The following is a 72089-nucleotide window of genomic DNA, read 5'->3' as shown; positions in this document are numbered from 1 at the left end:
GTCGACCTTCGAAGTTTAGTAGCAGCTTGATCCGAAGTATCTTGATCATCATCATTAACCTCCTCTCTTGTTAGTGCAGGCACCACGGGAACATCTTCCTGAGTTGCGCTACTTACCGTTTCAAGAGGTAGTACTTCATCAAGCTCTACTTTCCTCCCACTTAATTCTTTCGAGAGAAACTCTTTCTCCAGGAAGGACCCGTTCTTGGCAACAAAGATCTTGCCCTCGGATCTTAAGTAGAAGGTATACCCAATGGTTTCCTTAGGGTATCCTATGAAGACGCATTTTTTCCGACTTGGGTTCGAGCTTTTCAGGTTGAAGTTTCTTGACATAAGCATCGCATCCCCAAACTTTTAGAAATGACAGCTTAGGTTTATTCCCAAACCATAATTCATACGGTGTCATCTCAACGGATTTAGACGGTGCCCTATTTAAAGTGAATGTAGCTGTCTCTAGAGCGAATCCCCAAAATGATTGCAGTAAATTGGTAAGAGACATCATAGATCGCACCATATCCAATAAAGTGCGATTACGACGTTCAGACACACCGTTACGCTGAGGTGTTCCAGGCGGCGTGAGTTGTGAAAGGATTCCATATTTCCTTAAGTGTGTACCAAATTCGTGACTTAAATATTCTCCTCCATGATCTGATCGTAAGAATCTTATCTTTCGGTCATGCTGATTCTCCACCTCATTCTGAAATTCCTTGAACTTCTCAAAGGTCTCAGACTTGTGTTTCATTAAGTAGACATACCCATATCTACTCAAGTCGTCAGTGAGAGTGAGAACATAACAATATCCTCCGCGAGCCACAATGCCCATTGGACCGCACACATCAGTATGTATGATTTCCAACAAGTTGGTTGCTCGCTCCATTGTTCCGGAGAATGGACTTGGTCATTTTACCCATGAGGCATGGTTTGCATGTGTCAAATGATTCATAATCTAGAGACTCTAAAAGTCCATCAGCATGGAGCTTCTTCATGCGCTTGACACCAATGTGACCAAGGCGGCAGTGCCACAAGTATGTGGGACTATCGTTATCAACTTTACATCTTTTGGTATTCACACTATGAATATGTGTAGCATTACTTTCGAGATTCATTAAGAATAAACCATTCACCAGCGGGGCAGACCATAAAACATATCTCTCATATAAATAGAACAACCATTATTCTCGGATTTAAATAAGTAGCCATCTCGAATTAAACGAGATCCTGATACAATGTTCATGCTCAAAGCTGGTACTAAATAACAATTATTGAGGTTTAAAACTAATCTCGTAGGTAAATGTAGAGGTAGCGTGCCGACGGCGATCACATCGACCTTGGAACCATTCCCGAGGCGCATCATCACCTCGTCCTTCGCCAGTCTCCGCTTATTCCGCAGCTCCTGCTTTGAGTTACAAATATGAGCAACCACACTGGTATCAAATACCCAAGAGCTACTACGAGTACTGGTAAGGTACACATCAATTACATGTATATCACATATACCTTTGGTTTTGCCGGCCTTCTTGTCCGCTAAGTACTTGGGGCAGTTCCGCTTCCAGTGACCACTTCCCTTGCAATAAAAGCACTCAGTTTCAGGCTTGGGTCCATTGCTTGACTTCTTCCCGGCAACTGGCTTACCGGGCGCGGCAACTCCCTTGCCGTCCTTCTTGAAGTTCTTCTTACCCTTGCCTTTCTTGAACTTAGTGGTTTTATTCACCATCAACACTTGATGTTTCTTTTTGATCTCCACCTCCGCTGATTTCAGCATTGAATATACCTCAGGAATGGTCTTTTCCATCCCCTGCATATTGAAGTTCATCAGAAAGCTCTTGTAGCTCGGTGGGAGCGACTGAAGGATTCTGTCAATGACCGCGTCATCTGGGAGATTAACTCCCAGCTGAGTCAAGCGGTTGTGCAACCCCGACATCTTGAGTATGTGCTCACTGACAGAACTATTTTCCTCCATCTTACAGCTGAAGAACTTGTCGGAGACTTCATATCTATCGACCCGGGCATGAGCTTGGAAAACCATTTTCAGCTCTTCGAACATCTCATATGCTCCGTGTTGCTCAAAACGCTTTTGGAGCCCCGGTTCTAAGCTGTAAAGCATGCCGCACTGAACGAGGGAGTAATCATCAGCACGAGACTGCCAAGCATTCATAACGTCTTGGTTCTCTGGGATTGGTGCTTCACCTAGCGGTGCTTCTAGGACATAATATTTCTTGGCAGCTATGAGGATGATCCTCAGGTTCCGGACCTAATCCGTATAGTTGCTGCCATCATCTTTCAGCTTGGTTTTCTCTAGGAACGCGTTGAAGTTGAGGGTAACGTGGGCCATTTGATCTACAAGACATATTGTAAAGATTTTAGACTAAGTTCATGATAATTAAGTTCATCTAATCAAATTATTTAATGAACTCCCACTCAGATTAGACATCCCTCTAGTCATCTAAGTGAGACATGATCCGAGTCAACTAGGCTGTGTCCGATCATCACGTGAGACGGACTAGTTGACATCGGTGAACATCTCCATGTTAATCGTATCTTCTATACGACTCATGCTCGACCTTTCGGTCCTCCGTGTTCCGAGGCCATGTCTGTACATGCTAGGCTCATCAAGTTAACCTAAGTGTATTGCTTGTGTAAATCTGTCTTACACCCATTGTATTCGAACGTTAGGATCTATCACACCCGATCATCACGTGGTGTTTCGAAACAACGAACCTTCGCAACGGTGCACAGTTAGGGGGAACACATTCTTGAAATTATTATGAGGGATCATCTTATTTACTACCGTCGTTCTAAGTAAACAAGATGAAAAACATGATAAACATCACATGCAATCAAATAGTGACATGATATGGCCAATATCATATAGCTCCTTTGATCTCCATCTTCGGGGCTCCATGATCATCTTTGTCACCGGCATGACACCATGATCTCCATCATCGTGTCTCCATGAAGTTGCTCGCCAACTATTACTTCTACTACTATGGCTAACGCGTTTAGCAATAAAGTAAAGTAATTTACATGGCGTTTCTCAATGACACGCAGGTCATACAAAAATAGAGACAACTCCTATGGCTCCTGCCGGTTGTCATACTCATCGACATGCAAGTCGTGATTCCTATTACAAGAACATGATCTCATACATCACATATATATATCATTCATCATTCATCACAACTTTTGGCCATATCACATCACAAATCATATGCTGCAAAAACAAGTTAGACGTCCTCTAATTGTTGTTGCATGTTTTACGTGGCTGCAATAGGGTTCTAGCAAGAACGTTTTCTTACCTACGTAAAAGCCACAACGTGATTTGCCAACTTCTATTTACCCTTCATAAGGACCCTTTTCATCGAATCCGCTCCAACTAAAGTGGGAGAGACAGACACCCACTAGCCACCTTATGCAACTAGTGCATGTCAGTCGGTGGAACCTGTCTCACGTAAGCGTACGTGAAAGGTCGGTCCGGGCCGCTTCATCCCACAATACCGCTGAAGAAAAATAAGACTAGTAGTGGCAAGAAAGTTGACAACATCTACGCCCACAACAAATTTGTATTCTACTCGCGCAAAGAGAACTACACATAGACCTCTCTCATGATGCCACTGTTGGGGAACGTTGCAGAAAATAAAAAAATTCTACGCTTTCACCAAGATCAATCTATGAGTTCATCTAGGAACGAGAGAAAGGAGTGCATCTACATACCCTTGTAGATTGCGAGCGGAAGCGTTCAAGAGAACGGGGTTGAGGGAGTCGTACTCGTCGTGATCCAAATCACCTGATGATCCTAGTGCCGAACGGATAGCACCTCCGCGTTCAACACACGTACAGTTGAGGAAGACGTCTCCTCATTCTTGATCCAGCAAGGGGGAAGGAGAGGTTGACGGAGATCCAGCAGCACGACGGTGTGGTGGTGGATGCAGCAGTGATCTCGGCAGGGCTTCGCCGAGCTTCTACGAGAGGGAGAGGTGTAGCAATGGGAGAGGGAGGCTCTAAGAGCATGGGTGCGGCTGCCCTCCCTCCCCCCTCTTTATATAAGCCCCCTTGGGGGGGCGCCGGCCCTAGGAGATGCCATCTCCAAGGGGGGCGGCGGCCAAGGGGGTGGCTTGCCCCCCAAGGCAAGTGGAGGCGCCCCCCCCCCACCCTAGGGTTTCCAACCCTAGGCGCAGGGGGGCCCAAGGGGGGCACACCAGCCCACCAGGGGCTGGTTCCCCTCCCCACTTCAGCCCACGGGGCCCTCCGGGATAGGTGGCCCCACCCGGTGGACCCTCGCGACCCTTCCGGTGGTCCCGGTACAATACCGGTGACCCCCGAAACTTTCCCGATGGCCAAAACTGTACTTCCTATATATAATTCTTCACCTCCGGACCATTCCGAAACTCCTCGTGACGTCTGGGATCTCATCCGGGACTCCGAACAACTTTCGGGTTACTGCATACTTATATCTCTACAACCCTAGCGTCACCGAACCTTAAGTGTGTAGACCCTACGGGTTCGGGAGACATGCAGACATGACCGAGACGCCTCTCCGGTCAATAACCAACAGCGGGATCTGGATACCCATGTTGGCTCCCACATGCTCCTTTATGATCTCATCGGATGAACCACGATGTCGAGGATTCAATCAACCCCGTATACAATCCCTTTGTCAATCGGTACGTTACTTGCCCGAGACTCCATCGTCGGTATCCCAATACCTCGTTTAATCTCGTTACCGGCAAGTCACTTTACTCGTACCGTAATGCATTATCCCGTGACCAGACACTTGGTCACATTGAGCTCATTATGATGACGCATTACCGAGTGGGCCCAGAGATACCTCTCCGTCATACGGAGTGACAAATCCCAGTCTCGATTCGTGCCAACCCAACAGACACTTTCGGAGATACCCGTAGTGCACCTTTATAGTCACCCAGTTATGTTGTGACATTTGGCACACCCAAAGCACTCCTACGGTATCCGGGAGTTGCACAATCTCATGGTCTAAGGAAATGATACTTGACATTTGGAAAAGCTCTAGCTAAACGAACTACACGATCTTTGAGCTATGCTTAGGATTGGGTCTTGTCCATCACATCATTCTCCTAATGATGTGATCCCATTATCAATGACATCCAATGGCCATTGAGGGAGTCCTGGATTAGGGGGTGTCCGGATAGCTGAACTATCACCGTTGGCCGGACTCCTGGACTATGAAGATACAAGATTGAAGACTTCGTCCCGTGTCCGGATGGGACTTTCCTTGGCGTGGAAGGCAAGCTTGGCAATACGGATATGTACTCCTACCATTGTAACTAACTCTGTGTAACCCTAACTGAGGGAGTCCTGGACTAGGGGGTATCCGGCTAGCCGGACTATCATCATCGGTCGGACTCCAAGACTATGAAGATACAAGATTGAAGACTTCGTCCCGTGTCCGGATGGGACTTTCCTTGGCGTGGAAGGCAAGCTTGGCGATACGGATATGTAGATCTCCTACCATTGTAACCGACTCTGTGTAACCATAGCCCTCTCCGGTGTCTATATAAACCGGAGGGTTTTAGTCCGTAGGGGACAACCATTACAACAATCATACCATAGGCTAGCTTCTAGGGTTTAGCCTCTTTGATCTCGTGGTAGATCCACTCTTGTAACACACATCATCAATATTAATCAACCAGGACGTAGGGTTTTACCTCCATCAAGAGGGCCCGAACCTGGGTAAAACATCGTGTCCCTTGTCTCCTGTTACCATCCGCCTAGACGCACAGTTCGGGACCCCCTACCCGAGATCCGCCGGTTTTGACACCGACATTGGTGCTTTCATTGAGAGTTCCTCTGTGTCGTCACTAATAGGCTGGATGGCTTCTTCAATCAACAACAACGCAGTCCAGGGTGAGACTTTTCTCCCCGGACAGATCTTCGTGTTCGGCGGCTTTGCACTGCGGGCCAATTCGCTTGGCCATCTGGAGCAGATCGAAAGCTACGCCCCTGGCCGTCAGGTCAGATTTGGAAGTCTGAACTTCACGGCTGACACCCGTGGAGACTTGATCTTCGATGGATTCGAGCCACAGCCGAGCGCGCCGCACTGTCACGATGGGCATGATTTAGCTCTGCTGCCGGACAGTGCCCTGGAGCCGCACACGAGTCCGCTCCGACCCTCAATTCGGAGCCGGCTGTGCAGATCAAGGACGGGTGGTTAGACACCGCCTCGAGGGCTGCAACCTCTACGGTGATAGAGCCGAATACTGACCTTGTCCCTTGTGAAGCTCGTGACTCCGAGGTGCCGGACTCCTTGCCGGACTCCGAACCACCTACGCCCCCTCCAATCAAATCCGATTGGGCGCCGATCATGGAGTTCACCGCTGCGGACGTCTTTCAACACTCACCTTTCGGCGACATCCTGAATTCGCTAAAGTATCTCTCGTTATCAGGAGATCCTTGGCAGGACTGCGGTCAGGACGGTTGCGATGCGGACGACAAAGAAATTCAAGGCCCACCCACCACCCACTTAGTAGCCACTGTTGACGATTTAACCGACATGCTAGACTCTGACTCCGAAGACATCGACGGTATGGACGACGATGCCGGAGACGACCAAGAACCAGCGCCTACTGGGCACTGGAAAGCCACCTCGTCATATGACATATACATGGTGGATATCCCAAAGGATGGGAATGGCGAGGGAACAGTGGAGGAAGACCCCTCCAAGAAACAGCCCAAGCGCCGGCGTCAGCGGCGCCGCTCTAAATCCCGCCACAACAAGAATGGAGATTCCGGCACCGGAGATAATAATACCCTAGACAGTGCTGAAGACAACCCCCTCCAGCAAGATTCAGCGCAGGAGGACGGAGAAGCCAGCCCTCATGAGAGAGCAGCAGGCGAAGAGGTAGAGGATGATAATTACATGCCTCCCTCCGGAGACGAGGCAAGCCTCGATGACGACGAATTTGTCGTGCCCGAGGATCCCGTCGAACAAGAGCGTTTTAAACACAGGCTTATGGCCACGGCAAACAGCCTCAAGAAAAAGCAGCAACACATAGAGCTGATCAAGATCTGCTAGCCGACAGATGGACTGAAGTCCTTGCGGCCGAAGAGCATGAGCTCGAACGCCCCTCCAAAAGCTACCCCAAACACAAGTTGCTCCCCCGATTAGAGGAGGATGCATATAAACCTGGCATCACCAGCGCACAATACGGCTGACCGACCACCTCGTGGGCCGCCACAGAGAGGCCTCTAGGCCCTCCACTAGAACCGTACCCCGGCATCGCTCGAAAAGCACAAGGCCATAGGGGAACGCTCCAGACTTGCGAGATATATTGGAGGGATAAGGCAAGACAATCAAGATCGATCTACGAATCGCGTGGGTGCCCCATGATACGTGACGACAACCATCGCGCCGGACAACAGCAAGTCCGGCCGGGCCGAACACAGTAGACAAAGCTCGCTTGAGCTCCTCGTGATATAGCCCAATACAGAGGCGCCGCACACCCACTATGCTTCACAGATGAAGTAATGGATCATCAAATCCCCGAAGGGTTTAAACCCGTGAACATTGAATCCTACGATGGCACAACAGACCCCGCGGTTTGGATCGAAGACTATCTCCTTCATATCCACATGGCCCGCGGTGACGATCTCACGCCATCAAGTATCTCCCACTCAAGCTTAAAGGACCAGCTCGGCATTGGCTTAACAGCTTGCCAGCAGAGTCAATTGGGTGTTGGGAGGACCTGGAAGCCGCATTTCTCGACAACTTCCAGGGCACATATGTGCGACCACCAGACGCTGATGACCTAAGCCACATAATTCAGCAGCCAGACGAATCGGCCAGACAATTCTGGACACGGTTCTTAACAAAGAAAAATCAAATCGTCGACTGTCCGGATGCAGAGGCCCTCGCAGCCTTCAAACATAACATCCGCGACGAGTGGCTGGCCCGGCACCTAGGACAGGAAAAGCCGAAATCCATGGCAGCCCTCACATCACTCATGACCCGCTTCTGCGCGGGAGGAGGACAGCTGGCTAGCCCGCAGCAAACAACCTCAGCAAAATTCTGGCAGTCCTGATACCAAGGACCGCAACGGCAGGTCGCGTCACAACAAGAACAAACGCCGCATTAACGGCGACAATAATGAGGATACGACAGTCAATGCCGGATTCATAGGCACCAAACCCGGTCAGCGGAAAAAGCCATTCAAAAGAACTACCCGGGTCCGTCCAATTTGGACCGAATACTCGATCGCTCGTGCCAGATACACGGCACCCCCGAAAAGCCAGCCAACCACACCAACAGGGACTGTTGGGTATTCAAGCAGGCAGGCAAGCTAATTGCCGAAAACAATGGCAAGGGGCGGCATAGCGATGACGAAGAAGAGACCCGACAGCCGAACAAGAGAGGACAGAAGGGTTCCCCCCCCCCCACAAGTGCGGACGGTGAACATGATATACGCAACCCACATACCCAAGAGGGAGTGGAAGCATGCACTCAGGGACGTATACGCGATGGAGCCAGTCGCCCCGAAGTTCAATCCATGGTCCTCTTGCCCGATCACTTTCGATCGAAGGGACCACCCCACCAGTATCCGCCATGGCGGGTTCGCCGCATTGGTCTTAGACCCAATCGTCGATGGATTTCACCTCACTAGAGTCCTGATGGACGGCGGCAGCAGCCTGAACCTGCTTTATCAGGATACAGTGCGCAAGATGGGCATAGACCCCTCAAGGATTAAACCTACAAAGACGACCTTCAAAGGCGTCATACCAGGTGTGAGGCCAATTGTACAGGCTCAGTCACACTGGAAGTGGTCTTCGGATCCCCGGATAACTTCCGAAGCGAGGAGTTAATCTTCGACATAGTCCCGTTCCGCAGTGGCTATCATGCCCTGCTCGGACGAACCGCGTTTGCAAAGTTCAACGCGGTGCCGCATTATGCATACCTCAAGCTCAAGATGCCAGGCCCTCGTGGAGTCATCACGGTCAACGGAAACACTGAACGCTCCCTCCGAACGGAGGAACATACAGGCGGCTCTCCGCGGCAGAAGTTACAATGCAACCTCTTAGGCATTCTCGAGTCCGGCCATTAAGCGACCGGACACGGGCTAAACCGCGCCCGGGAGTAACCCTACAACAAGACCACCTGGCACGTTCCGAGAACGCGTAGCAATGGCGGCCCCAACCCCAGCCCTCGCAAGATTGGCAAGACTGGTCCTTCGTGTACATCATTACTCTTTGGAGATACCATGGGCATTGAGGGGGCAGGGGCACCGACCCATCGACAGGCCCAGAATGCGGCTTAACCACACCAGGGGCTCCCAAGTGTGGTCATTCCTTTTTTTATTTTCTTACCCACCAGGACTCCATTCACCAGAGGCCCTGTCCGGCAGTAGACCAGCCGAACACACGTGCAACAGCCAGGGAAGGAGAAAGGCTACGACGAATATCCAGGTGGTCTCCATTACGAGCATTAAATCTGTTTAATACACCATTCCGCAGCCTACCCCTGGAGGGGACATGTCTAATAGTCCAATCCCTTGCTTACCGCACTATTTGTATCGTTCTGCACTCATGGCAGAATTCCTTGAATGAACAATGCATCACTTTTCGCTTATAATTGCATTCCCTTTTTACATATATGTTCATTTATGACTGTTTTGCATCCGTACACTTTGGTACGGCCGAATACACCAGGGGCTTATGTTCCCCGCATTATGGTGTGACAAGTCCGAACACTTTCACAAGTGCGGCACCCCGAACTTATAGCATTATATGCATCGGCTCCGAATCATGTCTTGGGTCAATAGTTGGGTTTGCCCGGCTCCCATGTTTTGGTACCTTACGTTCCGTTATATCGGCTAAGGTAGCACTGGGAGAACCACTGCGATTGCACCCCAGTTAAGCTGGGTTAACGCCTCAGTGGAGAAAGCTAAAACTTACCGTCATGATGAGGCGAGAGCCGGTCGCTGTTCGAGAGGGTTTTTTTCGAGTCCCTAAAGACTTATGCCGCTTAGAGCGAGGAGCCAACTAACTGTCCGGCCCAGGCGTGGATAGCGCCCCAAATTCGGCCTTCCGAACACTAGGGGCTTCGCCGAAATTTAAAATTATAGAATTCTATGGCTAAGTGAGAGTGTTCAAGCATTATAAGTCCGGTTGCCTAGTTCGTTGTGTTGAGCACCTCCCTAGATGGACCCAAATATGGGAACAAGAGTGCTCAAATTTATCCCGAACACCCCAGCACTCGTGGCATGGGGGCTGAAGCCGACGACTTGCCATCTCTCAGATTTGATAAACGGCCAAACATAAGGTAATATTTTAAATAAACAAGCGTTGCTTAGCGCATATGAACAAAGTTTTCAGCGCACAGGATAACACATTGCGAGTCTACTCAAATATTACATCTTTGGGGCACTTGTCCACAATCTTGCGGGCACCCTTCAGGACACTCTTATAATACATTTCGGGCGTACGATACTCCTTGCCTGCCGGTGGCGCGTCTGTCAGAAGCCTCTCAGCATCCAGCCTGCCCCAGTGCACCTTTGCGCGGGCAAGGGCCCGGCGGGCACCTTCGATGTAGGCGGAGCGCTTGATGACTTCTACCCAAGGGCACGCATCCACCAGCCGCCGCACGAGGCCGAAGTAGCTCCCAGGCATGGCCTCTTCAGGCCACAGCCGGACTATGAGGCCCTTCATGGCCTGCTCGGCTACCTTGTGGAGCTCGACCAGCTGCTTCAGCTGGTCGCTAAGGGGCACCGGATGTCCGGCCTCAGCATACTGAGACCAGAAGACCTTCTCCGTTGAGCTCCCCTCCTCAGCCTGGTAGAATGCGGCGGCATCAGACACGCTGCGAGGCAGATCTGCAAACGCTCCTGGAGAACTCCGAATCCTGGTAAGTAACAGGTAATTCACACTCACATGCTTGCTTTGCATGAAAAATGCCTTACCCACCGCTATTTTCTTCACTGCCTCAATCTCCTGGAGGGCCTTATGGGCCTCGGCTTTGGCACTCTCAAGAGCTGAGGCAAGCTCGGACTCTCGAGTCTTCGAGTCGCGCTCCACACTCTCATGCTTTTCCAGGAGAGCCTGGAGCTCTTGCCGCACCTCCGCTACCCGCGCCTTCTGCTTCTCTCGCTCCGCTCGTTCCGCGGCCGCATTACGTTCGGCCGTGGACACGGCCTCCTTCAGGGTCTCCACCTCGTTCGTGGCCCCTGCAGTGCCCACGTTATCCTTGTTATTTCTATTGCAACCAAAATCCTTTTCTGTAAGGTACAAATTTAATATGGTGTTACTCACCTTCTTTGTCCTCGAGCTGCCTCTTGGCAAGGCCGAGCTCGTTCTCGGTCCGCTCGAGGTCCTGCTTCAAAGCACCGACCTCCGCAGTCAAAGCGGCAGAGGTTAGCAGCGTAGCCTGCAATCCCATATTGACATATTTTTAGAACTCATGCGTATATCTTTTTAGATCCTCAGTCTGGCTTTTCTTCCCGAACACCGAACCGAGCATCAGGGGCTACTGTCTATGCGGTATTACATTATATATTTTAAAACTTCTTACCTCAAAGCCTGTTAGAAGGCTGCTGCAGGCTTCGGTCAGCCTGCTCTTGGCGAGCTGAACCTTCTGAATCACCGCACTCATGATAGTGCGGTGTTCTTCCTCGATGGAAGCGTCGTTGAGCGCCTCCAACAAATTATCCGGCGCCTCCGGTTGGACGGAGGCCACCGGTGCCACGGTCTTGCCCTTCTTATGAAGGGGCCGCCTGCCGGACTCCGGAACCACTGCGGGTTCCGGGGCGGAGTCCGGTGCAAAGTCCGGGAGGCTGCCCTGTGGCACCTCCGGAGCCTCACCCTCCTGGCGGGTCCCCTCCTGGGACCTCACCTCGGCGTCCTCGGCGTCACGAGGGGTGGAGGCGGTCGGAATGGAATCCACATCTGACGGAGCCAAGGACCCGCTCGAAGAAGCGGGAAAATCATCCTCGGCCGGACTACAGGTTGTATGCGGCATTAGAAGGACACTGTGTGGCAAAAAAGATAAATTATAAATCATTCAGGAATCCGGACACTTACGATCTTGCCCGGGGCTTGGCCCTTGAGGGCCACCCCTCGTCGCCTTCGTCAGCGTGGGCGGAGCTGTCCGGAGGAAGGGTCCTTCCCCTCTTGGACCCTTCGGCCTCCCCCGTTGGGGAAGCCTTCCTCTTCCTCTCTCCCCCCTCCTGGGGAGAGCCCTCTCTCTTCTCCTCGCCCTTGTGGGAGGAGTCGGCCTCGGATTCATCATCCGATAACACTTGAAAACGGGAACTCTTTCGAGTACCCGTGGCCTTCTTCTTGGCCTTCTTCTCTGGCACCACATGGGGTGCCGGGGCCAGCAGCCCCGTTAGACGGGCGTCCGCTGGGTCCTCTGGCAATGGGGCCAGACAGATAATCTGTTCGGCCTTCGCCAGCCAGTCCTGTCAAAGGCAAAGGCAGTTTAGATCCCGCCTAAAGTCAGACTATGGAAAACAAGCGATTAAATCGCTTACCTCGTTAGCTGGACGCTGCGAGCTGAATCCGCGATCTTCGGTAGCGGATGCGGGAGCCTCGGCGCTCTTGAACAGCACCCTCCAGACATCTTCGTACGTAGTGTCGAAGAGCCTGTTCAGAGTCTGGTGCTGCGCCGGATCGAACTCCCACATGTTGAAGCCCCGTCGTTGGCATGGGAGAATCCGGCGGATGAGCATGACCTGGACTACGTTGACAAGCTTGAGCTTCTCGTCTACCATCTTTTGGATACAAGCTTGGAGTCCTGTCAGCTCCTCTGAATCGCCCCAGATCCGGCCGCTCTCTTTCCAGGAGGTGAGCCGTGTGGGGATGCCCGATCTGAATTCGGGGGCCGCTGCCCAATCAGGGTCACGCGGCTCGGTGATGTAGAACCACCCCGATTGCCACCCCTTAATGGTTTCCATGAATGTGCCCTCCAGCCAAGTAACGTGGGACATCCTGCCCACCATGGCGCCTCCGCACTCCGCTTGGCTGCCCTTTACAACCTTCGGCTTGACACTGAAGGTCTTGAGCCACAAGCCAAAGTGGGGCTGGATGCAGAGGAAGTCCTCGCACACGACGATAAACGCCGAGATGTTGAGGATAAAATTTGGGGCCCGATCATGGAAATCCAGGCCGTAGTAGAACATGAGCCCCCGGACAAAGGGATGAAGTGGGAAGCCCAGTCCGCGGAGGAAATGGGGAAGAAATACTACCCTCTCATGGGGTCTGGGAGTGGGGATAATCTCCCCCTCGACGGGGAGCCGGTGCGCGATGTCGCTGGACAAGTATCCGGCGCCGTGTAACCTCTCGATGTGTCCCTCGTAACATAGGAGGCCATCCACTTGCCTCCCGCTCCGGACATGGCTGGAGAAGGTTGAGACGAGATGTGCGGACTTGGGCGCTGGAGATCGAGTGAACGGAGATGGATAAGAAAAAGGAGGAAGAAGGCGTAGGTAAAGAGGGTTGATCCTTATCCCCTGATATGTGGGCGGACGGAGACTATTCATCCCCACCGGCCTGGTAAAACTCGCTTATCTCCCAAGCTCCGCAACCAATGGCACGGTTGGGATACCCACGTCCGTATTGATGGGAATCCCGGAATAAGGGGAACACGATCTCTGCCTCGACAAGACGTGCCAAGGAAACCGCTTCGCTAAACGCGCTGAGGTGGTATAATAAAAACAATTCAAGTAAAGGCTTGGTGGTGGCGTGATGTCATGCCACGAAATACGTCAGCAGATTGAACTTGTGTACATATTATTCTCTCTACGGTGGTATGTGGAATTTATTTTGCAGAGCCGGACACTATCCAGGTGTTCACAATCTTTTATGGATTATTCGAAGGAGGAACCCGCCTTGCAATGCCGAACAATATGCGCGCCGGACTCATCGTCATTGAAGCCTGGTTCAGGGGCTACTGAGGGAGTCCTGGACTAGGGGGTGTCCGGATAGCCAGACTATCATCATCGGCCGGACTCCAAGACTATGAAGATACAAGATTGAAGACTTCATCCCGTGTCCGGATGGGACTTTCCTTGGCGTGGAAGGCAAGCTTGGTGATACGGATATGTAGATCTCCTACCATTGTAACCGACTCTGTGTAACCCTAGCCCTCTCTGGTGTCTATATAAACCGGAGGGTTTTAGTCCGTAGGGGACAACCATTACAACAATCATACCATAGGCTAGCTTCTAGGGTTTAGCCTCTTTGATCTCGTGGTAGATCCACTCTTGTAACACACATCATCAATATTAATCAAGCAGGACGTAGGGTTTTACCTCCATCAAGAGGGCCTGAACCTGGGTAAAACATCGTGTCCCTTGTCTCATGTTACCATCCGCCAAGATGCACAGTTCGGGACCCCCTACCCGAGATCCGCCGGTTTTGACACCGACAATAACCCTCTCCGGTGTCTATATAAACCGGAGGGTTTTAGTCCGTAGGACGAACAACAATCATACCATAGGCTAGCTTCTAGGGTTTAGCCTCTTTGATCTCGTGGTAGATCTACTCTTGTACTACTCATATCATCAATATTAATCAAGCAGGAGTAGGGTCTTACCTCCACCGAGAGGGCCCGAACCTGGGTAAAAACATCGTGTCCCTTGTCTCCTGTTACCATCCGCCTATACGCACAGTTCGGGACCCCCTACCCGAGATCCGCCGGTTTTGACACCGACATTGGTGCTTTCATTGAGAGTTCCTCTGTGTCGTCGCCATCAGGAAGGATGCCCCGTCCCGTCTTTAAAGACGGCACCGTTGCTAAAGGAGCTTTGGCCATCGGCCAAACTCTCCGGCTTGGCAGTTTTCTTATGACCGCCTGTTCGGCCGCCGCGCCGACGATGACTTCTTGGGTCATCGAAAGCAATCTTCACGTCAACTCGGAACTCGCCGAGCAGTTAGATCCGATGGAGCTCTCTTCCTTAAAAGAGCTCTTGGATCGCATCGTCGCCCTGGGAGTCGCTACAGACTACGACCAGATTGGGCCTAAAACCGATCTGAGAGAGATTAACTCCCCCCAGGCTACCCACCACGTTGTTGTGGTAGAGGAACAATATGGCGACCCTTCTTCTATCCTAAGGACTAGCCATGTCCGGATTCCTGACCCCTCCATGCCGGATTCCCGCGGAGGGGAAAACACCACTCAAGCCCTGAACTTAAAGTCAGGAAGCGGGCTAGATTCATCGGACAACGCCCAAGAACCCAAGCTTCCATGTTCGGAAACTTCTTGGTCCCTGAGTCTTAGATCGGACGGAGTTCAGAATTTAACTCCGCCCGCCCACCCAAACATAAGCGATCTATCCCAAATCCGGCAAGAGCCCGCTGAAACAGTACATCATTACTGGGCCAGATTCCTTCTGGTCATGAACAGGATAAAGGACTGCCGTGAAGAGGACGCAATTGCATTCTTCTGCATTAATTGCACGGATGAAGGAATCCTCAACGCCGTAAGTCGTCGTGAAATTACACGCTTTGCCGACTTGGCGTCCATAGTACGAAAGTACTGTGCGATGGAGAGCGCCTGGAAAACCGAAATCAAATTTTGGGATAATCCGGCCTTGAACACAACCCTAGCCCAAAGTAAAAGGGTGCATCATTACCAGGCACCTGGGTTAAATACCAAAAAGCAGAAACCCTCTAAAGGGCATGGAACCGTACTGGAGGGATGGCTCAATGGACCCTGCAAAATTCATAGTACAGAGGGCGCCACTCCAACTCATAGCCTTAGAGCATGTTGGATACTACGGCAGGTGGCCAAAAGTGGCGAAGAGCTTCTAGCTCCAGAGCACTAGCCCAGCAATACCAGTACGGTATTAACAGTCTTCGAAACTTTCGCATCAAATAAAATGCGGAAACGAACACTCCGCAGCCTTGCCGAAATACACCAGGTAGCAACAATAAATCCATGGAGTGACACGGCTATTACCTTTAACGCCAGTGACGAACCTAAATTCCGAACAGCCCGAGCACCAGCCGCATTGGTCCTCAGTCCAATAGTGGACGGCTTTCGCCTTACCAAGGTACTCATGGATGGCGGCAGCGGATTAAACCTCATTTACGAGGAAACCCTTCGAAAAATGGAAATAGACTGGAGCCGCATTGAGCGAAGCAGCATAACCTTTAGAGGAATAATCCCCAGTCGGGAAGCATGCTGTACAGGAAAAATCACACTGGATGTGGTGTTCGGCACGCCGGATAATTACAGGTCCGAGGAGGTCACATTCCAAGTGGCCCCGTTCAGCAGCGGATACCACGCTCTATTAGGGCGAGAGGCATTCACAATTTTTCAAGCTATACCCCATTACGGGTACATGAAGCTCAAAATGCCCGGACCCAACGGAATCATCACTCTTGCTAGTGACCCGGACATAGCACTCCGCGCCGAAAATAAAACAGCCGCACTTGCCCTTGAGGCACTATCCGAAGCCCTAGCGGCCGAGGAACTCACTGCGCTGCGCTCCACGGTGAACAGGGACGATGTGATACTCGATAAGAGATCCAAGTCCACCTCTTTTAAACCGTCGGACGAAATAGTCAAATTCCAAGTCCATCCAACGGACCCTACAAAAACGGCCTCCATCGGGGCACAATTAAACCCTGATGTAGACGCCGCACTACGAGAATTCCTACGTGAAAATTGGGACATCTTTGCCTGGCACCCTTCAGACATGCCAGGAATCCCACGCTGGCTGGCCGAGCACAGCCTAAATATCCTAAAAGGATTCAAGCCAGTCAAACAAGCTCTTCGGCCTTTCTCCGAACCTAAGAGGCAGGCCATGGGAGAGGAGCTAGCCAAACTATTGGAGGCCGGATTCATTAGAGATATAAAACATTCGGACTGGCTAGCAAACCTGGTAATGGTACCAAAGAAGGACAAATCCTGGCGCATGTGTGTCGATTTCAGGGACCTTAACAAGGCTTGCCCAAAGGATCCCTTCCCCCTTCCCCGCGTCAATCAAATTATCGAAGCTACCGCAGGACACGATTCATTGTGCTTCCTCGACGCATACTCCGGCTACCACCAAATCAAGATGGCAGAGCCAGACCAAGCCGCAACGACATTCATCACTCCATACGGCCCATTCTGCTTCAACACAATGCCCTTCGGGATCAAAAACGCCGGAGCAACATATCAGCATGATTCAGACATGTCTGGCAAACCAGATCGGCAAATCAGTGGAGGCATACGTAGATGATGTGGTAGTCAAAACCAAGCATGTCGAAACTCTAATAGACGACTTGAGGCTCACATTCAACAATCTCCAAGCATATGGCATTAAGCTCAACCCAGAAAAATGTGTTTTCGGCATACCAGCCGGAAAGCTCTTGGGCTTCATTGTATAGGGTAGGGGAATTGAAGCAAACCCAGCCAAGATCCAAGCTCTGTCACAGTTGGATATCCCAAAAGACCTCAAACAAATACAAAAATTGACTAGATGCGTGGCGGCTCTAAGCCGCTTTATCTCCCGCTTAGGAGAAAAGGCATTACCCCTTTATCGCCTCCTGCAGCGCACCGAACACTTAGAGTGGACGGATGCCGCCACGGCCGGACTCGAAGAAATCAAAGTCATATTGGCAACAAATCCGGTCCTGGCCGCGCCCAACATGGGCGAACCAATGCTATTATACATCGCGGCAACCCATCAAGTTGTAACAGCGGTACTCGTGGTCGAACGAGAAACGGACGGACACAAGTTCCCTCTCCAAAAACCAGTTTACTACGTGTCCACTGTCCTAACTCCATGCAAGTCATGGTACCCACATTATCAAAAGATAGCATACGCGGTGTTCATGGCATCCCGGAAGCTGCGACACTACTTCCAAGAGTGTTCGATAATAGTAGCCTCCGAAGTACCTCTTAATGACATTATAAACAACCACGACGCAACGGGCCGGATTGCTAAATGGGTCATCGAGCTCCTCCCGTTCGACATAACCTACAAGCCACGGCGAGCTATTAAGTCGCAAGTTTTGGCCGACTTCGTCGCCAAATGGACTGAAGCCGAACTCCCTAAAGAGTACGGCGCATATTACAACTGGATCATGCACTTCGACGGCTCCAAAATGTTGGCTGGCCTGGGGGCTGGCGTCGTTCTGACATCCCTAACTGGAGATACAGTCCAATACGTACTTCAGATAATGTACAAGGACTCCAACAACGCAGCCAAATACGAGGCCCTTCTACATGGTCTCCGGATGGCAGTCTCCATGGGCATACAACGCCTAGAGGTCCGCGGGGATTCAAACCTCGCAATATCCCAAATAAATGGAGACTTTGATGCCAAGGATCCGAAAATGGCAGCTTATCGCAACGCCATCCTAAAAAAGTTAGCTCAGTTTGAGGGGCTCGAATTTCACCATATAGCCCGGAAGAACAACCAGGCAGCAGACGTGTTGGCACGCATTGGCGCAAAGTGCGATGCCGTCCCTCCTAACATCTTCCTAGAGAGGCTTTTCAAGCCATCCGTATTATGGGAGGGAGAGTCCGAAAATAACATCCCAGACCCAACCACACTACCCCGCACCGAACATTCTGACATAGTTGGTGGTTCTGCCAACAAAATAACACCGTCAGCCCACGCAATAATGGCAGTCATTGCCCCATGGACAGAACCATTCCTAGCCTACCTAAATAGGCAGAAGCTTCCCGAGGACCAAAACGAGGCCTGCTGCATAGTGCGGCGATCTAAAGCCTATAAGGTCCATGAGGGAGAGCTTTATAGGAAAAGCACAACCGGAGTCCTTCAATGGTGTATCTCCGAAGAGGAAGGGCGGAATCTTCTAGCTGAAATTCATGCCAGACTCGGCGGGCACCACGCCGCAGCCCGGGCCCTTGTAGGTAAGGCCTTCCGTACATGATTTTATTGGCCGACGGCCCGGGCAGATGCTCAGGATTTGACCCAACGATGCGTTGGATGCCAGCTCTTTGCTAATCAAAGCCACATGCCACCTACCGCCCTCAAAACTATACCCATCACCTGGCCGTTCGCAGTCTGGGGGCTTGATATGGTTGGACCCCTTAAAGGAGGAACCCACAAGCAAAAGAACCTATTGGTCATGGTGGATAAATTCACCAAATGGATAGAGGCAAAGCCTGTTAAGACAGCCGAATCCGGACCGGTGATAGACTTCATATCAGGGGTAGTACACCATTACGGCGTCCCCCATAGCATCATCACTGATAATGGCACGAACTTACGGCCGATGAGGTCAAACTCTGGTGCAAAAACATGGGCATCAAGCTCGACTACGCTTCAGACTATCACCCTCAAACTAACGGTCAAGTCGAGCGAGCAAATGGTCTAATCATGAGCGGCATTAAACCCAGACTAGTGCGATCCCTCAAGGAATCTAATACACACTGGGTAGAGGAGCTCGACTCCGTACTCTGGGGGCTGCGGACCACGCCGAGTTGCACTACTGGATTCACACCATTTTTATGGTGTACGGCGCAGAGGCAGTTTTGCCCTGCGACATAATTCATGACTCACCTCACGTGCGCATGTACGAAGAAAGAGAAGCCGAGCTCAATCGGCAGGACAGTTTGGACTCCTTGGAGGAGGAGCGCGACGTGGCAAAAGTCTGTTCCACATTCTATCAACAGCAGGCTCGAAGATACCAAAGCAGAGAAGTACGGGCCAAAGCTTACAATGTTGGCGAATTAGTTCTACGCCTGCCGGAGAAGAAAAAGGACAAACTCAAGCCCAAATGGGAGGGTCCCTTCATCATCGACCAAGTCCTGACCGGCGGAGCGTACCGTCTCCGGAACGCATCGGATAACCGACTTGAGCCGAACCCATGGAACACAGCCGGTCTCCGAAGATTCTACGGCTAGCGCCGGACTCTGAGTTCGTCTCCTTCCTCCGTCTATATTTTATAATTTAACTGTCTTTTATTTCTCTCCTTCTCCCTCCTTTTTTCTGAAGCCGTTGGAGGCTCGTTTGTGCACTGTTCGCACACACTTGACGCGTTATCCGCGCTCAGTATACTTGGGGGCTTCTTTAATAGAAGCTTATTTATACGGGCTTTATGCCCAACACATGTGTCACACTTCTGCATGTACCTTTTATTCGCCATTATATGCATCGATATGACTTAAGTTTTGGCCAAGCTGGGTTGCCTGGCTCCTGTGCTTACCCCTATGTTCCCGATTGTTCGGCTAGGTGGTAAAGGGAGCACCTCTGCGATTGTTACCGCCGGGTCAGCCGGACGTGTACCTCAGACTGGGTGAAGCCGAAAGCTAGCGTTCTTAAGGGAATATTCGGTCGGTGAACTAAAAGACGATTTCTTACTTACTCATTTATCTGCCCCCAGATGTTTTTCTGCTTTTTTCGTAGTCTGGACATGCACTTTAGGGCATGCCTCCCAGGGAAAGGAACCCCTAACGGAACTATTCTCCCTGGAAGATGTTTCTTACTAACCATGTAATATAACATAACTAGTTGGGCACTTGTCCGATAAAGCACTCATGACCCCTACGCCTGGTCTCCATGCATGCCCCGGTTCTTACATAACCACGAGGGTATCCGGAAACACTCCGGACTGTCGGGTCCCGAGGTTGAAGCGAAAAGGTCCGCTACGAGAAATGATCTACAATCCGGCTAGAAGGCATTCTACATGTCATTTTAAATTACATAGTCAAATTGACTGATTGTATTCCTCTTCAATACCATCTAATAGGCTGTATAGTTTACAGTCCCGCTGGGAATACTTTGCGGCCAACTCTACTTGGCCATACACTAAGCGCACATGGATCTCCTTCCCATCGGGCCCTACAGGTCCGACCTCGGCCATGTGGTTTGGGTCAGCCTTCGTGTACCGCGTCTTCACCATGGCCCAGGCCTCCCTGGCGCCTTGACGGCAGACCGATATCTTCCCTAACCGGAAGTGCCGCCGTGCTCCCTGAAGACTCTCTGCAAGCTCTCCAAGGCCTTCGGGTAGGGAGACGGATGGCCACAAGGCTTGGCCGACGCCTCTCATTACCTGCCGAACTCGTTCGTGCAGTTGCAGCAGCTCGGAAAGTAGGTCACCCGTTGAACCGGGCATTTCCTCTGCAGGACGACCTGTGAGCATACCTACAGACATATTTCTGTTCGTCGACTTCCTCGCCGAACTCTTCTTTTCAAAAAGTTCGCTCAAGCACTTACTATAAATGCCACGACAAAGCCGCCGATTCTCCTTAACGGAGTCAGACAGCTGGGCTCGAACATCCTTTAGTTCCTCACCCACCTGGGTGATGGCATCTTGGAGATTATTTTTCTCTTGCCTCACCCTTGTAAGAACATTCTCGCCGGCCTTTAACCGGCGCAGGAGCTGTTGCTTGTCCGGATCTAGTCCGGTGCCATCTGCAATATTATTGTCAGACTTATACACACGCCGCACTTCACAAACTACTTATCTTCCGAAGTATATATTACCAAAGGGGGTCTCTGTGGCTCCCCCTGTGGCGGCTAGTGCGGCCTCAAGCTGGGCCTTGCACTCTTCAAGCTCCTGAGACAGTCGGGTATTCTTTTCCGTAAGATCCTGCATAACAAATGATCCTTAAATCAGTTCTCCTAACTATTTTAAGTCTCGGGGGATACTGGCATATATAACTGCCAAATCTCCTCACCCGTATGTCCTTTACATACTGCTCCGTGGCTCTGGCTAGACCATCTTGAGCGGCACGGACGAGCGCGTCTCCCGAATTGAAGGCGTTCAATGCCTCTTGGGAGAAACATGCGTCACGAAGAACTGTCCGGCGGCGCCTGTGAGTCATGGCACTCTCCACCTCGGAGTTGGTGGTGGACAATCCGTCGGCATCCTCTGTCGAAGGAGCATCCGACGCACGCCTCGTGTTCACCTCTGTTTCCGGACCCGGCGTTGGAGCCTGGCTGGCGGAGGCTCGATTGGCCATCTCTCCGGACACAGTCCGGCGAGCGCTCTTTTTCCTAAAAGGAGCACCAGCGTTAATATACCTTCCCGGAATCAATCCCGGGAATATGGTGACACGCCTTACCGTTGCGGCGGCGTTTCAGTCCGGACCGCACTTCTTTTTAGCCTGCGTGGCCGTGCTGCCCCTTGTTAGCTAGCCGCCGCGAGCTCGCCCTCCCGCCTTGAAGCACCCCCTGCGAAACACCATTGATATATGGTAATAAAAAATAAGCACATGTGGGTCATTGCCAAAGTACTGGGGCTTCGGCCTCAGTTACCTGTGAGGCTGGAAGTATTCCGGGGTAATCGGCCGTAATGGCAACCAAGGCATTATCGATGCTTAGTTGGTGAAATACCCCATCAATCAGCTCCACCAATATGTCCGGATCCTCTTGGGAAGTCGGATAGAGGAACCGTTCTGGATCCTTGGGTTGCGGAGGCGGGTTGTTTATATCTTTTACAGCCTGGCACAGTTCCTGCGTCGAAATCACAAAATGAGATATCTAACCATGGGAATACGGATCAGATGTGCAAGAAAGGAAATGTCCGCTTACCCAGCTTCGAGGATTGTTCATAGAAAATCCGTTCAATGGACTGACATGGAGAAAATCCTCCTCTTCCCCCTTGTACAGCGCGGACAAGATCTTCACCAGATCGGCGACCGATCCCGGCCCCTTACGGCCGTGACGGGTGGCATCGTCCTCCCTGTTAAAATCCCACACGGGGTGGCCCCTATACTGGAGCGTCTGCACCCCCCGCATAATGCAGGTGGCCATGACACCGATCATGGTCAGTCCGGAATGAGCTAGCAATCTTATGCGGCCCATCAGGTAAAGGACGTCCCTGTCTTTTTCCCTCTGGGGGCTCCGTGGACGCCAACTTAGGCGTTTCTTCAAGGGAGCATTATTGAACTCCGGAAGGCCGATCCAAATGGGATCCGGTAGCGGGGCGTGTTCTATATAAAACCATTTCAAAGGCCGGTCTTCTGATGCCTTCTTCGGGGTTCCGGATAGATACCCGGTCCCGGCGATGCGCCATAACTCAGCTCCGTGCACTTGATATATTGACCCCTCATGAGAACGGGGTACGAGGCAGAATAATCTCTTCCACAGCGCAAAATGAGCCTCAACACCCAAGAACTGTTTGCAAAGGGCCACGAAGCCCACGATGTGCAGAATGGAGGCAGGCGTAAGGTGGTGCAGCTGGAGGCCGTAGAACTCCAGGAGCCCCCAGAGAAACGGATGTATTGGAAATCCGAGTCCTCTTATCAGATAAGAGACGAAGCATACCCGCTCTCCTTTGGAAGGATCGGGGACGCTCTCCGCTTGCTTTCCGCCCTTATAAGTGGCGAGTCCGGCTCGAACCGGAACCATGAAGGCTGGGGGAAGAAATCCCTTGGTTTGGAGCGTCACTAGCTTGCTATGCGGGACTGAGCATCTCTCCCAATCCCTAGGCTGGGATCTGGGAGTGCGAGAGGAGGAGTCGCGTCGACTGTCCATGATGGAATGGATTTTTTGTCAGAGGCGCTCCAATGAAAGCTTCTGGAGGGGGGATGGTGTGATTCGGATCTAGATCCTCGTCTCTTTTTATAGGCGGCTCATTTGTGCAGCTAGGGGGAAATGTAAAAATGCCCTGGCTTTTCGCATTCGTTCGACATGTGGAAGATGGCCATTATTGGGCGTGGAAGCCAAGGAGCGTAGCATTTATCAGAAGTCGGACACTATTCGACAAGTATATGGAATTTGGAGAAGAACCCGCCTCGCAATGCCGAAGACAATCTACGCGCCGGACTCGTCGTCATTGAAGCCTGGTTCGGGGGCTACTGAGGGAGTCCTGGATTAGCGGGTGTCCGGATAGCCGAACTATCACCGTTGGCCGGACTCCTGGACTATGAAGATACAAGATTGAAGACTTCGTCCTGTGTCTGGATGGGACTTTCCTTGGCGTGGAAGGCAAGCTTGGCGATACGGATATGTAGATCTCCTACCATTGTAACTGACTCTGTGTAACCCTAACCCTCTCCGGTGTCTATATAAACCGGAGGGTTTTAGTCCTTAGGACGAACAACAATCATACCATAGGCTAGCTTCTAGGGTTTAGCCTCTTTGATCTCGTGGTAGATCTACTCTTGTACTACTCATATCATCAATATTAATCAAGCAGGAGTAGGGTTTTACCTCCACCGAGAGGGCCCGAACCTGGGTAAAAACATCGTGTCCCTTGTCTCCTGTTACCATCCTCCTAGACACATAGTTCGGGACCCCCTACCCGAGATCCGCTGGTTTTCACACCGACATTAGGACGAACAACAATCATACCATAGGCTAGCTTCTAGGGTTTAGCCTCTTTGATCTCGTGGTAGATCTACTCTTGTACTACTCATATCATCAATATTAATGAAGCAGGTGTAGGGTTTTACCTCCACTGAGAGGGCCCGAACCTGGGTAGAAACATTGTGTCCCTTGTCTCCTGTTACCATCCGCCTAGACGCATAGTTCGGGACCCCCTACCCGAGATCCGCCGGTTTTGACACCGACACCCATAGTCAGGAAACCATGACTATATGTTGATCAATGAGCTAGTCAACTAGAGGCTTACTAGGGACATGTTGTGGTCTATGTATTCACACATGTATTACGATTTCCGGACAACACAGCTATAGCATGAATAACAGACAATTATCATGAACAAAGAAATATAATAATAACCATTTTATTATTGCCTCTAGGGCATATTTCCAACACATGTGGGCAAGATACATGATGGTCTATGCCTACACTACGATAGAATGAGTTGAGTTTCTCATACTCACCTCCCCAGTCACTCTGGACTGCAAGGATTTTCCTGTCAAAGTGACGTTCAACAAGTTTTTGAAATTCTTGAAAAATGGCAAACACTTAAGATTTGTGTTTAAGCAAATATATCCAAGTGAACTTGCTATAATCATCAATGAAGCTAACATAATATTTCTTTCTTCCAAAAGAATCTCTTGCATGACCCCATACATCACTAAATATAAGTTCTAGAGGAGCATGAGAAACACTAGTTGACCTAGGACAAGGAAGTTGATGACTCTGGGCACATTGACATGCCTCACAAACAAACTCTGAATTTGCTCTGCTTGAAAATGGAAGATTGTCTTTATTACCTACTTGCTCAACTATAATAGACGAAGGTGACCTAATCTTTGATGCCATCTTGCTAAAGAGGGCTCGACGACGGAGTGGACTTGACGACGGCGCTTTTGACTAAAGGCTCTAGATGTGATGATATGAGACCTCCAGTGCATCTACCGTGATGGAGGAGTTCCCTCGTTGCTCGATCCTTAATGAGAAAATATTCAGGATGGGTCTTAAAGAAAAAATTATTATCGTATGTTAAACCTGACATGGAAGCAAGATTTTTATTGGCTTGTGGGACATGAAGCACATTTTTTAGAATAAGATCATGTTTAGAAGTAGGGGATTTAATGAAAGCTTGACCAATATGATGTATACACATACCTCCATTGTTTGCAGCAGTGTCAGTGTCGTAGTAGCGTTCACGAGTTGCGAGTTTCTCAAGCTCACTAGTAATGTGATCGGTTGCTCCAGAATCTGCATACCACACGGTCTCTCATTCTTGCTCCCTTAGTGCAGCCAAAACACAGCGTTCTTCTGGTACATAGTTCTCACCATATCTGTGCCAACAGTCAAGAACCTCATGTGTGGGTTTCTTGCAAAGTTGGCACCTTGGCCGTGGCCGACCGCCATTGTTGCAGGAGGGGCATGGGCCATTGCTGTTGGCATGCCCACATCTGCCATTGTTGCTGCTTCCACAGCCACGCCCTTGCTGACATTGGTGACCACGACCTCGACCACGGGTCAGAGCGTTTGGTGAATATTGACGAAGATTATTTCCTTGCAGCAGATTCACACGAGCTTCAAAACTAAGCAACTGATCGTAGAGCTCGGTAACGATGACAGGCTCGACGCGGGTAGCGAGGGCCGAGACAACCGAGTTATACTCGATGTCCAGACCCTTCAGCACGAAGGAAAGGATCCCTCCATCAGACAGAGCAGTCCCGGTGCAAGCGATCTCGTCCGTCAGGGCTTTGATTTTGGCGAGATACTCGGGCATGCCCATGTTGCCCTTCTGAAGATTGGCAAGCGTGATGCGCGTATTGACGAGCTGTGATTGTATCTGTGTAGTGAAGAACCTATGCATGGCCCTCCACACTTCGGCCGGCGTCCGGAGAGATACGACATGTGCAAGAACCTCTCGTGCTACAGATCCCATAAGATATCCTTGTACCTATTGCTATTGAGCATACCAGATCGTCCGAGCATAGTTCAGAACCTGCTCTTCCTTCCCATCCTTCGTGATGGTGATGGTGGCATGTAGCTCCAAGCTTGCGGCGTCAAGGTGATGTTCCATCTGCGCCCCTTTGATTTGAGGCAGCACAATAGCCTTCCAAAGCAGGAAGTTGGACCTCGTTAGTTTCTTTGACAGAGGTGGCCCGAGGGGGCTAGCGGCACTACTGAAGGTGGAAGAAGATGAACCAGCGAATTGGGTGGTTAGGGAACTCATGGTGAACGCTACGAGGGCAGAGGTAGTACACGCAGCAGTGGCAGCGGTGGTGGAAGCGGTTGTCCCTGCCATAGGTTTCTTTCTTGCGGTACTAGATTGGTTTCCTCTCGGGCTCGATGGCTTTCTCTCGATTAACTAGATGTGTGAGGATTTGCTCTGATGACCATGTAAAGATTGGATAAGCGTTGAACCCTTTGGTCTCGGGCCGCTGTATATATTGATAAATTGTGGTGGCTTACAAGTTTTGGGAGGTCGCTAGGAATCCTCCAGAGATCGTACACGAGAAGGAAAGGAGATTACAAAGAGAGAACGAGTCAGACAGAAGAAGAGATAGATGAGTTTGAAAGGCAAACGAATAACTCTATCTAACTATCTAACATATGAGGTATCTCGGATCACACACCGCTACTAGTCGACTCAGGGGCTCAAACTCATATGGGTAATAAGAATATTTTCTCCTTCGAACTTGCTTGGTTTGAAAGAGAAGGGTTCATTAAGTTGTTAGCTAGAGTGTGGGCTAAAGACTCGAGGGGGAAGGTCACCCATTGAGCGGTGGCAGTGCAAGATTTGTCATCTTCGAAGGTTCCTTCGTGGATGGGCTAAGCATACGAATGGGATATATAAGACTGAGAAGGAAAGACTCCTTATGATTATTCACTCCCTTGAGTTAAAAGCTGAAACCTCTATATTAGATACCAGCGAGCTGGAGTCTAAAGTGGAGGCCGAGTTAAGGTTGAAAGAGCTTCTCCGTGAGAAGGAATTGAAATGGGCTTTGAGAGCTAAGGTTCGTAAGGTTGTCCAAGGAGAGGACAACATTCAATTCTTTCATATGATTGCTAATGGAAAGCATCGTAAGAAGAGAATCTTCCAATTAGAACAAGATGAAGGGACGATAGTTGGTCAGGAAAACCTGAAAGTTTACATTACCAACTATTATAAGAAGTTGTTTGGACCTCCGGAAGAGAGTCTTGTGTCCCTGGATGAGTCAAGATTTGAGGATGTTCCTCAACTTGAGATGGAGGAGAATGAGATTTTGACTGCTCCTTTTACGGAGAAGGGGGTGTTTGAGGCCATTGCACAAATGAAAAAACAATAAAGCGCCAGGACCGGGTGGGTTTCCGACGGAGTTTTACAAAAAGTGCTGGCATTTCTTTAAGGGTGACATGTTGCCGATGTTTCATGATTTGTTCATTGGTCAGCTTCATTTGTTCAAGCTCAATTTTGGAAGACAAAGGCTATTCACATTGAGCAGTTCAGGCCTATTGGTTGGGACAAACCGACTCACGCAGATTGCGCATTCAGTTGTGCAACCGTCCCAGAGCGCTTTCATGCCAGATAGAAATATCTTTGAAGGGGTGGTCGTCTTGCATGAGACGCTCCATGAGATCCACTCAAAAAACTAGATGGTGTGGTTTTTAAAGTGGATTTTGAAAAAGCATACGATAAAGTTAAATGGCCTTTCCTTCAACAAACTTTGCGTATGAAAGGATTTGACAAGGCCTGGCGAGACCAGATTGAGTCCTTTACGCAAAAAGGGAGTGTAGGGATTAAAGTGAATGATGATATAGGTCACTATTTCCAGACACATAAAAGACTAAGGCAAGGAGATCCCATGTCACCGATTCTATTCAACATAGTGGTTGATATGCTATCTATTTTAATAGGTCGGGCTAAGGATGCGGGGCAGGTTTCTGGCTTGGTTCCGCACCTAGTTGATGGTGGTATATCCATATTGCAGTATGCTGATGATACTATCATCTTTATGGAGCATGACTTGGCGAAAGCAAGAAACATGAGCTTGTGTTGTGCTTATTTGAACAATTGTCTGGACTCAAGATTAACTTCCATAAGAGCGAACTGTTTTGCTTTGGAAGAGCTAATGATGACCAGGAGGCGTATAAGCAATTGTTCAGATGTGAGTTGGGTTCGCTACCGTTTACATACTTAGGTATACCCATTCATCATCGTAAGCTGACGAACAAGGAGTGGAAGTGCATCGAGGACCGTTTTGAAAAGAAATTGAGCTGTTGGAAAGGGAAGCTCATGTCATATGGAGGCCGATTAATTCTAATTAATTCGGTCCTCACCAGTATGCCCATGTTTCTTTTATCCTTTTTTGAGGTCCCGGTGGGGGTCAGGAAGAGGTTAGACTTTTATCGATCTCGATTCTTTTGGCTGGATGATGAGTTGAAACAAAAGTATAGGCTTGCAAAATGGGACATCATCTGTAGACCGAAGGACCAAGGCGGTCTAGGCATTGAAAATCTAGAGATCAAGAATAGATGTCTCCTTAGCAAGTGGCTATTTAAACTTTCGTCCAAGACAGAGGCTACTTGGGCTCAGATTCTGCGGAATAAGTATCTTCAGTCTAAAACATTGGCTCAGGTGACTGTGCGCCCGACTGATTCTCTGTTTTGGAAAGGGTTGATGAGAGTCAAGCCCCTCTTCTTTAACAGGGCAAAAATCTTAATCGGTGATGGGGCTAACACGAGGTTCTGGGAGGATACGTGGCTTGGGGAGACGCCCCTGGCACTTTAATATCCTACTCTGTATAACATTGTTTGTCTTACAGTCCACTCCTCTCAATATTAGCTTTCGGAGGATGCTGGTAGGCGATCGTTGGGAGGCCTGGCTTCATCTTGTACGAAAGCTGATGGATGTCCAGCTGTCTCAGCAGCCAGATAGATTGTTTTGGAAACTGACTAAGGACGGCGAGTTCTCGGTCAAATCCATGTATCTGGATGTCATAAACACTGGTGTCATTCCTTGCTCGAAGCACGTCTGGAAAGTTAAGGTACCTTTGCGAATCAAAGTGTTTATGTGGTTTGTGCATAAACAAGTCATTTTGACAAAGGATAATCTGGCAAAACGCAATTGGATGGGTTCTGCTAGGTGTAGTTTTTGTGATCGTAACGAAACTATCAGGCACCTCTTTTTAGATTGTCTGCTGGCTAAGATTCTTTGGCGCTTGATTCATATTGCTTTTAATATTACTCCACCTACCTCTATCAATATGTTATTTGGAACATGGCTTGATGGGGTTAACTTGGATTTAGCAAGACACATTCGTGTTGGAGTTTGTGCCTTGTTATGGGCAGTCTGGAACTGCATAAATGATTTGGTTTTTAACAGAGCAACGAACTTTCACTTTTTGCAGGTTATCTTCAGGGCCACAGCATTGATCCGTATGTGGTCGCTACTCACTCCGACGGAGGCCAGGGGGCGTTTGGCTACTGCGTCAACCCGATGGGAGATGGTAGCTTGGGTTATTTTCAACCGGTTTAGATGGCGGTCATGTAATAGGATAGGCATGTAGTGCTCCTATTTTATTTGCCAGCCGGTTGTGGCTTCTTGATTAGGCTCGCTTGAGCATCCTGTTTCCTTTTCGTACTTTCAGATACTGGAGACTTTGAGACTGGTTTCGTTTTTAATAATATGAGCCGTATGAATCTTTCTGATGCAGAGGCTGGGGTAACACCCCTTTTCGAAGAAAAAATCTAACATACAGTACATAACACTCTAAACCTATTCTTTTTTATTCTATTCCTAGTGGCCTGTTTTGCAAACGCGTCAGTGGGTGATTAGGACAGCGGTTCAACAAACAAATTGGTCAGCAGCACCACCGCTGCTATGCCGGCCCAGGTTGTGCCAGTCGGTGGATCCAGCTAAAAGATGCATGCAGCCCTCATAGTTTAACTCCAAAACCAGGTAGAGATCAGTAGCTGTTTGTTTATTTTTAAGCCTACTTGAACATCATCTTACGTACGTCTGTCTTCTTCTGCCCACGTTTCAAAGTCCTTCACCATTAGACGGTCAGGATGCACAAGCTCGTATGCGCCGGTTTGCTCCTCCTTCTCTCCCTCTCGTGGTCCAAGCCGGTGATCTCTTCCCCCTCCGGCGGCCGTCGCTACAAGTCCATCTTCAGCTTCGGTGACTTCTTCGCCGACACGGGCAACAACCCCGTCGTCTTCGGATGGTACAACATCTTCGACCACGTCATGCGGCCTCCTTACGACACCACCTTCTTCGTCCGCCACACTGGCAGCAACCGGGACGGGCGGCTCATCATGGACTTCATCGATATGTGTGTGAACCTCCATCCATTGATTTCCGACCGGCCGACCGGAAAACACTCCGTGTGGATTTTGGCAGGCCGAGCTATGTGACACCTCTTATCTGGACCATCGGTTGTTGACCTTATTTTATGGAGATTCGTGCTAGGACTTACGTGAGTCAGAGTGTGGCAGAACCATTAAGCCTACTAATTCTGAAGGACACTTAAAATATTCGAGCTATGGTGGGCCGCATAACTCACTGTTCATTCATGGAGGATCACTGTTCATTGATGGAGGAGAAAGGTTGGCAGACTGCTACGTCTTGTCACACATGACCACATGCAGACAACACACACTCTTGCCTTGGACGTAGATCATTTTTTTAACACAGCACTCTCTCTCTCTTTCTTTCCTATATTTTGCTTGCAACAGCAGGTGTTTTCTCTCATAACGCCTCCTGATTAGACCCGTAAGCTCATAACGCTCTCTCTCTCTCTCTGACCTTTCTACGCAGCATAAAAAAACTTGGTACTGCATGTTTGTTGTGCAGACCAAATAGGCATGCCAAAGTCACAAAGAGAATCTATACCTCATATGAACAGTAATCCACTACTGTTGTCATATGGAACTGGGTACAAAAATTGAAAATCTTGTTAAATTATTGTTTTTGCGGGCAGAAAATCTTGTTATGTTAGAATGCGATCTGATTACAAACATAAAATTTAGTACTACAAATTGTAATTGTAGGTAAAAAATAAATAAATATCTCACCTTCTCTTTGGACCAACAGGCTTAATCACGTGTATTTTCTACTGACATGACACGCTACAGTGTACTCTGTACAAGCAGCCAGGAGTGTAGCTGAACGCCACCAATTCTGGGCCACGCCGGGAACACTGAGGCAATCTGCAAAAAGGCTGGACCCCTGTAGAATCTAGGCATGTCCACCTCTGCTAATGACATTGGCACGGTCAAAAGCTGGGCTGGATGTGCTGCACGAATCTGAACATGAACAGACGTCTGTGATACAAGGTGCCGTGGAGCTCGAGCTAGCATACAACTTTACGACTAAGTGAGCTGAAAGATAATTTGTCCAGTTCACAGTTTGATACACGGCGTCGCCATGTATTTTGTTATCCAGAGGGATGAAGCTGGACAGTTAATCAGCCCCATGTTACGTTTCTTTTTACTTTTTTGTTGTTGCGAAATCTATGTTCAGTTTCATGTTTGTGTTCAGGTCAGACATCTTATTCCCGGTACGCGGTGAGATTTCTTTGGAGCTTTGTTCCTGAGTCTTTATGACCGATTGGGAAGCCTTGACAAGGTTTCTTCAAACCTATGCTTACCAGATGGGGGAAACGTTTCTTCTAACTTGTGTTCGTAGCGCTTGCTTGGATCCTATGAACAGTGCGTAGGATGGTTATCAATGAAACAAATAGCGCGCTACAGAAAATAGTGTCGCTCCTGAAAATATGCTATGAGCGTGCTATAGCGCGCTATAGCATGCTATTAGCGAGGCATTGTATATTGATTTATTTAGGGAGACAATTCTCTATATGCTATAGCGTGCTATTAGCAGCGATATAGCGCGCTATTTTTTTCAGTGATGGTTATTGAGCATGTCTTTCTTAGGCAGGCCTTTGACTCTATCTTCAATTTTTTTGCATTTTTCTAGCACTGACACCCTCCCTCTAGACAGGGGATCGCGACGCGATGGCTGCTGACGCATGTCGTCTCGCTTCGCCGCAGATTTCTTGATCTACCGGCGACTTGGACACTTGGTGGTCTTTTTTTCACTTTCTTTTATAGTTTTTTTGGACATGTTTATGTTGATGCCCCGGTAGAACATTTATGTTTTCGTTGCGTCATGTGAACTTGTTATATGGAGGTGGTGATTGCTTTACTTACAAAAAAAAAGCAGGTGGAAAGCCTGTTTTAGGGAGTATTCTGTTTTCGTGTGTGAGTTTCTTAGGCGGATAATCTTAGAACTTTAACTTATCATACAATTTTATTCCCGCGAAAAAGTATAGCCCAGTTTGAAGATGTTAATGTATTTATTCAACCTGCATTGCACAATGCTGATCTACTAGTCAATATGTTTTCTTCTTCCACATGTAATCAAAGGAATAGGAGGTGGTAAACAAAAGTCTACATAACAGTTCCAATGCTATGCCTTGAACCGCTCGGCCATCTCTCCTACATAACTTATTATGGAAAATAAGCCGAGTGAATAGCTAGTTTTCTTATTCCTGGAGTACAGGTACAACCGCAACCGCTCTAGGGTTCCATAGTTCTATTAGCAAAATTCCTTTTGATCTAAGTGGAAGGATACACGATTTTTTTTACTAAAACTGCACTCGCTATAAAATAACAGTTTTAATGTTTTCCCGCAACTAAAGAAAAATAAAATGGAAGAATTCTTCTTATTGCATAATAAAATAAAGAAAACCTTAGAATTCCATTTGCATAAGATATGCTACACCATATTATCAAAATCGAAAATAGGGTATGAGACAATTAATAACTTTGAAAACACGAAATAGTTGATGACATAAGTTGTTGTTCGGAAATAGGAAAGTGGAATGAAATCCAGTCTTAGTCAAATATTTCATATCTCTTCCTGTCCAAGTAGAACGAAAAGGAAACAATTTGAGCCGAGCGGTGTTGGAAATATGCCCTAGAGGCAATAATAAAATGGTTATTATTATATTTCCTTGTTCATGATAATTGTCTATTGTTCATGCTATAATTGTATTAACTGGAAAACGTAATACATGCGTGAATACATAGACCACAACATGTCCCTAGTGAGCCTCTAGTTGACTAGCTCGTTGATCAATAGATGGTTATGGTTTCCTGACCATGGACATTGGATGTCATTGATAACAGGATCACATCATTAGGAGAATGATGTGATGGACAAGACCCAATCCTAAGCATAGCACAAGATCATGTAGTTCGTTTGCTAAAAGCTTTTCTAATGTCAAGTATCATTTCCTTAGACCATGAGATTGTGCAACTCCCGGATACCGTAGGAATGCTTTGGGTGTGCCAAACGTAACAACGTAACTGGGTGGCTATAAAGGTGCACTACGGGTATCTCCGAAAGTGTCTGTTGGGATGGCACAAATCGAGACTGGGATTTGTCACTCCGTGTGACGGAGAGGTATCTCTGGGCCCACTCGTAATGCATCATCATAATGAGCTCAGTGTGGCTAAGTAGTTAGTCATGGGATCATGCATTACGGAACGAGTAAAGTGACTTGCCGGTAACGAGATTGAATGAGGTATTGGGATACCGACGATCGAATCTCGGGCAAGTAACGTACCAATTGACAAAAGGAATTGTATACGGGATTGCTTGAATCCTTGACATCGTGGTTCATCTGATGAGATCATCGTGGAACATGTGGGAGCCAACATGGGTATCCCGACCCCGCTGTTGGTTATTGGCCAGAGAGTTGTCTCGGTCATGTCTGCATGATTCCCGAACCCGTAAGGTCTACACACTTAAGGTTCGGTGACGCTAGAGTTGTTATGGGAATTAGTGTGCAGTTACCGAATGTTTTTTGGAGTCCCGGATGAGATCCTGGATGTCACGAGGAGTTCTCGAATGGTCCGGAGGTAAAGATTTCTATATGGGAAGTCCTATTTTGGCCACCGGAAAATGTTTGGAATTTTTCGGTATTGTACCGGGAAGGTTCTAGAAGGTTCCGGAGTGGGGCCCACCTGCATGGGGGGACCCACATGAACGTGGGTAGTGGGGGCAAGGCCCCACACCCCTGGTCAAGGCGCACCAAGATCCCCCCTTAGAAGGAATAAGATCAAGATCCCTAAAAAGGGGGGATAACAATCGGTGGGGAAGGAAATGATGGTATTTCTTTCCTCCCACCTTTGCCAACGCCCCAATGGACTTGGAGGGCAAGAAACCAGCCCCCTCCACCCCTATATATAGTGGGGAGGCGCATGGGAGATTCACCCCTTGCCCCTGACGCAGCCCTCCCCCTCTCCAACTCCACCTCCTCCTCGGTAGTGCTTGGCGAAGCCCTGCCGGAGAACTGCAAGCTCCACCACCACACCGTCGTGCTTCCGGAGATCTCCCTCAACTTCTCCTCTCCCCTTGCTGGATCAAGAAGGACGAGACATCCCCGGGCTGTACGTGTGTCGAATGCGGAGGCACCGTCCGTTCGGCCTTAGATCGAATCTTCCGCAATTTGAATCGCTGCGAGTACGACTCCCTCATCTGTGTTCTTGTAACGCTTCCGCATCGCGATCTTCAAGGGTATGAAGATGCACTCCCCTCTCTCTTGTTGCTAGTCTCTACATAGATTGATCTTGGTGATGCGTAGAAATTTTTTAATTTCTGCAACGATCCACAATAGTGGTATCAGAGCCAGGGTTATGCATAGTTTCTATGCACGAGTAGAACACAAGTTGTTGTGGGTGTGATTTTGTCAATTTACTTGCCACTACTAGTCTTATCTTTATACGGCGGCATTGTGGGATGAAGCGGCCCGGACCGACCTTACACGTATGCTTACGTGAGACAGGTTCCATCGACTGACATGCACTAGTTGCATAAGGTGGCTAGTGGGTGTCTGTCTCTCCCACTTTAGTCGGATCGGATTCGATGAAAAGGGTCCTTATGAAGGGTAAATAGCAATTGGCATATCACGTTGTGGTTTTGGCATAGGTAAGAAACGTTCTTGCTAGAAACCTATAGCAGCCACGTAAAAACTTGCAACAACAATTAGAGCACGTCTAACTTGTTTTTGCAGCATATGTCGTGTGATGTGATATGGCCAAAAGATGTGATGAATGAAATATATGTTATGTATGAGATTGATCATGTTCTTGTAATAGGAATCACGACTTTCATGTCGATGAGTATGACAACCGGCAGGAGCCATAGGAGTTGTCTTAATTTATTGTATGACCTGCGTGTCATTGAATAACGCCATGTAATTACTTTACTTTATTGCTAAACTGTTAGCCATAGTAGTAGAGGTAATAGTTGGCGAGACAACTTCATGCAGACACGATGATGGAGATCATGATGATGGAGATCATGGTGTCATGCCGGTGACGATGATGATCATGGCGCCCCGAAGATGAGGATCAAAAGGAGAAAATTGATATTGGCCATATCATGTCACTATTTGATTGCATGAGATGTTTATCATGTTTTTGCATCTTATTTTCTTAGAACGACGGTAGCATAAATAAGATGATCCCTCATAAAATTTCAAAAAAGTGTTCCCCCTAACTGTGCACCGTTGCGAAGGTTCGTTGTTTCGAAGCACCACGTGATGATCGGGTGTGATAGATTCTAACGTTCGAATACAACGGGTGTAAGCCAGATTTACACAAGCAAAACACTTAGGTTGACTTGACGAGCCTAGCATGTACAGACATGGCCTCGGAACACAAGAGACCGAAAGGTTGAACATGAGTCATATAGCAGATACAATCAACATGAAGATGTTCACCGGTGATGACTAGTCCGTCTCACATGATGATCGGACACGACCTAGTTGACTCGGATCATGTATCACTTAGATGACTAGAGGGATGTCCATCTGAGTGGAAGTTCATTAAACTAGATGAACTCAATTATCATAAACATAGTCAAAAGGTCTTTGCAAATTATCTCGTAACTTGCACTTTAGTTCTACTGTTTTAGATATGTTCCTAGAGAAAATTTAGTTGAAAGTTGATAGTAGCAATTTTGCAGACTAGGTCCGTAAACTGAGGATTGTCCTCATTGCTACGCAGAAGGCTTATGTCCTTAATGCACCGCTCGGTGTGTTGAACTTCGAACATCGTCTGTGGATGTTGCGAACATCTGACATACACGTTTTCATGACTACATAATAGTTCAGTAATGTTAAACGGTTTAGAATTGAGGCGCCGAAGACGATTTTGAAACGTCACGGAACATATGAGATGTTCAAAGGGCTGAAATTGGGATTTCGGGCTCGTGCCCATTGAGGGATTCCTGGATAAGGGGTTATCCGGACAGCCGGACTATGTACTTTGGCCAGACTGTTGGACTATGAAGATACAAGATTGAAGACTTCGTCCCGTGTCCGGATGGGACTCTCCTTTGCGTGGAAGGCAAGCTTGGCGATTCGGATGTAGATCTCCTTCTCTGTAACCAACTCTGTTTAACCCGATCCCCCTCCGGTGTCTATATAAACTGGAGGGTTTAGTCTGTAGGATGACAACAATCATACCATAGGCTAGCTTCTAGAGTTTAGCCTCTACGATCTCGTGGTAGATGAACTCTTGTAATACTCATATCATCAAGATCAATCAAGCAGGAAGTAGGGTATTACCTTCATCGAGAGGGCCCGAACCTGGGTAAAACATCGTGTCCCCAGTCTCCTGTTACCATTAGCCTTAGACGCACAGTTCAGGACCCCCTACCCGAGATCCACCGGTTTTGACACCGACATTGGTGCTTTCATTGAGAGTTCCACTGTGTCGTCGCGATAAGGCTTGATGGCTCGTCTCGTTGTCAGGGACAACATCACCTTTGGGGGAGCCCTGGCCCTAGGCCAAACTCTCCGGCTGGGCGGCTTCGTCGGACCGCCCAATCGGCTGTTGCGCCGACGATGATGACTTCTCAGGTCATCAAAAACAACCTCCACGTCGATTCGGAATTCGTCGAATAGATGGACCCAATGGAGCTCTCTTCCCTCAATGAGCTCTTGGATCGCACCGCCGCCCTGGACGTCACTATGGACTACGACCGGATCGAGCTTAAACCCGACCAGAGGAAGATTTACTCTCCGCTGGTCACCCATGAGATAGCGGTAGTGGAAGAGAATCATCCGAATTCTCCCTCTATTTTGAGGACGAACTATGTCCGGATTTCCGAGCTCTCTGAGTCGGGCACCTGCCCGCGGGAGGACATGGCCCAAACCCCAAATTCAGAGTCAGGCAGCGGGCCGAAGAAATTGGGCAACATCCTGGAGCCCGAGCTGTTAAACTCGGAAGCTTCTCGGCCCCTGGGTCTTGGATTGGGTCAGGATCCGAATTCAAAACCACCCACCCACCCAGATTCATTCAATCTTTTGCATATCAGACAAGAGCCCCAAGAGATAGTACATCATTACTGGGCCAGATTCCTCCTTGTGTTAAACAGGGTCAAGAACTGTTGCGAGGAAGATGCAATCTCCCTCTTTTGCAAAAATTGCACGGACAAAGGGATCCTCAAAGCTATAAGTCGCCATGACATAGTACACTTCGCTGATTTAGCGGCCATAGTGCAGAAATACTGCGCAATGGAAAGCACTTGGAAAACCCAAACAAACTTCTGGGATAATCTGGCTCTAGCAAAACCCTTCGTCCGAACTAAAAGGGCAAACTCTCGTAAGTTACCCGATTCAATTACAAAAAGACCAAAGCCTGATGCAAGGCGTGGAACCGTATAGGAGGAATGGATCAATGGGCCCTGCAAACTTCACAACACACCGGACGCCACGCCAACTCATAGCCTTAGAGCATGTTGGATACTCCGGCAGGTAGCGAAGAACGGCGAGGATCTCCTCATAAACCATACAACAGAACAATATCCCGCCGGAAATAACAATACGGTATTGACAGTCTTCGTGACTTTCGCCTCAAACAATAGGCGCAAGCGAGCTCAACGCAGTCTCGCCGAAGTTTTCCACATGGTAAAAATAAATCCATGGAGCGACACGGCTATAACCTATAACGCCAGTGACGAACCTCAATTCCAAATAGTCCGGGCACCAGCCGCTTTGGTCCTTAGTCCAATCGTGGACGGCTTCCGGCTCACTAAAGTGCTCATGGACAGCGGAAGCGGACTAAACCTCATCTACGAAGAAACCCTCAACAAGATGGAAATTGACAAGAACCGCATTGAGCGAAGCAGCACAACCTTCAGGGGAATCACCCTAGTCGGGAGGCACGATGTGCAGGAAAAATCACACTGGATGTGGTATTCGGCACGCCGGAGAATTACAGGTCTGAAGAAATTACATTCCAGGTTGCCCCGTTCAGCAGCGGATACCACGCCCTCTTAGGGCGGGACACATTCACGATCTTCCAAGCTATACCCCATTACGGGTACATGAAGCTCAAAATGCCCGGGCCCAATGGAATAATCACTTTAGCTAGTGATCCGGACATCGCACTCCGCGCCGAAAATAAAACAGGCGCACTAGCCCCGGAGGCATTATCAGAAGCCCTCGCAGCCGAAGAACTGACAACACTGCGAGCCACGGTGGACAGAGACGACGTGATACTAGATAAGAGACCCAAGTCCACTTCTTTCAAGCCTGCGGACGAGATAGTCAAATTCCAGGTCCACCCAACGGACCCTACAAAGACAACTTCCATTGGGACACAGTTGAACCCCACAGTAGATGTCGCACTGCGAGATTTCCTGCGCGAGAATTGAGATATTTTCGCCTGGCATCCTTCAGACATGCTGGGCATCCCACTCAGGTTGGCCGAACACAACCTCAATATTTCGAAAGGTTACAAGCCAGTCAAGTAGACTCTTAGGCGCTTCTCAGAGCCTAAGAGGCAAGCCATGGGAGAAGAGCTAGCCAAGCTACTCGAGGACGGATTCATTAGAGATATAAAACATCCGGATTGGCTAGCAAACTTGGTAATGGTACCAAAGAAGGACAAATCCTGGCGCATATGCGTCGATTTCAAGGACCTCAATACAGTTGTCCCAAGGATCCCTTCCCCCTCCCCCGCATTGATCAAATTATCGATGCCACCACAGGACACGACTCATTGTGTTTTCTCGACGCATACTCCGGATACCATCAAATCAAGACGGCAGAGTCTGACCAAGCCACAACGGCCTTCATTATGCCATACGGCCCCTTCTGTTTCAATACAATGCCTTTCGGGCTCAAAAACGTCGGCGCAACCTATCAGCGCATGATTCAGACATGCTTAGAAAAACAAATCGGCAAAACAGTAGAGGCTTACGTAGACGACGTGGTCATCAAAACAAGACTCGTTGAAACTGTAATATATGACTTGAGGCTCATGTTCGACAACCTCCGAACATATGACATCAAGCTCAACCCGGAGAAATGTGTCTTCGGTGTACTGATATGTCTCCAACGTATCTATAATTTATGAAGCATTCATGCTATTTTATTATCTGTTTTGAATGATTATGGGATTTATTATACACTTCTATATTACTTTTGGGACTAACCTATTAACCGGAGGCCCAGTCCATATTGTTGTTTTATTGCCTGTTTCAGTATTTCGAAGAAAAGGAATATCAAACGGAGTCCAAACGGAATGAAACCTTCGAGAGCGTGATTTTTCGGAAGAATATGATCCGGGAGACTTGGAGTTCACGTCAGAAGATCCTCAAAGAGGCCACAAGATAGGGGGCGCGCCCACCCCCCTGGGCGCGCCCTACCCTCTCGTGGGCCCCTCGAGGCTCCCTTGACCTACTTCTTTCGCCTATATAAGCCTACATACCCTAAAAACATTGAATATCAAGATAGATCGTGAGTTCCGCCGCAAGCCTCTGTAGCCACCAAAAACCTCTCGGGAGCCCGTTCCAGCACCCTGCCGGAGGGGCGATTCCTCACCGGTGTCCATCTTCATCATCCCGGCGCTATCCATGATGAGGAGGGAGTAGTTCACCCTCGAGGCTGAGGGTATGTACCAGTAGCTATGTGTTTGATCTCTCTCTCTCTCTCTCTCTCTCTCTCTCTCTCTCTCTCTCGTGTTCTCTCTATGACATGATCTTGATGTATCGCGAGCTTTGCTATTATAGTTGGATCTTATGATGTTTCTCCCCCCTCTAATCTCTTGTAATGGATCGAGTTTTCCCTTTGAAGTTATCTTATCGGATTGAGTCTTTAAGGATTTGAGAACACTTGATGTATGTCTTGTCGTGCTTATCTGGGGTGACAATGGGATATCATGTGCCACTTGATGTATGTTTTGGTGATCAACTTGCGGGTTCCGCCCATGAACCTATGCATAGGGGTTGGCACACGTTTTCGTCTTGACTCTCTGGTAGAAACTTCGGGGCACTCTTTGAAGTACTTTGTGTTGGTTGAATAGATGAATCTGAGATTGTGTGATGCATATCGTATAATCATGCCCACGGATACTTGAGGTGACAATGGAGTATCTAGGTGACATTAGGGTTTTGGTTGATTTGTGTCTTAAGGTGTTATTCTAGTATGAACTCTATGATAGATTGAGCGGAAAGAATAGCTTCATGTTATTTTACTACGAACTCTTGAATAGATAGAACAAAAAGGATATCTTTGAGGTGGTTTCGTACCCTACCATAATCTCTTCATCTGTTCTCCGCTATTAGTGGCTTTGGAGTGACTCTTTGTTGCATGTTGAGGGATTGTTATATGATCTATCTATGTTATTATTGTTGAGAGAACTTGCACTAGTGAAAGTATGAACCTTAGGCCTTGTTTCCTATCATTGCAATACCGTTTGTGCTCACTTTTATCGTTAGTTACCTTGCTGTTTTTATATTTTCAGATTACAAATACCTTTATCTACTATCCATATTGCACTTGTATCATCATCTCTTCACTGAACTAGTGCACCTATACAATTTACCGTTGTATTGGGTGAATTGTCACCGGTCTCGTATGAAGTAACTGTTGAAGAATCTACAGAAGCTATTAGTGTCCTTTGGAACAAATAAACTAGAGTAGTAAAAATGAATGAATGTAGCAGCAAGAATAACTTAGAAATAAAGACATAAATTAAAAGACGGAAAAATAAAGTTGGTTTCCTGCAAAAGAGAGGTTAGGCATGGAGAGACTTTGGATCATGGTTTACATCAAGTGTGCGAGTGCGACGGTGATACCAGTTACATTGTATCATGAGTCTAGTAGTCATATTGCTTGTTCAGTAGGCGGATCACCCTAGGATTATGGAACTCCTCCACACAGAGTTACATTTATGGACTGACACTGACGGTAAATGGATCTTCAAGAAGAAGACTGACGCTGGCGGTAATGTTACTGTATACAAAGGTCGACTTGTTGCGAAAGGTTTTCGACAAGTTCAAGGAGTTGACTATGATGAGACATTCTCACCCGTAGCGATGCTTAAGTCTGTCTGAATCATGTTAGCAATTGCCCCATTTTATGATAATGAAATTTGGCAAATGGATGTCAAAACTGCATTCCTTAATGGATATCTTAAAGAAGAGTTGTATATGATGCAACCAGAAGGTTTTGTTGATCCAAAAGGTGCTAACAAAGTGTGCAAGCTCCAGCAATCCATTTATGGACTGGTGCAAGCATCTCGGAGTTGGAATATACGCTTTGATAGTGTGATCAAAGCATATGGTTTTATACAGACTTTTGGAGAAGCCTGTATTTACAAGAAAGTGAGTGGGAGCTCTGTAGCATTTCTGATATTATATGTGGATGGCATATTGTTGATCAGAAATGATACAGAATTTCTGGATAGCATGAAGGGATACTTGAATAAGAATTTTTCAATGAAAGACTTCGGTGAAGCTGCTTATATATTGGGCATCAAGATCTATAGAGATAGATCAAGATGCTTAATTGGACTTTCACAAAGCACATACCTTGATAAAGTTTTGAAGAAGTTCAAAATGGATCAAGCAAAGAAAGGGTTCTTGCCTATGCTACAAGGTGTGAAGTTGAGTCAGTGCCCGACCAATGCAGAAGATAGAGAGAAAATGAAAGTCATTCCCTATGCTTCAGCCATAGGTTCTATCATGTATGCAATGCTGTGTACCACACCTGATGTGTGACTTGCTATTTGTTTAGCAGGGAGGTACCAAAGTAATCCAGGAGTGGATCACTGGACAACGGTCAAGAACATCCTGAAATACCTGAAAAGGACTAAGGATATGTTTCTCGTTTATGGAGGTGACAAAGAGCTCGTCATAAATGGTTACGTCGATGCAAGCTTTGACACTGATCCGGATGACTCTAAGTCACAAACTGGATACGTATTTATATTGAACGGTGGAGCTGTCAGTTGGTGCAGTTCTAAGCAAAGCGTCGTGGCGGGATCTACGTGTGAAGCGGAGTACATAGCTGCTTCGGAAGAAGCGAATGAAGGAGTCTGGATGAAGGAGTTCATATCCGATCTAGGTGTCATACCTAGTGCATCGGGTCCAATGAAAATCTTTTGTGACAATACTGGAGCAATTGCCTTGGCGAAGGAATCCAGATTTCACAAGAGAACCAAACACATCAAGAGACGCTTCAACCATACGTGATAAAGTCAAGGAGGGAGACATGGAGATTTGCAAGATACATACGGATCTGAATATTGTAGAGCCGTTGACTAAGCCTCTCTCACGAGCAAAACATGATCAGCACCAAGACTCCATGGGTGTTAGAACCATTACTATGTAATCTAGATTTTTGACTCTAGTGCAAGTGGGAGACTGAAGGAAATATGCCCTAGAGGCAATAATAAAGTTGTTATTTATATTTCCTTATATCATGATAAATGTTTATTATTCATGCTAGAATTGTATTAACAGGAAACTTAGTACATGTGTGAATACATAGACAAAATAGAGTGTCCCTAGTATGCCTCTACTTAACTAGCTCGTTAATCAAAGATTGTTAAGTTTCCTAGCCATAGACATGAGTTGTCATTTGATGAACGAGATCACATCATTAGAGAATGATGTGATGGACAAGACCCATCCGTTAGCTTAGCACTATGCTCATTTAGTTTATTGATATTTCTTTTCTTCATGACTTATACATGTTCATATGACTATGAGATTATGCAACTCCCGAATACCGGAGGAACACTTAGTGTGCTATCAAACGTCACAACGTAACTGGGTGATTATAAAGATGCTCTACAGGTGTCCCCGATGGTGTTTGTTGAGTTGGCGTAGATCAAGATTAGGATTTGTCACTCCGTGTATCTGAGAGGTATCTCTGGGCCCTCTCGGTAATACTCATCACTATAAGCCTTGCAAGCAATGTGACTAATGAGTTAGTTGCGGGATGATGCATTATGGAACGAGTAAAGAGACTTGCCGGTAACGAGATTGAACTAGGTATGAGGATACCGACGATCGAATCTCGGGCAAATAACATATCGATGACAAAGGGAACAACGTATGTAGTTATGCGGTTTGACCGATAAAGATCTTCGTAGAATATGTAGGAGCCAATATGAGCATCCAGGTTCCGCTATTGGTTATTAACCAGAGACGTGTGTCGGTCATGTCTACATAGTTCTTGAACCCGTAGGGTCCGCACGCTTAACGTTTGATGATGATTTGTATTATGAGTTTATGTGATTTGATTATCGAAGGTTGTTCGGAGTCCCGGATGAGATCACGGACATGATGAGGAGTCTCTAAATGGTCGAGACATAAAGATTGATATATTGGACCATGTTATTAGGACACCGAAAGTTTTTCGAATAGTTTCGGGTAAAACCGGAGTGCCGGAGGGGTTACCGGACCCCTCCCCCCCCCCCCCCGGGGAACTAATGGCTCACCATGGGCCTTGTTGGAGAGAGAGGAGGGAAGCCAGGGAAGGTCGCCCCCCCTTTCAGTCCGAATTGGACAAGGGAAGGGGGGCGGCGCCCCCCTTTCCTACTCCATCTTCCTCTTCTTCCTTCCCCCTCTCTCCCTTGTGCTGGAATCCTACTAGGACTAGTAGTCCTAGTAGGACTCCCCCTCCTTGGGCGCGCCCCCTAGGGCCGGCTGGCCTTCCCCTCCCTCCTTTATATATGTGGGGAGTGGGCTCACTAGAACACACAAGTTGATCTCTTACCCGTGTGCGGTGCCCCCCTCCACAGTAACACACCTCAGTCATATCGTCATAGTGCTTAGGCGAAGCCCTGCACCGGTAACTGCATCATCACTGTCGCCACGCCGTCGTGATGACGGAACTCTCCCTCGGCCTCAACTAGATCAAGAGCTCGAGGGACGTCATCGAGCTAAACGTGTGCTGAACACGGAGGTGCTGTACGTTCGGTGCTAAGATCGGTTGGATAGTGAAGACGTACGACTACATCAATCGCGTTGACAAACGCTTCCGCTTTCGGTCTACGCGGGTACATGGACACACTCTCCCCGCTCGTTGCTATGCTTCTCCTAGAAAGATCTTGTGTGATCGTAGGATTTTTTTTTGAAATACTACGTTCCCCAACAAAAGTAAAATGCCAGCAAATTAATGCGCTAGGGCAGATAAATTGCCGGGAATATTGTATCTGCCGGGAGAAGTAATCCCCGGCAGCCGTTCTCGTGGCAGTTCTATCTGCCGGGAGAAATACTGTCCCAGCAGATAGCCTGCCGTTTAATGTGCTTTCTCCCGGCAGTTTACGTGCCATTGCATCAGTGTTGTGGTGTAGTGCCTCTTTTAGCACCAGAAGGACCGGGCAGGCAAAAGGACTTCGGCTGTTGTGGTGTGGTGTTGTGCTAGATAATGCCTTGGATGAACCAGTCGGTAACTTGAGCTTCCATTTCATCTTTTTGAGCTGGTTTGTAGTGATAATGCCTCATGTTACCGGCTTCGCCACAGGCAGAAAAGATACTATAATTAATCATTAAAGAGTGCTAAGGATGTAATGTAATCATTAGCACTCTTTAATGATTAATTATAGTATCTTTTCTGCAGTACGATAGTATTGGTATAAGAGGGAAAATTAGGGGAGATTATTTGCTGCTACCGAGGCTCAGGTGCTACTGTGATATGGGCTCCTGGGCCGTCGGATTCTCAGATCAGGCGGCATCTGGGAGCTGTTGGATCTGCTGGACCTATACGTAAGTTTTAGACTCCTCTTTTGCAAATGTTGTATATTGTTAGATAAAACGAGAAATAAATGCACACGGATTTTTACATGGAAACCCTTGCGAGAAAAAACCACGGACGCACGAAGGAGCAATCAGTATGATGAAGGAGTATTACAAGCACGAGATGACATGTCGTCTTAGATGTGACTACATGGGTATATATGAGGGCAATACATAAGAGTCCTTAGAGGACAAGTAAACGAGTTGTACTTGTACGCGTCGGTACCAACGCAAAGGGTCAACACTGTGTGTACTAGGTCTAGTCCAACACAGTATAATTTGGATCACAATTTAACAATCTCCACTTTGAGCCAAATTCCCACCGGTAGTCGAAGAACATAAATAACTCCATCCAAATCAGCATAAACACTTTGTGCGTCAAAGTCCATAGGACTAATGAGAAATACCTACTAAGCCTGAGCAAAGCTCAAACGTATTGGTAGGAACTGGCTTTGTCATCATATCAGCTGGATTATCGTGAGTACTTATCTTGCATACCTTCAAATCACCTTCAGCAATAACATCTAGAATATAGTGAAACTTGACATCAATGTGCTTTGTTCTCTCATGATACATTGGATTCTTTGTAAGATATATGACACTTTGACTGCCAGAAAATATGGTAGGGCAAGATGAATCTCCACAAAGCTCAGTATACAAACCTCTCAACCAGATAGCTTCTTTGCATGCCTCAAAAATAGCCATATAGTCGGCATCAGTAGTGCAACAAGCCACAATAGATTGCAAAGTTGCTATCCAACTCAGAGCACAACCACCAATGGTGAAAACATAACATGTGAGCGATATTCTCTTATCCAAATCACCAGCAAAATTAGAATCAACAAAACCAACAAGTCCATCTCTACCTTTCCTAAACTATAAATAAGCATTAGAAGTACCTCACAGGTATCTGAAAATCCACTGAACTGCATTCCAATGCTCTTTTTCCAGGATTAGATATGTATCTACAGACAATACTCACCGCATATGATAAATCAGGATGAGAACAAACCATGGCATACATGAGTGAACCAATTGCACTCGAATAGTGAACTCTAGATATGTACTCAATATCGGCATCCGGCTTAGGACATAAAGCTGATGATAATTTAAATTGTGCAGCTAATGGAGTAAATACTGGCTTGGCATTATGAATATTAAAACGATGAAGAACTTTATCAATATATCCCTTCTGACTTAGATATACTTTTCCAGACGGTCTATCTCTGGATATTTCCATGCCAAGCATTTTCTTTGCTGCACCCAAATCCTTCATCTCAAATTCATTACTCAATTGCTTCTTTAGTTCATTAATCTCTGACATGCTCTTAGCAACAATTAACATATCATCAACATAAAGGAGTAAATAAATAGTTGATTCTTTGACAGTTTTCAAATAAACACAACTATCGTAATTAGCCCTTTTGAAACCTTGAGATAGCACAAAGGTGTCAAATCTTTTGTACCACAGTCTAGGGTATTGCTTCAATCCATAAAGAGATTTCTTTAACTTATAGACAAGCTTTTCTTTTTCAGGAATAACAAAACCTTCAGGTTGTTCCATATAAATATCCACTTCTAATTCTCCATGTAAGAATGTAGTTTTAACATCCAATTGTTCAAACTCAAAATCATGCATGACAAAAATACTGATTAAAGTGCGAATAGAGCTATGCTTCACAACAGGAGAAAAGACTTCGTCATAGTCAATGCCTAGAAACTGCCTGTAACCTTTATCAACTAACCTTGTTTTATATCTTGTCTCATCATTAGGAGAAACATCAAGTCAAGCACCGACGGCCCAATCCTTGCGTGCTGCTTCATCTCGATCGACGCGTGGAGCTACAACTATGTCACATCTACAAGTACTACTTCTCCACGCTCTAGGTCATTGCATAAGGAACTAGTACTACTAATACTAGTAATTGATTCGCACGATGATCGAGAAAGCTGCATCTCAAGTGAAGCTTACCTGATTGGCTAGTACTAGTCTGTACTTTCATCGTTGATTGCTACATCTACTTGTCATCTACCAGGAGCTATCTGTTTTAGTTTTTTGCTCTGCATATTAAATTTTGTCAAGAAATTTCTCTACCGGCTTGTACTACTTTGTGTACATAGATTCATCTACTCATGGCTACCCTGAAGTACGATCTTCCGTTGCTGGACCATGACACAAGGTTTACTCTATGGCAAGTCAAGATGCGGACGTTGTTGGCACAAGCCGACTGTGATGAAGCACTGGATAGTTTTGGGAAGAATAGAATTCATGATTGGACTGATGAGGAGAAAAGAAGAGACCGTAAGGCTTTGTCACAAATTCAACTCCATTTGATTCTACTACTGCTGGTGGTTCCGTTTTGGGTTTTGGCAATTCATCATGCAAGAAGATAGAAGGCATAGGTTCCGTTCGAATCAAGATGTTTGATGACACAATCAGAACTTTGACAAATGTTTGGTATATTCCAAAGATGAAGAGAAATCTTATTTATATGAGTGCCCTTGATGCAAAAGGGTACAAATATTCAGGTGGAAGGTGGAGATAGTGTTTTGAAAGTCATCAAAGGTTCCCTTATTGTGACGAAAGGTGACTTAAGTTCGACCAATGGTCTTTGTTACCTTCGATGTTCTACCATTTCATGTAACGTTACTCTAGTTATTTCAAAGAATTCTGATCGTGATGCTGCTAACCTTTGGCATATGCGTCCTTGACATATGAGTGAACTTGGTTTGGCAGAGTTAAATAAGAGAGGCCTTCCTGATACGTCTCCAACATATCTATAATTTTTGATTGTTCCATGCTATTATATTACCCCTTTTGGATGTTTATGGGCTTTATTCTACACATTTATATCATTTTTTGGACTAACCTACTAACCGGAGGCCCAGTCCATATTGCTAACTTTTTTGTCTATTTCAGTATTTCGAAGAAAAGGAATATCAAACGGAGTCCAAACGGAACGGGAGCGTTCTTTTTGGAACAAATCTGATCCGGAGAGCCTGGAGTGCAAGTCAAGAAATCTATGAGGGCCCCACGAGATAGGAGGGCGCCCCCCCTAGGGGCGCGCCCCCCTGTCTTGTGGGCCCCTCGGGCGTCCACCGACGTACTTCTTTCTCCTATATATATCCACGGACTCCGAAAACATCCAGGAGCACCACGAAACACAATTTCCACCGCCGTAACCTTCTGTATCCGCGAGCTTCCATCTTGGAGCCTTCGTCGACACTCTGCCAGAGGTGGAATCGATCACGGAGGGCTTCTACATCAACACCATAGCCTCTCCGATGAGTTGTGAGTAGTTTACCACAGACCTACGGGTCCATAGTTATTAGCTAGATGATTTCTTCTCTCTTTTTGGATCTCAATACAATGTGCTCCCCCTCTCTTGTGGAGATCTATTCGATGTAATCTCTTTTTGCGGTGTGTTTGTCGAGATCCGATGAATTGTGGGTTTATGATCAAGTTTATCTATGAATAATATTGGAATCTTCTCTGAATTCTTTTATGTATGATTGAGTTATCTTTACAAGTCTCTTTGAATTATCAGTTTGGTTTGGCCTACTAGATTGATCTTTCTTGCCATGGGAGAAGTGTTTAGCTTTGGGTTCAATCTTGCGGTGATCTTACCCTGTGACAGAAAGGGTTACAAGACACGTATTGTATTGTTGCCATCGAGGATAAAAAGATGGGGTTTATATCATATTGCATGAGTTTATCCCTCTACATCATGTCATCTTGCTTAATGCGTTGCTCCCTTCTTATGAACTTAATACTCTAGATGCATGCTGGATAGCGGTCGATGTGTGGAGTAATAGTAGTAGATGCAGGCAAGAGTCGGTCTAGTTGTTATGGACGTGATGCCTATATACATGATCATGCCTAGATAACGTCATAATTATTCGCTTTTCTATCAATTGCTTGACAGTAATTTGTTCACCCACCGTAATACTTATGCTCTCGAGAGAAGCCTCTAGTGAAACCTATGGCCCCCGGGTCTATCTTTTATCATATTTGCTTTCAATCTACTTTTATTTGCATCTTTACTTTTCTGCATCTATATTATAAAATACCAAAAATATATTCATCTTATCATACTTTCTCTATCAGATCTCACTTTCTTAAGTGACCGTGAAGGGATTGACAACCCCTTTATTGCGTTGGTTGCGAGTTCTCAGTTTGTTTGTGTAGGTGCGTGGGACTTTTGAGGAGCCGCCTACTGGATTGATAGCTTGGTTCTCAAAACTGAGGGAAATACTTATGCTATACTTTGCTGCATCACCCTCTCCTCTTCGGGGAAAACCAACGCTAGCTCAAGACGTAGCAAGAAGGATTTCTAGCGCCGTTGCCGGGGAGGTCTTCGCTCAAGTCAAGACATACCAAGTACCCATCACAAACCCATCTCCCTCGCATTTACATTATTTGCCTCTCGTTTTTCTCTCCCCCACTTCACCCTTGCCGTTTTATCCGCCCTCTCTTTCCCAATCTCCTCCTCTCTGTTTCGCTAGCGTTTTTGTTTGCTTGTGTCTCCATGTGGCTTCTATGTGCTTGCATCTTTGCTTGCTAAAAATCTATTGATATGGATCCACTTAAAGTGTTCTACTTGGATCATCTTTGATCCTTATGCTCTCGCGCTGAAACCCCAACTAGCCTAGTTGATGGGAAATCTTTAGATGAGCATGCTCATTTTGTGCGTCATCGTTTGTCTGAAAAAGGGAAGGTCTTATCGTATCATATAAATAGTTTGCTATGCTATGCTTGGAATCTTTGTGAAATTTGTGATTTTACTTGTTGCTCTAAGAACCCTAAAAAACACCTTCCCTACTTATGTGAGTTCAATGATAATGAAATCTTATCTTCTTATGCTAAGGGTGTTTATAGTTACTATGATATCGAACAAATTGAAGAATTTGTCGTTTTTAAGGGTGCTCATGAAGTTGCTTCTTTGATTTAAAAGTATGATTTTACTCTCAACAAGTCTGAAAATTCCATCATACTTAAATATTGCAATGAAAACTTTGCTCATAATGTCTATGTCCAAGAATTTATTGAAAGAATGACCGTTGCTTTGGAAGAAAATAGTGATATGCATGAATCTATAGATAATGATGATTCTGATGATTTGATTGAAATATCCCTTGATGAACATGATGCTTGCTATTCTTGTGGCCATGATGCCAATATTTATGAAGATGAATTTGCTATAGTTCCTTATGTTAAACATGAGATCGTTGCTATTGCACCCATACTTGGTAGTTCCTTTGATGAAAAGCTTGATTGCAATGATTTTACTATAAATTATCTTGATGTCAATTGTGCTAACAATATGCAAAACCCTAAGCTTGGGGATGCTAGTTTTGCTATGTTTACTACTTGTTGCAATAATCATGATTGGGGTGATTCTTCTTATGTTCTTGAAAATTTATTTGAGACCTTGATGAATATGAGATCAATAATAATGTTTGCAATAATATTGAAAGTGGGTTTGGAAGAGTGTCAACTTTAGATCCCACATATTTGGATAGTGTTCAATCTTATGAAGTTTTTGATAAAAGTGGGTTTGGAGAGGTCATGACTTTAGTTAATGATAATCCCACTGTTTTGGAAGAGTGTCAACTTTGCATGCATGTGGATCGTGTTGAGAATATGTTATGTGATAGCTATTTTGTTGAATTTTCTTATGATCCTACATGTAATTATTATGAGAGAGGAAAATATGGTCGTAGAAATTTTTATCTTATTAAATTACCTCTCGTCGTGTTGAGATTGCTATCGTCTCTTTCTTCTTCCTTGCAAATGCTAGTTCTTGCTTGCCTTGCAAATTTGTTTGCTTATAATATGCCTATGCATAGGAAGTATGTTAGACTTAGATGTGTTTGTCACATGTTTTACGATGCTCTCTTTATGCTTCAATTCTTGTCTTTCAAGTGGGCATCATTGAGATCTCAAGGCCTAGCTAGGGGCGTTAAACGATAGCGCTAGTTGGGAGGCAACCCAATTTTTCTTTATGTTCTTTGTTTTTGCTCCTGTTTAGGAATAAATCTTGCATCTACTCTCTGTTTAGATGTGTTTTTATCTTTTAATTAGTGTTTGTGCCAAGTAGAACCTATAGGATAAGCTATGATGATAGTTGATTTGATTCTGCTGAAAAACAGAAACTTTGCGCTCACGAGAAAAAATTCAATAAATCACAGAAACATGATTTTGCATTGATTCTTTTTGCTACTGATGAATGGACAAATTGTCCAGTACTTCCTATTTTGGTAGGACTTTTAGAGTTCCAGAAGTTTGCGTTAGTTACAGATTGCTACAGACTGTTCTGTTTTTGTCAGATTCTGTTTTTCGTGTGTTGTTTGCTTATTTCAATGCATCTATGGCTAATAAATTAGTTTGTAAACCATAAGGAAGTTGGAATACAGTAGGTTTAACACCAAAATAAATAAATAATTAGTTCATTGCAGTACCTTATGTGGTGGTTTTGTTTTCTTTCACTAACGGAGCTTATAAGATTTCCTGTTGAGTTTTGTGTTGTGAAGTTTTCAAGTTTTGGGTAAAGCCTTTATGGACTATGGAATAAAGGATGGCAAGAGACTAAGCTTGGGGATTCCCATGGCACCCCAAGATATTCAAGAGTAGCCAAAAGCCTAAGCTTGGGGATGCTCCAGGAAGGCATCCCCTCTTTCGTTTTTGTTCATTGGTAACTTTAGTTGGAGCTATATTTTTATTCGCCACATGATATGTGTTTTGCTTGGAGCGTCGTGTATTATATTAGTCTTTGCTTGTTCGTTTACCACAATCATCCTTGCTGTAACACACCTTTTGGGAGAAGCCTATTTGATTAGAATTTGCTAGAATACTCTATGTGCTTCACTTATATCTTTTGAGCTTGATAGTTTTTGCTCTAGTGCTTCACTTATATCTTTTAGAGCACGGCGGTGGTGTCTTAATTTTGAAGAAATTGCTAGTCTCTCATGCTTCACTTATATCTTTTTGAGAGTCTTTTAGAACAACATGATATTTGCTTTTGTTACAAAGTTGGTCCTAGAATTATGAGCATCCAAGTTGGGTATAATAAAAACTATCATAAGAAGTGAATTGGATGCTATGATCAACTTGATACTTGATAATTGTTTTGAGATATGGAGGTAGTAATATTAAAGTCATGCTACTTGGGTGATTATGAAGAATGCTTGTGTTGAAGTTTGTGATTCCCGTAGCATGCACGTATGGTGAACCGCTTTGTGATGAAGTTGGAGCACAATTTTATTTATTGATTGTCTTCCTTATGAGTGGTAGTCGGGGACGAGCGATGGTCTTTTCCTACCAATCTATCCCCCAAGGAGCATGCGCGTAGTGCTTTGATTTTTGATGACTTCTAAATTTTTGCAACAAGTATATGAGTTCTTTTGATTAATGTTGAGTCCATGGATTATACGCACCCTTTCACCCTTCCACCATTGCTAGCCTCTCTTGTGCCGCACAATTCTCGCCGGTACCATATACCCACCATACTCCTTCCTCAAAACAGCCACCATACCTACCTATTATGGCATTTCCATAGCCATTCCGAGATATATTGCCATGCAACTTTCCATCGTTCCGTTCATATGACACACATTACTTTTGTCATATTGCTCTTTGCATGATCATGTAGTTGACATCGTATTTGTGGCAAGGCCACCTTCACAATTTTCATACATGTTGCTCTTGAGTCATTGCATATCCCGGTACACCGCCGGAGGCATTCATACAGAGTCATATTTTGTTCTAGCTTTGAGTTGTAAATCCATAAAAGTGTGATGATCTTCATTATTAGAGCATTGTCCTCGTGAGGAAAGGATGATGAAGACTATGATTCCCCCACAAGTCGGGATGAGACTTCGTACTTTACAAAAAGAAAAAAAAAGAGGAAAAAAAAGAGAAAGGCCAAAAAAAGAGAAGGTCAAAGAAAAAAAAAGAAGAGAAAAGGAAAAAGAAAAGAAAAGAAAAGAAAAAAAATGAGAGAAAAAGAGAGAAGGGACAATGCTACTATCTCTTTTTCCACACTTGTGCTTCAAAATAGCACAATGATCTTCATGATAGAGAGTCTCATATGTTGTTACTTTCATATACTAGTGAGAATTTTTCATTATAGAACTTGGCTTGTATATTCCAATGATGGGCTTCCACAAAAGTGCCCTAGGTCTTCGTGAGCAAGCAAGTTGGATGCACACCCACTTAGTTTCTTTTGTTGAGCTTTCATATATTTATAGCTCTAGTGCATCCGTTGCATGGCAATCCCTACTCACTCACATTGATATCTATTAATGGGCATCTCCATAGTCCGTTGATACGCCTAGTTGATGTGAGACTATCTTCTCCTTTTGTCTTCTCCACAACCACCATTTTATTCCACATATAGTGCTATGTCCATGGCTCACGCTCATGTATTGCGTGAAAATTGAAAGAGTTTGATATTATTAAAGTATGAAACAATTGCTTGGCTCGTCATCGGGGTTGTGCATGATTAAATACTTTTTGTGATGAAGATAGAGCATAGCCAGACTATATGATTTTGTAGGGATAACTTTCTTTAGCCATGTTATTTTGAGAAGACATGATTACCTTGACTATTATGCTTGAAGTATTACTATTTCTTATGTCTTTATGAACTTCTATTTTGTATTATTTGGATCTGAACATTCATGCCACAATGAAAGAAAATTACATTATGAATTATGCTAGGTAGCATTCCACATCAAAAATTCTCTTTTTATCATTTACCTACTCGAGGACGAGCAGGAATTAAGCTTGGGGATGCTTGATACGTCTCCAACGTATCTATAATTTTTTATTGTTCCATGCTATTATATTACCCCTTTTGGATGTTTATGGGCTTTATTCTACACATTTATATCATTTTTGGGACTAACCTACTAACCAGAGGCCCAGTCCATATTGCTGTTTTTTTTGCCTATTTCAGTATTTCGAAGAAAAGGAATATCAAACGGAGTCCAAACGGATCGGGAGCGTTATTTTTGGAACAAATCTGATCCGGAGAGCCTGGAGTGCAGGTCAAGAAATCTCCGAGGGCCCCACGAGATAGGAGGGCGCCCCCCTAGGGGCGGGCCCCCTGTCTCGTGGGCCCCTCGGGCGTCCACCGACGTACTTCTTTCTCCTATATATATCCACGGACCCCGAAAACATCCAGGAGCACCACGAAACACAATTTCCACCGCCGTAACCTTCTGTATCCGTGAGATTCCATCTTGGAGCCTTCGCCGGCACTCTGCCGGAGGGGGAATCGATCACAGAGGGCTTCTACATCAACACCATAGCCTCTCCGATGAGTTGTGAGTAGTTTACCACAGACCTATGGGTCCATAGTTATTAGCTATGGTTTCTTCTCTCTTTTTGGATCTCAATACAATGTTCTCCCCCTCTCTTGTGGAGATCTATTCGATGTAATCTCTTTTTGCGGTGTGTTTGACGAGATCCGATGAATTGTGGGTTTATGATCAAGTTTATCTATGAATAATATTGGAATCTTCTCTGAATTCTTTTATGTATGATTGAGTTATCTTTACAAGTCTCTTCAAATTATCAGTTTGGTTTGGCCTACTAGATTGATCTTTCTTGCCATGGGGAAGTGTTTAGCTTTGGGTTGAATCTTGCGGTGATCTTACCCAGTGACATAAAGGGTTACAAGACACGTATTGTATTGTTGCCATCGAGGATAAAAAGATGGGGTTTATATCATATTGCATGAGTTTATCTCTCTACATCATGTCATCTTGCTTAATGCGTTGCTCCGTTCTTATGAACTTAATACTCTAGATGCATGCTGGATAGCGGTCGATGTGTGGAGTAATAGTAGTAGATGCAGGCAGGAGTCGGTCTACTTGTTATGGACGTGATGCCTATATACATGATCGTGCCTAGATAACGTCATAATTATTCGCTTTTCTATCAATTGCTTGACAGTAATTTGTTCACCCACCGTAATACTTATGCTCCCGAGAGAAGCCTCTAGTGAAACCTATGGCCCCGGGTCTATCTCTTATCATATTTGCTTTCAATCTACTTTTATTTGCATCTTTACTTTTCTGCATCTATATTATAAAATACCAAAAATATATTGATCTTATCATATTTTCTCTATCAGATCTCACTTTCGTAAGTGACCGTGAAGGGATTGACAACCCCTTTATTGCATTGGTTGCGAGTTCTCAGTTTGTTTGTGTAGGTGCGTGAGACTTTTGAGGAGCCTCCTACTGGATTGATACCTTGGTTCTTAAAACTGAGGGAAATACTTACGCTACACTTTGGTGCATCACCCTCTCCTCTTCGGGGAAAACCAACGCTAGCTCAGGCACGTAGCACTTCCTGATGGATATGAACCTGATAAATTGAAATTTTGTGAGCATTGTATCTTCGGCAAGCACAAGAGAGTGAAGTTCAACGCTTCGACTCATGCAACCAAAGGTATTCTGATAATGTTCATTATGATTTATGGGGACCATCTCGCAGAAAGTCACTAGGTGGTGCTAGTTACATGCCGACTATTATTGATGATTATTCGAGAAAAGTTTGGCCTTATTTATTAAAGCATAAATATGAAGCATTCTCAGCATTTAAGGAGTGAAAGATTAAGATTGAAATACAAACCGAAAAGAAGGTAAAAATACTTTGCACTGATAATGGTATGTAATTATGTTATAAGAAATTTAAGAATTATGGCAATTTTAGTTGTAAAAATCATGTCGGAGTGTTCATGTCATAGGTGTGACCCTTATCATATCATTTGAGATAGAGAAAGGCTTATCATTTTGGATGGCAATTACAGAGGCAGTAGAAATTTTGGATAAGGCAAAAAAGAGGCCTTGGGATGACTGATGAAGTGATGATGGTGCGCTCCGGCAGCCGCGTGACCGTGGTCGGTCGGTCACCGGTATCCGCGTCCGCGTGGGAGCCTCCCTCCCGGGGAGTTTCCGGGAAGCCGCCGTCGCGCCCTCCCTCAGGGGAGTTTCCGGGAAGCCGCTGCCGCTGCCCCGCAAACCGCGACCACAAAGCTGCTTGCTTGACCCACCGAGACCAACTGACGGACGCTACCTCACCTCCTCACTCTCGCGGGCGACGTGTGGCGGCGGCTGGCGAACGAGAGCGGCGGCGGCGGCAGAGGTCAGTCTCCGATCCCCTCTCTTCTCCCCGGCCTTCCCCGCTCTCTCTCCTCTCGAATCTCCTATGTCGCGGCGGCCCGGCGGATTTTGGGACCGCGGGTGGCTCGGCGAATTTGGGGTCACGGCGGTCCGGTGGATTTCGGGGGGCGCGGCTGTTCCGCGGATTTGGGGGCGCGAACGACGGGCCGGATTTTAGGGGCGCTGCGGTGGCGCGGATCTGAGGGGAGGCAGCTGCGTGAGGAGGCAGAGAGGCAGAGGGGCTGTGTACTGTACTGATCTGTTCCGTCTCCGTTGCAGAAGTTTCAGGGCAACAGGGAGCAGAAACCAGGAGCCATCCATTCGAGTCTCGATCGTGTGTGGAGACTGCCATGGCGCTGTGGACTGGCCTGGGTCAGGCGGCCACGGTGGCACAGCTGGTCGGCGCGGACGTCGGCGGCCTCATCTCCATGATCGTGCAGGCCGCGATGACGGCTCGTCAGAACAGGAGTGAGTGTGAGCAACTTGCTCGTCGTGTCCTCATGATCGCGCAGCTGCTGCCGCACGTGCAGGAGCCAGAGGCGGCGCAGCCGCTGGCCGGGCTGGGCGACATGCTCCGGGACGCCCACGAGCTCGTCGTGTCGTGCCAAGGGAGGAGCGCGGCGTATCAGTTCATCATGGCTGGCAGGACGGCTGAAAGGTTCAGGGAGGTGCAGAGCAAGATAGACTCGTACCTCATCCTCTTCCCTGTGATCAGCCACATCGGCATAACACGCCGCCTCGAACGAATCTACAACATACTTGTTCAGGATGGCTCCACCAGAGATGAACCGTCGCATCCACTTCCACAGTCGTCCCAGCTGCAGGTATGTACAATAAATACAAATTGAAATTGAGAAGATGATACAGAAATTGAGAAGTACTAACTCCTCATTGGTGGTGTCTTTTCAGGAATCTTTTGTGATGGCTCAGGATGCACTACCACATGGAACCCAGGAATTTACGTTGGCAGAGATCGTGGCCGCCACTAATAACTTTGCCTTTGACACCAAGATCGGTCATTGCAGCTCTGGAAGTGTGTACAGGGGCAGGCTTCATGATGGACGAGAGGTGGCTGTCAAGTGCAAAAGGAGCTCCTTATTAGACAAGTGGTATTCTCAATCCTTAGAGGACGAGTACCAAAAGGAGCTCGATATTCTCTCACGTCTTCGACACAGACATATCATCCGCCTCCTTGGATCGTATGTGACCGTGAGCAAGGAGAAGCGCCAGCTAACCACCCCGCAAAAGAAAAAGAAGGGCATACTAACCATAAGCAGGCAAAGAAAAGAGCCTACAGAGCCGGAGGGGTTGTTTTTCACAAGAGAAGAGCCAGAGGGGCATGTACTCGTGTACGAGTACATGGAGAACGGCACACTCTTCAACCACCTCCACTCTGGTCAGGCTGGTTCCTCCATGCTGTCGCCAGTGACGGTGTCCTGGAAGATGCGCATCAATGTCCTCCTTGGCGTGTCACACGCCATCGAGCACTTACACTGTCATGCCAACCCGCCGATCATCCACCGGGACATCAAGTCAGCTAACATCCTTTTTGACGCCAGTTGGGTGCCTCGTTTGTCAGACTTTGGCTCCTCGGTTGTATGGGACATGGCAACTCAGGAGGAGGGGATGGAGGTCCCAGTTATAGGCACATTTGGGTACCTCGCCCCTGAGTACGCCATATATGGTCTTCTGAAGCCGGCGAGCGACGTGTACAGCCTGGGCGTGGTGATGCTCGAGGTTCTGACAGGGAAAAGTGCATATTCTCAATTGAAGGATGATGGGACAGGTGGACCTTTGACAGACTTCGCACTCCCCATCATTGAAGTCGGTAATATTGAGGAGTTGTTGGACAGGCGACCTGTACCGGAGCCAACGCCTTGGCAGCTGCAGGTGATGAAACGGGTGGCGCAGATTGCATGGTGCTGCGGGAAGTTGGATGCGAAGGACCGGCCGGCCATATCAGACATTGTTGCCAACCTCGAGATGGCGTATGAGTTAATCTGCAGAGACGAGCACGGTTCAGTTGACGAGCCATGTTTGTGGCCCTTCGTCGAACAAGTTGACCTGCCATCGGACTCGCCACACTCCAGGAGCTCGTCATCGGCAGGCTACCATTCCGAGCTGGTACGCTACAAACTAATAATTGAACTCTGTTCACATAAATTTAACCATGTTCATACGGTGATGAAGGGGGCTCACTACTCACTTTGTGGTCTCTTAATTAGGAATCTGAGGTGTTGGAGGAGGGGCGTTGACAACAATCGTTGAAGGCGTCCTCAGAAGGTGGTTCTCTTAATACACTGATGTAGGTGCATCATAACGCTTGTTGTTGCTGGCAGTTTAGGAAGAGCTTGGGATGGACCCGCCCCAGTGTATTTTCAGTTTGCTTCCTCACCACCCACCCTACTATGTTTTCCCCAGCAGTTTATTAGGAAAGGAACACACCCGCTTGATGGTCACCACCTCACTTTGTTTTTTTAGCCTTGAGTTGCACAAGGTCACAGTAGTCCCACTTTGTTTGTGTAGCTTCTCTTTCAAAGCCATTCATAGTGTATCCCTGCAAAAAAAAAAAAAACATTCATAGTGTAGACCCCATCCTATATATCCTCGTTTCATTTTTGAATGTCGATATTTTTTATTAAAGCTGGACATGAAGGACCAGCCGGCCGTATCAGACATGGTTGCCAACCTCGAGATGGCATACGAATTGATAATCAGCAGGGAGGAGCCTGGTTCAGTTGACGAGTTACTCACCACATGTCATCAACAGGCTCCCAGTCCGATCCGGTACGCCACAAACTGATTGAATTCTATTCACGTTAATGCATTCAATCATGTTCATACACTGCCTGAGGTGTTGGAGGAGGGGCGTTGGGACCGATCTTTGACGGCGTCATTTGAAACGGTGCACTACACTGGAGCAGGCTCCACAACAGGTCACAGGTGACCGTCATCTGCGTCAATCACCCGATGAGCATCCCATTACTGCGTATAGGTAATGCCCACTTTTGGTAAATCTACGGGCGCTTGTTAGCTCGGGTGGTTTATGACGGGATCGATCCCACCATAGTCTGCTTCTTCACAACCAACCCTACTTTTATTTTCCCAGCGACTTCTTAGGATCTGCATTTTTACAGCGGCTTCTTAGACCCTTTTAGACGGTCTGCATTTTTGCCTTTAATTATGTCCCGGAAGGATCAGATCCTGCTTTGTTTCTTCCCCTGGTTTGTTAAAGAAACACATTGGGTTGATAATCACCATTGTAATTTGTTTGTTTTAGCCCGTTTCTTGTGGTAATTACTCTGTTTCTAGCCTCTGTCTCTTTTTGGTAATTACTTTCCCTTTTCTTAATCATGGATTTCGCATGTCATGAGCACAGCACAACAGGCCCACTTTGTTTGTATAGTTTCTCTTTCAAAGTCATTCATGTGGTAGGCCCCATCCTAGATCCTTGGTATTTCGTTATATTCATCATGGGAAGTCGGGATTTTAGATTAAACTTTGATTTGGATCTAGTATAAATTTAGTGTGTGTGATGGTATAGCTATGTCGCTGTAAGGTAGTGTGGCCGTAGTTTAGAAGCCTGATATAGAGTGTACTCTGTATGGATTGAAGTTGGCTGGGCAGTTTGTAGAGCTGCAGTTTTGTATGCCGAAAGCCTGAAACCTCAGAAACTGTAATAAGCAGGTGGTATCGGCAGGTCGATTGGCACAGTTGGGCGTGGCTGAAAGCCTGGAGTAGAGTTCCCCTTGAACTGTTTTTGGATCTGCTTATTTTGTCAATTTGAAATTAATTGAATTGGGGGACTGATGCTCCTTTAATCGAACTATAGAAGATTCAAAACCGTGCTGGTGTGAGAAGAAATGAGTAAACGATCATAGCACATCATGATGATAAGCTACAATGTGTGCCTGTGGTGGAGGACCCACATTTAAGGTTGTGATCCGATCTTGTCGGCGCTAGAGCCGCAGGGGCAGGAACCAGGCGATGCGTCCAGGATGGAAGAGAGGGAAACGACAGGCTTGTGAGCCTTTGAACAAAGCACTTTGGGATCATGCGATGGGAAATAAACCAGGTCTCAGTTACAGGATTTATCTCCCTAATGACTTCGTGGCCATTTCTTGGGATCAACCGGGGCCTAAGTTGAAATCTGAATTTTTGGAGATTTTTGGTGCTGTAGTGTGGTCCATTTGTATTTGAGAGGAAAATTAGTTCTTGGGCGTTCCATGCGATCTTTAAAATAATTGCTATCAAGTGTTCTTGGGCGCCGCCATTTACATTAACGATTGCTACCCTGTTCATACACTGATCAAGGGTGCTGACTACTCATTTTTGGTATCTTTCTTTATTGTTTAGGAATCGAAGGCGTCCCAAAGGACGGTGCACAATACTTGACAAGCTTCACAACGAGTGACGGTTTGCTTCTTCACCGCCCACCCTACTTTGTTGTTCCCACCGGTTTCTTATGAAAGGAATGCATGGGGTTGATGGTCAGCACCCTACTTTGTTTCTTATCCCTGTTCTTTTCAATTATTTTTTCTATTTATCCTGGGGTTGCCATGGGCACAACATGACTGCTCTGTTTCGTAACCATTTATAGGGTAAGAGGCCCTGTCCTAGATTTTTTTTATTTTGTTTTATTTTTGGAAAGCCAGGACTGGAGTAGTATAAAATTGGTACATTCAGTGTGGAACTAACCTGGAAAAGATGGCTGATGCGGTTGATGAAGTAGCAATGCGGCTGATGCCATCTAACTCAAGGTTTTTTCTTTTGACTTGAATTCAAGATTTTTTTTATAGTACAATCATGTAAAACAGATACCAAAGAGATTAGGAAAACGAGTGTGCACAAAAATGGTGTATCATTGTTCCACGAATATTTCCACTATCTTACAACACAGCCATCTTTCAGATGGGCCTTTCTACCAATGAAGTAAACATGTTTAATTTCTAGAAGATTTTTCCAACATGCAGAATCAGATAATTTAAATGGCTTGCCTTTTATATGCACAATTGGCTGCTTTGCTTGGCCTTCTGCATTTTACCTGCTGATTTTGCGGCACCCACTTTGGCCCATCTCACCACCAACCGGTCTGGTTGTAGTGGCAGTGGTACCTCTTCAAACTGGGTACACTTGTGTTTTCCGCAAGCCGCTTCCGCAAGCCCTCCACGAAGGCGTCGTCCTCATAGCGTTTGTTGTGCAGCATGAATTCCTTGAGGTTTGTGAGATATTTTAGCCCAGTAAACAACCCAGTGTTTCTCTCGTAAGGTGGGGCAGAAAACAGCAGCACCTCAAGCTTAGGGGCTGCTCCATCTTCGAACTTCACCTCTCGTAGCTTTCCTATGCCAAGCTTCCATTGTCCTTGAGACCACAAACTCAGTTCCAACACCTGCAGACTCGGGAATGCACCAGGGGAAAAATTGAAGGAGACAAAAATACTGCTGAATGAATCCTGCAATAGGTGTAAGTTGGTCAGGTTCGGTATCCCCCCAAGGAATTGTATGGCCTCATCGTGCTCCCATATCATGGTGCTCCGTAGCTCCAACTTTCCAAGGTTTTGATGCCCCTCAATCCAATTTGGCAATTTATTCAGGTTGCCGTATAGCTTGAGGCTCCGAAGATTTCCGGGAGCTGAAGACACTTCATCAAAGCAGCCGGCTAAACCTGGATTCCCCTCTGACCGTACAAGCAAGGATTCCAAACATTCCATTTCGGTAATAGCTGAGAAGAATTTCACGCAATTGCTCTTGTTGAGACCAGTCACCCTTAATTTACGCAGCTCGGTAAGATATTGCAGGTCTTCAAGAATGGTGTCCGCCCCATCAATATTCACAACACCCAACGTGTGGAGGGCCTTCAGTTGCCGTATTCCTCTTGGAAACTTGACACCATGAGATTTTAGCCTAAAAAAGAAGATAGGCAACCCATGAAAACCATCTTGCATAAATACCCATGAGAACCTCGCTACAAGAAGCAGTTGGCCGAATCCCATGATAAGCAGCAACCATACGAGGCCCCACAGTACAAAATAGAGACAAGCATTTAAAACTCGGATCAACTGCCTGTTCACGTAGTAGCAGCATCTATGGCCGAAGAACAATCTTTCAAAGACCTGGAGGCATAAGTGGAAATAAACGGAACCATGTTCCCATATTGCACAAATCCAATTTCTTTTTCTCCCATCCTCAATATCTGGCACGAAACCCACACGCAGGTACTGTAACTTCCGAAGCTTGACAATTGTTCTTGGCAGGCTGATTATCTCCGTATCTCTGATATCCAGCGTCTGCAGGAACTTAAGGTTACCCAATGAATTTGGAAGACGTAAAATACCATCACATCTTCGTAGAGAGAGGTAGCTCAGAAGAAAAAGCTGACAAATTTGATGGAGATCATGATCAGTTATACCCTCTGTGTCTTCAAGATCCAGCACTCGGAGGAATCTCATCTTATCAGAAATGAAAAATGGTATCTTAAGCGTGATAAATCCAGTGCACACTCAAAAGCATCCTGATCCCGTCTCCAGCTACTGCTTACAGCAAGGTGACGAATTTTACCTTCGGTGTTTATGTTGCAGCTTCCCTCCAGTGTAGTGACAAGGTTTTCTTCCACTGCCTTTGAGATCCCAATTTCACGTATCAGATCATGAACTTGCAAAAAGACAATCCTTCTAGTCCTACGGGTTGCCCCTTTTGATGGTTGAACCATGGTCCTCTTGATAAGCTGTGTGATATAGCCGGTCCCAATTTCCTCTGCAGTCATGCCCCGTATCCCCCTTGAGTAACCCTCTGCTATCCACCGTCTAACCAATCGTTTCCATCTGATGTCTTGGTCTTCAGAAAATATTGACAAATACAAGAAGCAGGGCTTGAGAACATACGGTAAACCTTTGTAGCTCGAGGTGAGAACTGTCTTGATCATCCCAAGCTCTGGATTGACCTCGAGCTCGGCACTAATGTGTTTGTTCAAATTCCTCCACTCTATTGCTGTTTTAGGTTTGCTTGACAAGAAGCTGCCTACGGTGGATATGGCAAGAGGAAGGCCACCACACTTCTTCAGTATAAGATTCTCTTGCTCAATCATATCTGGACTATAACTGCAATTATCTCTCTCCATAGTATCCTTGAATACCTGTTATCCATACAATTCAAAACTCATTCAGATCATATCCCCATAATGATAGTTACTTTGAATTTTGCTACTTAGGAAACTAGCCCAATGGAACGTATTTTGGGGTCAATAGTCATGATGTACCCAAAAGCACCATATTATGGAGCACATATCTCACTTGTGCTGCTGTGAGGTAGCTGATAATTTTTATGTGATTTAAATTAGTACTCCCTCCGTTCCAAAATAGATGACTCAATTTTGTACAAAGTTAGTATAAAGTGGGATCATCTATTTTGGAACGGAAGGAGTATATGATAGTTGGCTTTTCGTTGATACTACATGTAGAGTTACAAAGATTTAACTGGTGTGGTCCAAATTAGGAATTAATAGATAAATATTATAGTAATGTTTAACTATAATTTATGGGATTGATATATTGTAAAATAAGTATTCATCAAATCAATGGTCAGGTGATGTTATGTGAGAGTAAGGTTCAACAAATCAATGGTCAAATGATTAAATATAATATTTTTCTATAAGCAACCATAAATATTTATGTCAATTAAAATATCATCCAGATGATAAACATATTTGTCATGTTTTCTGGAGTCATGGTGTTCCCCAAACAGAAAATTAATCAGCATATGTATCATTTGTGCATGATATTAACTCTCGACATTGCTTGTAATTAGTATCAGATGCCAATGTTGCCAATATATATCGTACTTGTTAATGATTTTGATTACTTCTAGGAATGAGTATAATCTTGAAAATAAGATGTGAAGACTTGAGAGCAAGGGTTTGGTAAATAATTATGAACTTTTTGTATTATTTTCTTACTGCACTTTAATTGATGATAGCCACTAAATTATAGACTCAACTACAAAATATTTTCCTTAATGCCGACTAATGTTTTGACTCGAATGTATATGGAAGAGGTAAATCTAATGTGGACCTCGATCCATAGACTATATGTATGCATACATGGAAAATATATAGTCTTAACAGGGTAGTGGAAACAACTTATTTACGCCAATCCGGCACAAATTATGTCTAGTTGTCTACACAATCGCATTGTAGCCCATAAGCAATTAGCATGTATTTTTTGTACATCAACCTACCCTTTAGCTTCAGAGTCCCGGAGTGATTTCCATGATTAACGAACCCCGGGGTGCGTTTACAAGTTGGTCATCAACACTCGCTGTTTTTGTCGATTCTGACCCGTTTCATGGACTATTACTCACTGTTTTGGGCTCCCAAAGCGATTTCCATGATTGACGAACCCCGGGGTGCGTTTATGTGTCGTTAATCAATAATCCTAAGTTTTTTCGATTTTAGGCTCTTTCATGGACTATTAGTCACCATTTTGGAGTTCCAAAGCGATTTCAATGGTTGTCGGACCCCAAAGCGTGCTTACGTATTGGTCGTCAAGACTCGAAGTTTGAGCCCATTCTGGCCCGTTTCATGGACTATTTCTTATTTTTGGGGTCCCGAAGTGATTTCCACGATTGACAAACCCCGGGGTGCGTTTACGTGTCGGTCATTAACACTCACAATCTTAGCCGATCCTGGTCCGTTTCATGCACTATTACTCACAGTTTTGGGGTCCTAGAGCGATTTCCATGATTGACGAGTCCCAGGGTGCGTTTACGTGTCCGTCATCAACACTCACAGTTTTGGCCAATTCTGACCCGTTTCGTGGACTATTACTCACCATTTGAGGTCCTGAAGTGATTTCCATAATTGTTGAACCTCAAGGTGCGCTTATGTGTCTGTCATTATCACTCACAGTTTTGACCGATTCTGGCCGTTTCATGGACTATTACTCACTGTTTTGGGTACTGGAGTGATTTCCACGATTAACAAACCCCGGGGGTGCGTTTACAAGTTGGTCATCAACACTCGCGGTTTTTGTCGATTCTGACCCGTTTCGTGGACTATTACTCACCGTTTTGGGCTCCCAAAGAGATTTCCATGATTGACGAACCCCGGGGTGCGTTTATGTGCCGTTAATCAATAATCCTAGGTTTTTTCGATTCTGGGCTCTTTCATGGACTATTAGTCACCGTTTTGGGGGTCCCATAGCGATTTAGTGTTGGTCGTCAAGACTCGAAGTGTGGGCCGATACTGGCCCGTTTCTTGGACTATTTCTCATTTTTGGGGTCCTGAAGAGATTTCCATGATTGGCAAACCCCGTGGTGCGTTTACGTGTTGGTCATCAACACTCACAATTTTGGCCGATCCTGGTCCGTTTCATGCACTATTACTCACCGTTTTGGGGTCCCAGAGTTGTTGAACCCCAAGTTGTTGAATATGGACGACGTCGTATATGACATATCATCGACATCTTCATCCATGTCGATGGCCTCTTTAGAGGCGTAGTCCAGGATGTCGGTTAAATCCTCGACTGTAGCGACTAGATGGGTTGCGGGTGGGACGAAAATTTCCGTGCCCTCGGATTTACATCTGATTTAGTCGTTAACCGAGGTTTGTCCGTCCAAGATTACAAGAATCTAGATTCGGCCCAGCATCGTCTCATTTAAAGCGAAGAGGTCGGCCTCGCCCATCTTTTGATAGTGGGCGACGCTCACCCGGAGTTTGGCCGAGGTATTGCATGACGCAACCTCGGGGTTTTCGTCGGGGAGGCTCGACGCCTGAACCAGTAAGGTGATTCTCGGATCCGAGCTAGAAGCCAGTTCTAGGGGACATATCTCATCATGGGCCCGCTTTGATATCCGTGGGATTCTTGGGCCGATCTGTACCCAACCCGAGAAAGTAAGCTTGTCGTGTGAATCTTTGGCATATTCGAGATTGCCAAACTGGATGGCTTGGACTACGGGGAGATTCTCTACTTGGCCAAGAAGGCTAGCTGAGTCGGCGTGCAACACGATGCTGGCGATGGTGAAGAGCTGGCCAGGGACACAGATATCCCCGCAACCAATGTTGCCATCGTTTCAAAGTTTCGTCATCGAGCTCTTGCAAACCCACAGCGGGACTTGCATGGGATACCAATGTTGGTGCTGAAACTGGCATGTCTCATGTTAGGGGTCCCAAGCTTGGTCATTGGAGCTATATGGTAATAGGAGAAAGTAGGGACATGATGTTTACCTAGGTTCAGGCCATCTCGAGGAGGTAAAACCCTACGTCATGCTTCTGATATATTGTTTGTGATGGGGTACAGAGTACAATATGTTCTACCTCGAGATGGTATGAAGGAGTTCTAAGCTCTAAACCTCCTAGTTGTGTTTCTACAAACTAAACCCCACGACTTATATAGGCATCGGCGGTATCTAGGGTTTACACATGGATGGTTTTTTTAGAATGAAGGCTCAAGAAGAGCCCGGCTTTGAATTAACAAAGCCATCAACCGGCCAGGAATACAAGAAACAAGAACACCACACCACATCGGCCAAAAGATACAAGGGGGCTGCAAGAACAGCTTACAACGCTACTCCACCAACCAGGAAACAGAAGATGAACTATGAAGAACTGCTAGTTGAGGATAAGCCCCACTACAACAAGGCACCAATATGGCTACAAGTGCAGCCTCGAGGAGCACCGGCAAGGAATCGGACACAGGGAGGAAACCAGCAGATGAGATGATCCAAACACTTGCCCTCTCTAACATCGAAAGGGATCCCTTCCCCTCGCCTAGGCTCGAAGGCGCCGCACCGTCGAATGAAGAGACGCTCACCCGAGAGCTTGAGCAAAGGTTGGTCTCGAGACTGGGCCCGCCACGGAGCACGACCACAGGTCGGAGCACACACAACAGCAACACCGCAGACACCGAAGGCGGCCAATCGTAGAGGGTAAGCCGCCGGAAGAGTTGCCGGAGTGAAGGAGCTACCGAGCCACAGGGACTCGATGGACACCAGCCGCCCACCTACCAGCTGCTGCACGCAACCCCAAAGCGCCAATCTTCCCTAGGCGGCGCCTCCAAGAAGGGCACGACGCATCTGGCGCCGCCGCCGCCCATCCAAAAGGGATTCGAGCTTTCGCCCGGGAGCCTTGGCCGGGGTGTGGAGAGGGGCCCACAACGGCGACTCCAGGGAGTAGAACGACGCCAAAAGGCGCCGCCGCCGCCGTGCTGGAGAAGACCAAACAGGGGTTTCCCCCGGGCTCGACCCACACCACCAGTTTGGGGTGCACCCCGCCGGCACCGGATCCAGCGGCCATAGGCCCCAAATCGACCAAGCTAGCGGAGGCAGAGAGCATGTTGGGTGATGATGAATTTAAAGAATGCTTGTGTTGAAGCTTGTGATTCCCGTAGCATGCACGTATGGTGAACCGCTTTGTGATGAAGTTGGAGCACAATTTTATTTATTGATTGTCTTCCTTATGAGTGGCGGTCGGGGACGAGCGATGGTCTTTTCCTACCAATGTATCTCCCTAGGAGCATGCACGTAGTACTTTGGTTTTTGATGACTTCTAAATTTTTGCAACAAGTATATGAGTTCTTTTGATTAATGTTGAGTCCATGGATTATACGCACTCTTTCACCGGTACCATACACCCACCATTTACCTTCCTCAAAACAGCCACCATACCTACCTATTATGGCATTTCCATAGCCATTTCGAGATATATTGCCATGCAACTTTCCATCGTTCCGTTCATATGACACACATTACTTTTGCCATATTACCTTTTGCATGATCATGTAGTTGACATTGTATTTGTGGCAAGGCCACCTTCATAATTTTCATACATGTCGCTCTTGATTCATTGCATATCCCGGTACACCGCCGGAGACATTCATATAGAGTCATATCTTGTTCTAGCTTCGAGTTGTAAATCCATAAAAGTGTGATGATCTTCATTATTAGAGCATTGTCCTAGTGAGGAAAGGATGATGAAGACTATGATTCCCCCACAAGTCGGGATGAGACTTCGGACTTTAAAAAAAAGAAAAAAAGAAAAAGGCCAAAAAGAAAAAAAAGAAGGCCAAAGAAATAAAGAAAAAAAGGGGAAAGAAAAAATAAAATGAGAGAAAAGAGAGAAGGGACAATGCTACTATCTCTTTTTCCACACTTGTGCTTCAAAATAGCACCATGATCTTCATATTAGAGAGTCTCATATGTTGTCACTTTCATATACTAGTGGGAATTTTTTATTATAGAACTTGGCTTGTATATTCCAATGATGGACTTCCTCAAAAGTGCCCTAGGTCTTCATGAGCGAGCAAGTTGGATGCACCCCACTTAGTTTTTTTTATTGAGCTTTCATATATTTATAGCTCTAGTGCATTTGTTGCATGGCAATCCCTTCTCACTCACATTGATATCTATTAATGGGCATCTCCATAGCCCGTTGATATGCCTAGTTGATGTGAGATTATCTTCTCCTTTTTGTCTTCTCCACAACCACCATTCTATTCCACATATAGTGCTATGTCCAGGGCTCATGCTCATGTATTGTTTGAAAGTTGAAAAAGTTTGAGATTATTAAAGTATGAAACAATTGCTTGGCTTGTCATCGGGGTTGTGCATGATTAAATAATTTGTGTGATGAAGATAGAGCATAACCAGACTATATGATTTTGCAGGGATAACTTTCTTTAGCCATGTTATTTTGAGAAGACATGATTAGTTTGATTAGTATGCTTGAAGTATTACTATTTCTTATGTCAATATGAACTTTTATTTTTTATTCATTTGGATCTGAACATTCATGCCACAATAAAGAAAATTACATTGAGAAATATGCTAGGTAGCATTCCACATCAAAAATTTCTTTTTTATCATTTACCTACTCGAGGACGAGCATGAATTAAGCTTGGGGATGCTTGATACATCTCCAACGTATCTATAATTTTTGATTGTTCCATGCTATTATATTACCCCTTTTGGATGTTTATGGGCTTTATTTTACACATTTATATCATTTTTGGGACTAACCTACTAACCGGAGGCCTAGCCCATATTATTGCTGCTTTTTTGCCTATTTCAGTATTTCGAAGAAAAGGAATATCAGCTATTTTTGGAACAAATCTGATCTGGAGAGCCTGGAGTGCAAGTCAAGAAAGCTCCGAGGGCCCCACAACATAGGAGGGCGCGCCCCCCGTAGGGCGCGCCCCCTGTCTCGTGGGCCCCTCGGGCGGCCACCGACGTACTTCTTCCTCCTATATATACCTACATACCCCGAAAACATCCAAGAGCACCACGAAACACAATTTCCACCGCCGCAACCTTCTGTATCCGCGAGATCCCATCTTGGAGCCCTTGCCGGCACTCTGCCGGAGGGGGAAGGAACCACGGAGGGCCTCTACATCAACATCCTTGCCCCTCTGATGAGTTGTGAGTAGTTTACCACAGACCTACGGGTCCATAGTTATTAGCTAGATGGCTTCTTCTCTCTTTTTGGATCTCAATATAATGTTTTCCTCCTCTCTTGTGGAGACTATTCGATGTAAACTCTTTTTGCGGTGTGTTTGTCGAGATCCGATGAATTGTGGGTTTATGATCAAGTTTATCTATGAATAATATTTGAATCTTCTCTAAATTTTTTTATGTATGATTAAGTTATCTTTGCAAGTCTCTTCGAATTATCAGTTTGGTTTGACCTACAAGATTGATCTTTCTTGCCATGGGAGAAGTGCTTAGCTTTGGGTTTAATCTTGCGGTGTTCTTACCCAGTGACAAAAAGGGTTGCAAGACACGTATTGTATTGTTGCCATCGAGGATAACAAGATGGGGTTTATATCATATAGCATGTGTTTATTCCTCTACATCATGTCATCTTGCTTAATGTGTTACTCTGTTCTTATGAACTTAATACTCTAGATGCAGGCAGGAGTCGGTCGATGTGTGGAGTAATAGTAGTAGATGCAGGCAGGAGTCGGTCTACTTGTTATGGACGTGATGCCTATATACATGATAATGCCTAGATAATCTCATAACTATGCGCTTTTCTATCAATTGCTCGACAGTAATTTGTTCACCCACCGTAATACTTATGCTATCTTGAGAGAAGCCTCTAGTGAAACCTATGGCCCCCGGGTCTATCTCTTATCATATTTGCTTTCAATCTATTTTATTTATATCTTTATTTTTTGCATCTATCTTATAAAATACCAAAAATATATTTATCTTATCATACTATCTTTATTAGATCTCACTTTTGCAAGTGGCCGTGAAGGGATTGACAACCCCTTTATTGTGTTGGTTGCGAGTTGTCAGTTTGTTTGTGTAGGTGCGTAGGACTTTTGAGGAGCCTCCTACTGGATTGATACCTTGGTTCTCAAAACTGAGGGAAATACTTACACTACACTTTGCTGCATCACCTTCTCCTCTTCGAGGAAAACCAACGCTAGCTCAAGACGTAGCAGCATCATGGTGGAGGACGACAAGGCCCATCTCGACGACCCGCTTGGTACGCCCTGCCCTCCCTCAACCTCCGTTAGTTTGCTTACCCTACCTCCCTCGTCTAACGGACCCGTTTCTCCACTCTCACGACCAGCTGGGGACGAGGGTGACCACGAGATCGTCGCTCATCGCCTCTGGGCCTGCGACAAGCGCGAGGCTGACCTAACCCAGACCCTGCGCCACAGCCGCCGCATTGCTAGAATCGAGGCCCTGCCTTCATCGACATGCCGACCAAGGCCATCAGGGCTAAGGCCAAGAAGTTCGACCTCTCCTCTGCGTCCCGCGGGCTCGCCTCGGCCATCAACGCCGCCGGTCTTGATGATGCTGCGTCCACCCCCTCTGTCAACGCTGGTGCACTGGCCCACATTGCTGTTCAATGTGGCGCAACAGCAGAGGACGTCCGTGAGATCTCTGCGGTGACCACACCGGAGCCATGAATTGCAGCTCCAATCTCCCTGGCTGGTCACCAACATGCATGCATCCCCCCTCATTTCAGCAACTAGAGGATCTGCCCCTCGCTAGCTTTTTTGCGTTGCCGACCTGTGGCAGCAGTCAAGGGTGCATGTGCCGTTCCCATGCGTAGTTTGTGCTAGCTCCTCTAGTCTCCCCCTTATTTTCCCTGTAACCTCCCACTCTCCCATGTTTATTTTCAATATGATCGGCCATTTAGTTTACCGCCCCCCGCCTCACCTTGGTGTCCCAAAACGCTATGGTTAACACAAAATTTACGTTTTGTTGCTGGAATGTACGGGGTCTTGGCCAAACACAAAAATGTTCGGACGTTCTCGCAGAACTAATCTTCGTCAAACCACATGCATGTTTCCTTCAGGAAACACAACTAAACTCTCCCGATGCTCGGAAAATTTGATCCTTCATCCCTGCTCAGCTTGACATATCTCATCACAAAGATGCGGATGGCACATCAGGGGGGATGATGGCCTCATGCTCCTCTTCGCTGTTCGCTGCGATCACATACACCCAATCCCGTTTATCGCAAACAATCTCCTTCTCATCCTTAGCTTCACCGATTCCACTAACAATCACCAATGTTTACGCCCCAACAGACCACTCACTTAAGTTAGATTTTGTGACGCCCGGG

At 46.5% G+C, this 72089-nt stretch overlaps 1 protein-coding gene and 1 pseudogene across 11 annotated transcripts; one reads left to right on the top strand and one right to left on the bottom strand.

The window, feature by feature from the left end:
- The first annotated feature begins 56235 nt into the window (after nucleotides 1-56235).
- Nucleotides 56236-61444, top strand: LOC123043158 (putative serine/threonine-protein kinase-like protein CCR3). Of its 11 annotated transcripts, none has more exons than XR_006419054.1 (7): nucleotides 56237-56499; nucleotides 56796-57340; nucleotides 57426-58640; nucleotides 58742-58799; nucleotides 59161-59303; nucleotides 59441-59511; nucleotides 60873-61444. XR_006419054.1 is itself a non-coding variant. In XM_044465516.1 (5 exons), the coding sequence occupies exons 2-4, from the start codon at nucleotides 56867-56869 to the stop codon at nucleotides 58769-58771; spliced, it is 1719 nt and encodes a 572-aa protein (XP_044321451.1). In that variant the 5' UTR covers nucleotides 56236-56499; nucleotides 56796-56866; the 3' UTR covers nucleotides 58772-58799; nucleotides 60873-61444. The 11 variants fall into 11 exon arrangements, 1 of the variants encoding a protein (XP_044321451.1); XR_006419056.1 differs by having other exon boundaries at nucleotides 58742-58821; XR_006419055.1 differs by lacking the exon at nucleotides 59441-59511.
- Nucleotides 61445-61593: 149 nt separating this feature from the next.
- LOC123038787 (uncharacterized) lies at nucleotides 61594-71184 on the bottom strand (annotated as a pseudogene).
- Nucleotides 71185-72089: the final 905 nt, after the last annotated feature.

This window comes from Triticum aestivum, chromosome 2B, assembly GCF_018294505.1.
Source record: "Triticum aestivum cultivar Chinese Spring chromosome 2B, IWGSC CS RefSeq v2.1, whole genome shotgun sequence".
Lineage (NCBI taxonomy): Eukaryota > Viridiplantae > Streptophyta > Magnoliopsida > Poales > Poaceae > Triticum > Triticum aestivum.
This window is presented reverse-complemented; position numbering and strand designations above follow the sequence as displayed.

Coding starts and splice junctions, on each gene's coding strand:
- LOC123043158 (XM_044465516.1), top strand. CDS start 56,867: ATGGCGCTGTGGACTGGCCTGGGTCAGGCGGCCACGGTGGCACAGCTG. Junction 57,341..57,425: donor CACAGTCGTCCCAGCTGCAG/GTATGTACAATA, acceptor GTGTCTTTTCAG/GAATCTTTTGTGATGGCTCA. Junction 58,641..58,741: donor CAGGCTACCATTCCGAGCTG/GTACGCTACAAA, acceptor TCTCTTAATTAG/GAATCTGAGGTGTTGGAGGA.